This window comes from Talpa europaea (assembly GCF_964194135.1).
Source record: "Talpa europaea genome assembly, chromosome: 5".
In the NCBI taxonomy this organism is placed as follows: Eukaryota; Metazoa; Chordata; class Mammalia; order Eulipotyphla; family Talpidae; genus Talpa; species Talpa europaea.
This window is the reverse complement of record NC_140071.1, coordinates 104222574-104294662: the sequence shown is the minus strand read 5'-3', so window position 1 is coordinate 104294662 and position 72089 is coordinate 104222574. Positions and strand designations below refer to the sequence as shown.

The window sequence follows — 72089 nt, the reverse complement described above, 5'->3', positions numbered from 1 at the left end:
CTGACACCTCCAATTTACATTCTTATTGATCCCAACAAACCATCTGCCATTAAATTTGAGATTTACCCTACATCTCTCTCTAAATCTGAGTTTGCAGGTGTGTTCAAGCAAGTAGTGATAGATTGCTCATATGAGTTGCCTAAAGACTCCTTTTGGACATATTTTTCAAAATCGCAAGATAGGATTTGGAAGTTTTTTGATGCTGTTCAAAAGCTCTGTAAAGATGTAGTCAAGAATGAAAACCTTATAAAAAAAACTCCAAGAATCAAGATTTGACATGGTTCTCGCAGATGCCATAGGACCCTGTGGTGAGCTGCTCGCAGAGCTGCTTAAAGTACCATTTGTGTACAGTCTCCGTTTCATACCTGGAAATCAATTTGAAAAGCATATTGGAAAACTTCCACTGCCACCATCCTATGTACCTGTTGTTTTGTCAGAATTAAGTGATAAAATGACATTCATGGAGAGGGTGAAAAATATGATATATGTGCTCTACTTTGACTTTTGGTTCCAAGCAATAAATGAGAAGCCATGGAATGAGCTTTATAGTGAAGTACTAGGTAAGTCAAGTTTTAAATTTGTAGAGCTATGTCTTACCTATACAAGGACCTTTGTGATAATTTTCATAACTATATGGTCAGAGAAATTTGTCTTTTAGAAGTGCAGTGATGAATAATAATAAGAATGATCATTCAATCTCACAACTATTGCAGGAAAGATTGAAATTGCAGGGTATTTTTGAACCCTGTGATCCATGACTATTGTGAAACACCTTAGAGATTCAGGAAACTCAAATTAAACACTGTATCTCTTGCAATATCATATCCATTTTTGCTTATTGTGCTTGTAACATTTTATTTTATACACAATTTTCTAGTTCTCAGAATATTGATTGCAGATGTCGTAAATAACTCTGCACATATTCTGCAGAGAGTGCTCAACAGCAGTTCAAGAAAAGTGGTTAATTTGTTACAATTGATGACCCTACATACCACACTCTTACCAACTTCACACTCCAGTGTAATGGTGTTGTGCATTGTATGGGTTTTGACAATTTATAATATGTATTCACCTTTATTTAAAATAAAAAATAGTTTCACTGCCAAAATACCCTCTACACTGTACCTTTTTTATCCCACATATGTTCAGCATTTGGAACTCTTGTTCATCATTTGGAAAGGCATTAGGGCTTTTATTAACTACACTTATCAAGACAGTAGGAGAAGTTACATATTTCTCACACAGCAGCTATGGAACATGGAAGAGATTGTTTTCTCTCATTTTTCCTCAGTCTACTTACATGAAAATTGAGCTATGTGCAGTATTGTAAACTCAGACCTATAATTGAATTTGTAATGATTACAAACTCCTTTCAAAAATTTCCTGATATATTGACATTTAGATATTCAGAATATTCTCATTTCATTTACCATCGTTGCTTTTTTCCTTCAGGAAGACCTACTACATTATTTGAGTTAATGGGGAAAGCTGATATATGGCTCATTCGAAACTATTGGGATTTTGGGTATCCTCAACCATTCTTACCAAATTTTGAGTTTGTTGGAGGACTCCATTGCAAAGCTGCCAAACCCCTGCCTATGGTAACCTATTCCTGTTTGTTTCATGTGCATTGAGACTCTTCAACAATATTCTAGCTTAAAAGAAAAGCATTCCCCTCCACTAAGAATTTGCATGCCCACAATAATTTTAGCCAAATCCAAGATTTGCATTGCTCTCACTCTAGCATAAACAACTCCTCATTTCAGATTATTCATAATTTGACAACTCAGAACATGAAGAGGATTACGTAGACCATTTGAACAGGTGTTTGTGACCACACACCCCGTTTTTACAAAACCTTGGTTAAGTACCATTGCAGATCATGGTTCCCCACATCAGAGCAGACTGACAAATGAGCACAGAGAAAATGTACCCTACTAAACATAAAGACCATAAATGCTATGTATCTAATAAATGCCAAACTACTTCTGCTACTTGCACCTGAAAACATACCATAGTATAAATTTGAAAAGAAATCTGTTAGCAGAGAGGATATTTCTTGTAAAGAGAAGCATTTTAACTTGATATGATATGCATAAAAACAATTAAAAACAAGTACCTTGGGCCTCCCCAGTGGCGCAGCGGGTTGAGCGCAGCACTGTGGAGCTGTCCACAGACTCTGCAGTGCTGGTTCAATTCCTGTCCAGCCAGGGAGATAACCATATGGCAAGGTAGACCTCTCCTGTCTCGCCCACTGCTCCCCTCAGCAGTATTTTCAGTCAGTCTGCCTGTTCTGCTCCCCTCTCTGTCTCTGGTGAATGCTGTCACCCTCCCGCGCCTCTGACCTGTACCACAGCTCACAATATTTTAAATATTTTTAAATATTTTTAAAAAAATTACTTAAAAGAAAAAAACAAGTGCCCTTTACTGAATTATTTTACCATCTTAAAGACATCCTGTTTGCCTACCTTCAAATTGTCAGGAAATAAGACTATTATATTCAAGATTTAGCTGTATCATTTTGATTGCAAAATTTAACTACATTGGGTAAACCTCAAAGTCTAGAGTATGAGGCAAAAGTTCTATTCAGTCTTATCCTACTTCTTCGACATTATTGATTTACGATTGACATATAAAGTTGCAAGATATCTAAAATATGTATCATGATGAATTCATATACATATACATTGTGAAGAAATTCCCTTATTTAGTTGGCACAAACACTATAACACATAATGATGGTTGGTTCTCGTTAAAGATACAAATTCTACTCTCATCAAATTTCAAATATGAGGGCCTCCCCTGGTGGCACAGCGGTTGAGCACTGGGTTGCGAAGCTGCCCACAGCCTCTGCAGCACCAGTTTGATCCCCGGCGAGAGTCCCACATGGCGCGACAGACCTCTCCTGCAGTGCCCGCTGCTCCCCTTAGCAGTGTATATCATCAATCTGCATGTTCTGTTCCCCGCTCTGGCTCTGGTGAATTCTCTCACCCTCCCGCGCTTCTGACTGTACCCAGTGCTTGTATAAATAAATATATATATATATAAATCTTTAAAAAAAATTCAAATATGAAATACAATTCTAGCTACTCTAATAGCAATTTACAGATGATATCGTCCTATCTTATTCATGTTTACATAAAAGGTTGTAATCTTAAAGCAATCTTTCCCTATGTCCTCCATCCTTAGCTCCCAGCACCCACATTTCTACTTTCTTTCTTTGAGTTTTATCTATTTTTAAATTCTACATGTGAATGATAATATGCTGTATTTAGCTTTCTAGCTGTCTTATTTCACTTAACATATGTCCACAAATTCCATTCATGTTGCCATCATCAGCACAATTTTCTTGTTTCTCATGGCTCGATAATATTCCACTGTATAAATACATCAGTCTCCATCCATTCATTTTTTGACAGACAGGATGTTTCCATATCTTGGTTATTATACATAATGCTGCAATAAACATTGGGCACAATTTTTATAGCCTTCAGATATATACCCAGAAGTGGGATTGTTGCATTAACTGATAGTTTTATTTACTCTTTAAAGCCATCATATTGTTTGCCATATGACTGTGCAAAATTATATTCCCATCAGCAAGCAGAAAGTAATCCTTTGTTCCACACCTTCTCCAAACCTCTTGATCTTTTCGTTTTATAGTCCAACAAGTATTAGGTGTTATATTATTGTGATTTTGATTTGCATTAAGTGATAATTAGCTAGTGATCTGGACCCTTTTATAGGTTATTTGTTTGCCTTCTTTGCAAAATATCTGTTCAGTTCCTTGTTCAGTTTTTTTTCCTATTGATTGTTATACCAATGAGATGTGAATTCTTTATACAGTGGTTATTAACACTTAAATTTGCAGTTATTTTTTATATTAAGTGGCCATTTAATTTTGTTGTTAATCTCTCACTGTATAAAAGTTTTCTGTATTTTTGATGTCTTATCCAAAAATCATTGCAAGACTAATAGCAATGTTTATATTGTACCTGATATTTTTGTTAATGTATAATATAAAACATATTTTTGTAAATTAATTGTGTACACTTGACCATTAATGATTTTATTATTTTAACAGTAAGTTAGTGGAGTCTGTCTTCCATATGTATTATTTTCTATCTGGAATTAGGGAAAATTAGGAAAAAATATCCTCTCCTTTCCCTGAGCCCTCCCTTCTCCTTTCCTTTCCTGTGTGGGATATATTTTTCTTTCCTAAATTCTCTGACGAGGGGTTCATGGACTATGAAGAAAAGTGGAATAATGGATATCCTTAGCCCAGATCTTAGAGTCATAATTCTCAGCTTTTCACAATTGAGAATTATGTTAATGTGAATTTCTCATAAACAGTCGTCAGTGTGCCAAAGTTTATTCCTTCTATACCCAGGTAGAGAAAGTTTTCATCATAAATATATTAGCTTAAATAAAATGATACAAGTAAATAATAAGTGGGCTCTTTATAAAGAATCAAGCCTCAGGCTTTAATTCCATGAACAGCCTCTAATAGCGCCTGGAAAATTGTCCAAACTTTCAGCTTTTCAATAAGGAATTTATACAATTTACAAAGGAAACATTCAGGGGCCTGGGCAGGTGTCCATTTTAGGTATCTTTTTGATGTTGTCCATGAATTGAGAAGAACAAGCAGTGCTGTTAAAATTTGCTTTGTCTATTTAAAGGTTTATCCTCTGGGATCTGAGAGTTTTACTTGCTAAGAGATTATTTGCTAGAAAGAGAATGGGTAATGATTTTCTTTTTTTTTTTCATTTTTTATTTATCAAATATTAACACTGTGTGCCTAAGGTTTGTTTGTTTTGTTTTTTTTTTACAAAGATGTCAGATAATGAGACTCAAGAGTCAAATTTGGTGACTAATGTGGATATAGAACTGGGATTACTCTACACTTAAAAGACATCTACTACAACTCGGATTATGAAAGCAATGGCTAGTGAGCTAAAGAAACACATCATCATACACAGTTGAGTTTAAATGTTGCTACAGGTACTAGAATGCAACATATTACCTAGATGCACCATGTGACTCCCAGGAAACTTCAGTGACCTTTGTATTAAATTAAATTAATCTTCGAGCAGAATTACATTTTGAAGAATTCAGTGGACAATATATTATCTGCATTGACAAAATCTGGAAAATTTTTATCCTTTGCTCTTTAATCTGTAAAACACAAGTTCAAAAAGATGCTTTATGGCAATGATTGAACTGGAGGGCATATTTTATTTTGGAAAGTTTCCCATTATTTTGAACAAATAAAAGAATAAACAGTGATATTTAAGACAGAAGGTACAACAACTTCAAAAAAGATACAAGTATGCATTTTAAGGAGATCTAGGAAGTTCCTGACCCCTTTACATTTCACTATTTTTTATATTACATTGAACAATAAGAAATTGCTCCAGTAATGAAAGCAATTAAACTTATTTTTAATTGGCAAAGATTAAGACTACAGTCAGAATTAGTCTTAAACAACTTCAGGAAATCAGGACATTATAATGATTTATACGGTGGACATTCACCCTCAAAAAAAGGTGACCAATTCTCTGTTGAATGAAGTCCTGGTGTACTTCTGCCACTGTAATTAATATGCTCCCTGTCACTCAGTAAGGTAATGAGTAGCCCTCAGGGCTAGTTACATATAGCAGATATTAATGGAATGATACTGTCTGTTGGCTAGTCATATATGACTTTTATGATGTTGAGGTATGTTTCTTGTATCCCAAGAATTTCAAGGGCTTTTATCATGAATGGGTGTTGTACTTTGTCGAAAGCTTTCTCAGCATCTATTGATATTATCATATGGTTTTTATGTTTCTTTTTGTTGATGTGTTGGAAATCATTGATTGATTCTCAGATGTTGAACCATCCTTGTTTCCCTGGAATGAATCCTACTTGGTCATGGTGAATTATCTTATGGATACATTGTTGGATTCTGATAGCTAAAATTTTGTTGAGGATTTTTGCATCAGTGTTCATTAGGGAGATTGGCCTGTAGTTTTCTTTTTTTGTGTTGTCCTTGTTCAGTTTTGGTATTAGTGTAATGTTGGCTTCATAGAACGTGTTTGGTATTGTCCCTTCCTTCTCAATTTTTTTGGAAGAGTTTGTGAAGGATAGGCACTAATTTGTCTCTGAATGTTTGGTAGAATTCATTTGTAAATCCATCAGTTCCTGGGCTTTTGTTTTTGGGGAGGTTTTTGATTACCATTTCAATTTTGCTGCTTGTAATTGGTCTGTTTAGGTGTTCTATTTCTTCTTTATCTAGCTTGGGGTGATTGTAGAGTTGTAGGAATTTGTCCATCTCCTCTAGATTGTTGAACTTGTTTCCATATAACTGTTCATGGTAGTTACTGATTATTCTTTTGATTTCTGCTGTGTCCGTTGTGATTTCTCCTCTTTTATTTGTGATCCTGTTTATTTGTGCTTTCTCCCTTTTTTCCTTTGTGAGCCTGGCTAGGGGTTTGTCTATTTCATTGATTTTTTCAAAGAACCAGCTCTTGGTTTCATTGATCTTTTGGATTGTTTTTTTAGTTTCAATTTCATTTATTTCTGCTTTGGTTTTTATTATTTCTTTTCTTCTACTGGTTTTGGGTTTTTTTTTGTTGTTCTTTTTCTAGATCTTTTTGCTTCGAGATTAGGTTGTTTCTTTGAGTTCTTTCTTGTTTCTTGATGTGAGCATTTATTGCTATATATTTTCCTCTTATTACTGCTTTTGCTGCATCCCATATATTTAGGAAATTGGTTTCCTCCTTGTCATTCAATTCAAAGAATTTTTAAATTTCTTCTTTGATCTCCTCGTTAGTCCAGTGATCTTCCAGAAGTGCGGTCTTCAATCTCCATGAGGTAGGAGAGTTCCTTGTCTTCATTTTATGGTTTATTTCTAGTTTGATGCCTTCATGATCAGAAGATGGTTGGTATGATTTCAATCTTGGTGTATCTGTTGATGTTTGTCTTGTGTCCCGCTATGCGATCGATCCTGGAGAATGATCCGTGTGCTCTTGAGAAAAAGGTGTACTCAGCTTTTTTTGGGTTTAGTGTTCTGTGGATGTCTGTTAAGCCCAAGCGCTCTAGATCCTTATTTAGAGCTTTAGTTTCTTTACTTATTTTTTGTCTTGTTGATCTATCCATTGTTGATAGTGGTGTGTTGAAGTCTCCCACTACGTATTTGTTTTCTCTGATGTCTGTTTTCAAAGATGACAATAGTTGTCCGATATATTTTGGTGCTCCTTCGTTTGGTGAATATATGTTAATGAGTGTTATTTCTTCTTGAAGTATTGTCCCCTTGATCATAATGTAGTGACCGTTGGAGTCTCTTTTTACATTTTTGAGTTTGAAATCTTTTTTATCTGATATAAGTATAGCTGTTCCTGCTTTCTTTTTTGGTTCATTTACTTGTAGGATTGTTTTCCATCCTTTAACTTTGAGTCTATTTTTATCTTTTGTAGCTAACTGTGTTTCCTGGAGACAGCAAAATGTTGGAATTTATTTATTAATCCAGCCTGTGACTCTGTGTCTTTTTATTGAAGAGTTTAGTCCATTTACATTTAGAGTTAATATTGATATGTTAGCATCTTTTTGCCATTGTGTTTGTCTTTCTTTTGATTCTATTTATTTATTCTTTTAATAACTTTTTTTTGGCCTTCTTTTGTTGTTATTCGTCCCTCTGAGGTTCTGGCTTTAGGACTCCTTGTAGTATTATTTGGAGTGGGGGTTTAGTCGTAATGAAATTCCAGAGTTTCTGTTTGTCTGGGAAGGTCCTTATTCTTTCTTCATAGAGGAAGGAGAGCTTTGGGGGATACAGTATTCGTGGTTGGCATCTGTTTTCCTGGAGTCTGTTGACTATGTCCCTCCACTCTCTCCTTGCCCGTAGTGTTTCTTTGGTGAAGTCTGATGTCAGTCTGATTGGTTTTCCTTTGAATGTTATCTATTTCTTCCCTCTTGTCAGCTTCATTATTTTTTCCTTGTCCTGGATTCTTGGGAGCTTTACTATTACGTGTCTTGCTGTATTTTTCCTTTTGTCATGGAAGTTTGGTGTTCTTCTTGCTTCTTAATATCGATTTTCAGGTCATTCTTCATGTTTGGGAAGTTCTCTTCAATTATCTCCTTGAATATTTTCTCTCTTCCTACATCTCTCTCCTCTCCTTCTGGGATTCCTGTAACTCTTATATTTCCTTTCCTCACGGAGTCAGATAGTTCCCGAAGTCCTTAGCAGATTTCTTTTAGAGACTTTGGTTTGGTTCTATTTCCAAAACCATTGCCACTCCTAATTTCATATATATATATCTGTTCCAGGGTTTAATGATTTTATAACTCACATCTTTATTCCTTTGTTATCTTAAATTAACCTTTATATGTTTTCTTAATCATTAATAACAATTATTGCATATATGTTAAGAATTGTTAAGTTTGATTTGAAAAAGATACTTTCCTTAGTTTTTCAAATATTTTTCCAATAGTGCCCCCATATTAATTAGTAAATGGTGATGGAAGTACACCTCTCTTGGCAAAGATAATTTTGGGTAGTTGAGAGATATATACTGCCTATGGAAAGTATGTGTTAAAAGATCACACAGTTTAAGATAAACTAATTTTCAGGCTATTTGCTATAGTAGTATATTTGAGCTTAACACAATATGTAATTAGTATGTGGATGTTTGATATTAGGGTTTCCCTTCTTTCAGGTAATGCAATATGCAAAATTGTTTGGCCCAGGAAATAGACTATTGTGTTTCATCCCAACTGCTATAATTTTTTTCCACATGCACTTTCTCTACTTTTATTTTCAGCTTTGTAAAATGAGAATAATAATATCTATAAAAATTATTTCAGAGGAGACTCTGGGAGCCATGTACAGAATCACTGAGATAATGAAATTGCATCAGGGACATACTAGAGTGGTTCTGCATCTTATAACCTTCCAGGAGACCCTACCAGCTGCCTCCACCTGACTAGTATGACCACATATTCAAGTCAGGAAAGTGCTGGAACAGATTTAGATCTCATGACCTCCCAGGAGACCCCACCAGTAGTCTGGAAAGACCAGTGAGACCCAGAAGAATCCCTACTTATAGCAGAAAGGTTCCAAATAATGGGGAGAAGGAGAAACCCAAAAAATGGTCTCTCAAATTCCCAGGGAAATAATACAACACAGAGAAAGGACATTTCTCCAGAAACCAACTTCAAAGACATGGAAGAAGTATTCCTCTGATAAGATACAGAGTTTAAAATCACCATGATAAAGAAATTCACAAATGGAAGAATGCCAATAAAACTGAGAAAAACATATTAATGTCCTCAGAAATAAAATCAATGAACAGAAGACAGAAAAGTAAAAGATAACAATTGAGGTTCAAGAATAAAAAGAGAAAAATTACAGAAGTAGAATAGGCCAAATGGGAAAAACAGTCAATGTATTTGAGCATGTGTAAGTTCAGAGAACCAAGGTAGAAAAGAGGGAAACAAGTTAAAAAAAAAAAAAAAAAAAACCTCTGAGAATTATCTGACTGAGTGATGAAAGACAACAGAAGAATAATGGGAAGAGATGGCCAAGAGAGAGAAAGGAACAGAAAATATATATTGCCCTGACTCGTGGGATTCGGAGGCATGGAAAGAGAAGGGCTGAGGATTGAAATGAGGGTCTTGAGACGACTTGCTGCTAGTGGTTGCTTCTTTATTTTTCCTTTTTCCTTTTCCTACTTTTACATGTTTTTTTCTTTTCCCTGTCCTACTACCTTCTCTGGCCTTCTCTATGCTCCTCTCTCAGTACGTTTCTCAGTATCCTCTCTCAAAATCTCTACGCAGTATCCTTTCCACAGTCTCCTTCTCGAGGTCTCCTCACCTTATCCTCTACGCAGTCTCCGCAGTCTCTCTCCGCCCTCTCCCGTGGTTCCCTTCTTATACCCTCATAGCTCCTCCCATCGTACCTCCCAGTCCCACATGATTTACCGGAAACGCAGTGGTTTCTTAGAAGGCGAAACAGGAATCAAACCTAACTTACGAGCATGCGCAACACGGTGCATGCTCCAGGCGGCTCCGGACAATATATGAAACAAAAATATATATAAATAATGAAGGAAAATTTCCCATATCTAGAGAAGGGAAAAAAAATGTACAAAACCAGGGAACTGAAAAAAAAAAAAACCTGTGTACCGTAACAAAAAAGGACTTACACCATGATGTATATGGTAGTAAAACTTCCAAAAGTTCAAGAAAAAAAGAATATTGAAATAGACAGGGTAATGGAACTGATAACCTATAAAGGTACCATGATCAAACTAATACTGGACTTCTCTGAAGAAACCTTATGGACAAAGAGAGAACAGAACAACATATTTCAAATGCTTAAAAAATAAAACCCAAGTTTTTTCTTTCCTGCAAGACTCTCCTTCATATATGAGAGGAAAATAAAGTTCTTTTCATAACTCAAGGAGTTTTAAAAACACTAGACCACCTCTACAAAAAATATTAAAAGGTGCTCATGCATATAAACCAAAGAGAAAAACATACACAAATTAATACGGTCATAGATTGAACCACAAAAATTAAGAACAAAATAACAGCAATGGATGTTCATAATTAATAATCACTCTAAACATAAATGGAATGAAATCTCCATTATTTCACACCATACATGAAAATCAATTCAAGTTGGATAAAAGACTTGGATATAAGACCTAAAACCATAAAACACATAAACAAAAACATAGGCAAAGCACTCTACAACATAAATTTCAGAGATATCTTTGAGGACTCATCTCCAGCAACAAGGAAAATAAAGGAGAATATAAACAACTGGAATACATCAAACTGAAAAGTTTCTGTATAGAGGAAGAGATAGTAACAAAAATGAATGACACTCTACTGAATGGAGAAAATATTTGTACACCATACATCTGACAAGGGATTGATATAATGATATAGAAAGAGCTCATAGAACTCAACAACAACAACAAAAATCCCAATCAACAAATGGACAGAAGAGCTAAATGGACAGATCTGCAAAGAAGACATAGAGTTTGCCATGAAAAAATGTTCATTATCACTTATCATTAAGAAAATCAGGCCTCCTTGGTGGTGCAGCGGTTGAGAGCTGGGTTGTGAAGCTGCCCGTAGCCTCTGCAGTGCCAGTTCGATCCCTGGCTGCTCCCCGGCCACCAGAGGAGGGTCCCACATGGCGCGCAGACCTCTCCTGCTGCCCGCTGCTCCCCTCAGCAGTGTACTTCGGTCCTTCTGCCTGCTCTGCTCCCCGCTCTGGCTCTGGTGAATTCTCTCACCATCCCGCACTTCTGACTGTACCCAGTGTTTGTATAAATAAATAAATAAATCTTAAAAAAAAAAAAATGAAAATCAAAACCACAGTGAGATACCACCTTACACCTGCAAGGATGTGGATAAAAAGGAAACCTTTTAAAGTGTTGATAGGAATGTAGACTGGACCAGCTCCTGTGGAAAGCAGTGGGGGTTCCTAAAAAGACTGAAAATGGATATGCCCTGTGACCCAGCAACTCCACTTCTGGGTATCTACCCAAAGAGCAAAAAAACCCCTAATTTGAAAGGAAACCTGCATTCCTATTATCATAGCAGCTCTATTTACAATAGCCAAGATATGAAAACAAACTAAAGGTCCAAAAACAGGTTTGTGTATCAAAGAGATGTGGTATATATACACATCAACTAATATAAATGCATGCCATTTATGACAACATGAACCTGGAAGGGATTATGCTATGTGAAATAAGCCAGAAAAGAAAAATAAGTACCACTTATATGTAGAATATTAAAAAAACAAACAAAAGTTTGGACAAAGGCAAACTTCAAAACCAGCCTTTGAAAACTGACTATAGAACTGGTTAGTTTGTGAACTATTTGGAGGGGAGTGGCATCCTGGAGGGGAGGGCAAAAGAGAGGTGAGGAGTGGGAACAGGGTGAGGAGAGCACAATGGACCATGGAGGACTATTGGTGATTTGGTGGTGGGAGAGTGATCACAGCTGAGGGGAGAAATCATGTACTGTCAAAATATTAAAAAGGATGTAAAAAAACAATGGTACTTCATTAAAATAAATAACTAAATAACTAAAAATAAATAACTAAAAATAACATAATAAAAAATTAAAAATCATTAATTTCATTGAAAGGGAATATGCACTCTTGTGTTCACTGCAGCACTATTTACAATAGACGAGTTGTGAAAACAATCTTAATGCCCATTGACAGAGCAGTAGATTAAGAAGATGTGTTATTCACGCAGAGTGGAATATGACACAGCTACAAAATAGATGAAGTCTTGCCATTTGGGATAACGTGAATGTAGCTGGAGGAGATTATCCTAAGTGAAATAAGTCATAAAGAGGAATACAAATACCAAAGATTTCTCTTATATGTGGAACATATAGAAAAAAGCAAACAGTAATAACAAAAACACACCAAGGAACTGACAAAGCTAAACCAAAATAAATTCTAGAAGTATGACTTTGGGATCAAGGCTAATAGAGTGGTGCAAGGTGGTGATGAGAGCCAAGAAGGGAGGGAGCACAAGATTTATCATAAAGGATTATGAGTGCTTAAATGGTGGGTTATGGTAATAGACATATGAAGAGGTGTGAAACACTTACCCTAAATCATATACAGTGTTGCAAACCAGTGAAACCTCAAAAAAGGAAAAAGAAAAACAATAAATGTAACCTATCATCATTTGATGATTAAAAATCATACAAATGGAAAGATAAGAAAAGGAAAGAAAAGAAACAGACCTAGTGATCTAGAAGAAGGATTATGAAGTGGTTCACAAAACGTGAACACACTCATGGTAAAATAAGTGGGAGGCCATTTTCCAGAGCTGGCAAGGGACACAGCATTCACAAGGAGTTATGAAAGTTTTTGAAGTGCTGCAAGATGTAATTTGATGGTAGATAAAATGAATATAGTGTTTCTCAGAATGTAGAAGAACATAGGTGTGCATAGCTTGGTTTACAACACTTGAGTGCACATTAGAACATGAAGGAAATGTGAAAAAATACATATCTTATCTTTGTAAGGACTCAAACTGTTTACTTCCTACTCTGAATACTACAAACTTGCCTATAAGTATATTGTTCTTTCTTCCTCCTCCTTTTGTACTGAATGGATTTTTAGCATGAAAGTCATTATAGTGAAGGTCAATATTTCTGAGGCCCTCTCCTTGTCTACACTGTATTTATTGATCAATACATATTTAAGAAAAATATACATGATAAACAGGATAGTTTTGGAAAGGAAGTGTGTGGGAAGGAAAGGACTACTGTAATAAAATTAAATTTAAGTTGAAATATAAAAGATTAACAAGTGCTGGCAAATGTATTCCAGAGGAAGGGGGCAAAACATGAAAAGCACCAGAGTGTGCACTTTTCTCTGGTTTGCGATGTAGGATGGATCCTTATATCAGGAATGCAGTGGACCAGAGGCCCAGGGCCAAGTCATCATGGCATACCAGAAGTGGAATTTGTGACTGATGTGTTTGGAATTGAACAGAGACACATTTGCTTTGGGGTATAAAGATAAGTTTGTTGAAAGAAGAATGGATTGTGGAATAAATAGGGTAAAATGTGGAAGTAAAAAGCATGGTTAGGGGATTCTGCAGAGGTCCACTTGAGAGTTGATAAGCTAGCTGGCATTCAGGTGGCGTTCAGGTTCAAGTTTGAAGGAATTAATTGCAATAATCACCATCATGAAGTTTTGGTGTTATTCACTGAGTAGAAAATACTGCAACTTGGTATGAGAACTAGGAATTATGTTCAGGTTTTTGTTTTTTAATATGTTAACATCTCCAAAAGTCACATATCAACCCATTTCTTTATATCTACATGTACTGTGTGGGTAAATCTTAGTCATTCTTAAAGGTTTTGATTAAGCATCATGACACTGGAATGTCTTCCTTGAATTTTCGCTTGCTCCTCTCTCTCCTTCCAACCTACCCTCTATCCCACCAGGGGAAAAAAGTTTTAGGAGCTTCCACAATGTCACTTATTTCACTGTAAAGAGTTGTAACTGTCACTAGTCCTTGGTGAAGGGAAGTAAACCTTACAAAACTTGTATTCACACTTGTGGATTCTAAGAGCATTTCATGTATGCTCTTTGATTAAATGTCTTTGAAATAGAAAAGTAACTTCCAGACAGCCTTACAATTTTAATAAATTTTGCAAGGAAATACCCAAATACATTTTGCCTGCTTTTTTTTTTCAATTATTCTAAAGGGAATTGTAGAAAAAAATATTTTATATAATTATTTTCAGGTTATAGACTAAGATTCAAAGTTCATTTTAGCTACTTCTCAGATATAGCCACTATATGGTATCTGTTCATTACTTATTTTTCAAGTTTAAGTTACAATTAATGAAAGTGGTAAGTCTATAAATTTGGGGAGTGATGGTTATTATGTCTAAATGTGCCATTTCATTCAGTATATGCATAGAAATTGTGAACTTAAAGAGATGGACGAGACATGTCTCCCGATATCTCAATTTTGAGACTCACATCTACATCCCAACTGTATTCCTCTGCCATATGGCTTCTGTTTGTATTCCATGGGGGAAGAGAGTAATTGTATTTCACCACTATTCCTATTCTGGCTTGGAAAATTGCCTTATCTATTTATCCTTTTCATTACGACTTCTGTTGTCATTTTTTCTTCCTACATAGCCCCAATTCAAATTCTCGATAATCTCTAGACATATTGCAACATTTTTTATGTCTTATTCTAATGCATTAGTATTGCCTCTTACTTTTGCTAGTCTATGTGTACTTCACCATTCCTTTCCATTTCCTTCACACTCTTCAGATTTTTGTTTTCATTTTTTTCACTAAAACATTTCTGCTTGAAACATCTGAGGGTAAACTTGGTATCTGTGTGGAAACAGTGATTCTTCTTTGGTAGCAGGCATGACCTTAGGGGAAAAAAATGAGTCTGAGGGGACGCCGCAGTGGTGCAAGGGATTAAGTCTCAGCACTGTCACACTATCAGCAGCCACTGTGGCATGAGTTAGATCCCCTGCCAGAGAGCCGACCCACATGGCGCAGCAGATATCACCTGTCTCCCCACTTCTCCCCTCAACAGTGTATTTCAGTAGATCCGCCTGATCTGCTCCCCACTCTGTCTCTGTGAATCCTCTCAGCCCCCGCATCTCTCACCTACACCCCAGTTCTTCCAGGCAAAAATAAAAAAAACAATATGAATCACCCTTTAAAAATACTAAAATGCAATAGATACATCTTTAGACTTCACACAAAAAATATAGAATTTATTTCTATTTCATTAATGTACATATTTTTAAATTGGAAGTAATTGTTAATATAGCATACTGAAATTAATAAGAATTTCAAAATTGTCACTAAGCCAATGTCTATCATTTATGTCTTCAATTATATATCAAATACTGAATTAAGACTCCAGTTAAGCATGACAGTAAGATTATAAGGGGTAAAGAAATCGCAATCTTTAATTCATTCATTAAATTATGAAAAATTGATTCAAAGATGAGCATTTATCTTTAATTAGTGTTTTGCATTTATAAATTTTTACTATATCATCTCCATGGTGAAGCAGTTCTAATATCATATCTCCATGTCATAACAATTGACAATGAATTTAAGCTATGTAAGATAGAGTGATAAGATAGAAATAAGATAGAGACAAAAACAATGCAATGATCTTAATGCCAAGTACATACTTGTTTTTACAGAAAACTAAGTCTTTGATTATAAACAGTGTTATTTGATTATAAGCATTAGTTATTTTTAAGTGTCTATTAACTGATGTTTAATTTTGTGGTTATTATGCTATTAATTCAAACTTAAATTATTAAAAATCTTTATCAATATTTCTTGTTATATCCTCTAAAATGATCGTTCACTTTAATACATTGCTGACATTCATTGTTGCTGGAAAAAAAAGGACTCAATCTATTTCTTTTATTTTCAGACAGTGCCCAGACACTTGCAAGAAAGGGAACATAAGAATACTTTCTTGACTAGAGGTGGAATGCAGGTTATGATTATCTATGTGTTTAATGGGACTATGTGGACCTTTCCTAGTGTGATGTGCCATCATAGTTGTTATGTATTCAACTTTTGACCCCAGTAACATTAGGGCTTTTTATAATGAAAAGAATAAGTCATCATTCTTATACAAATTTCCATGATGGTTCTCTGATTTTTATGTTCTAGGGGAACATCTGAATTTTATCCTACTATGTTCTCTATATCCATCAAACTCAGCTCATGTTTTGTGTATTCCAAGAATTCAACATACTGTCAATCAGCACATCACGTAATGTTAAAAATAAAGAGAAACTTATATAATGAATACAATAAGCATAAAATTATTAGTGTCCCTGTGTCATAAAAGTGAGAGGAATAGGGTAAAGCCATCTTGGAAAAGACAAAAGAGAAGAATGGGATAACCTTATTAGTTAATGATATTGTTGAATTTTAGGCTTTATATCAATGTTATGGTAGAGGAGTTGGAAATTTGGGACAGAGTGAAATGTGTTTCCTAAAGTCATGGTAATAAAAAATGAACAAGATTTCCTGTTCAGGTATTTACCAAATTGATAATGATCTATTCCCTCTTTTTCTTCTTTCCTGTTTTGCCAAATTTCTGATAAGTAAATAAGCAACATTTTGTGACCAAGAATATAGCAGTTGCCACACAGGCCAGCAGGAAACCAATCACATCCAAAGAGTGGTACTGGACCCAGTTGAGGTCATGGGAGGCTGGCCGCAGGTGCTTGGCTCCCTTATTACGCATGACAAACTCAATCCAGAAGACAGCTCGATCCAGAGGCTTCATTGGCTGATCATGCTGTATTCTTGATAACCTCATTGCATTCTCTTTATAACTGGTAGGAAAAACCCATAGAAATTAGAGTTTTTGTTTTTAGTAAAGGTAAACATGTGATGCATATTTTCTATTTTACAAGTCAAAGCCCCTAGATGTGCTAAGTAAAATTTTAATTCTTGCTGTGACAAGAGCTGTGCTGGTTCCATAGCATTATAAGAATTGCAAAAGGGGGCCTTTCCAGTGGCGCAGAGGTTGAGAGCTAGGTTGCAAAGCTGCCCACAGCCTCTGCAGCACCAGTTCTATCCCTGACCTCTGCAGCGCCAGTTTGATCCCCGGCCGCCTGGCAAGGGTCCCACATGGCACGCAGACCTCTCCTGCCCCCTGCTGTTCCCCTCAGCAGTGTACTTTGGTCCTGCCTGCTCTGCTCCCTGCTCTGGCTCTGGTGAATTTTCCTACCCTTCTGCGCTTCTGACTGTACCCAGTGCTTGTATATATATTTTAACAGTATGTGTTTCAGTGCAAATATATAAATAAGTGGAATAAATAATTTGCAAGTGTACAGTCTAATTTTTCCACGAAGGTATTTTGATATATTATGAAGAGTAGTTTCCAAGACTGTTCTAAGACAAAGACTGTGGATAACCCAATGTTGTATGAAAATACCCTTTAAAAATTTCCATAAGCATGGCCCTTAATGCCTGGCTAATTTTGATGACAGACGAAGGAAATGTGTACTCAAAATTAATGAGTCATTTTTGCAATGTCTAAAATCTTGACACTAGGAAAATTCCTGCATTGTACACTGTAATTTTGTGTTTGTAATGCAAAGGACATTGTCTATATTGGCAATGTCAGGACTGTATAAACATACTAGGGTAATTTTAGAAATGGCAAGGGCATGGAATTTGACAAACACAGATTGTTCTTAAAGTAAACAGAAAGGAATTAGAGGCCGTAATCAATGTGGCATCAACATTAACAATAGTTTTAGAATAAATGGCTTTAATGATTTCTCAAATAACAATGAGTATAGGTGTATATTTGATGGTAAATTTTCTTTTGACATTTTTCAGCAGGTGAGCCAAAATCAGTACATTTACTTTTCGTATTGTATTAGAAATAAAAGCTCCAACTTGAAACATAAATATGACAGAAAATGGCTTGTGAAAAGATATTCTATTGCAAGTAAGACATTGTTGGGAATGGGGAAGAAGAACTGCAGTCATCATTATATAGTAAAGATGGTACTACATTCAATAGCAGAGATAATTTAGTGTGTGTGTTTGTGTGTGTGTGGTGTGTGGTGTGTACAGTGAAAAAGAATACTTATATCCTCTTCAATTGAGTTAAAATACAGGTAGAATCAAAGAGCAATTTTACATGGTTCATCCAAACACATTTTAGGCCAACTACAGTGTAAATAAAAGTCTATCACTCTAAATTATATTTTGATTCAAGTTTTTCTCCATTTATAAGATTTAAAATTGGAAATACATGTATACTTGATAGATAAACTTATACAGGTTAATCTAAATAAAAATGAAGTATGTTTTTCTATACATGAGTTAGAATAAGAAAGGGCTATGATCATTTTAAATCACTATTTTAGTATTTGCTGTATGTTAATGTTTTGTGGAATATATTATGAATAATTAAAGCCATTATGGTTTATGTAATTAAATATAATATTTTGTGTGCCTTAATTACTTTAAGAAATAAGAAAAGGAAACACAAATACACATATATATGCAATGTACATGGTTCTCTTTTGGTCCCAGATAATTTCAGAGTTATTATTAAATTTAGGGTTAGCGATAAGCTTTTTTGAAATAAATACTTTCAGATATTTTCTTGCAAAGGTCTAAAAGTATTTATGATTCTATTTGCATCAATAATTTTTGAAACAGTTCTACAATCTAATGAGCATTCTGCAAAATGGAATAGTGCTTTTAAAAAAATCACAGAACTTATCTATTCTAATATTTAGTAAAATAAACCAAATTATCAGCAAGTAGCAGCCTGATAACAGTTGAGACTGAGGCATCAAGGTTATCATATATGATAAGCAAAAGATTATAGTAAAGTTGGCTGTATCAGTTATCCAGCTCTTGAACTGAAAATATCTATAATAATTTGAAAGATCTGACTTAAACATGCATATTATTAAAGTCTTTTGATTGAAATGTGGATGGGAAGATAAAATGAGTAATCAGGGTTTTCTTTCTTTTTTTGTTTAAAGATTTATTTATTTATTTATACAAGCACTGGATACAGTCAAAAGCGCGGGAGGGTGAGAGGATTCACCAGAGCCAGAGCAGGGGACAGAACAGGCAGACGGATGAAATACATTGCTGAGGGGAGCAGTGGGCTTCGCAGGAGGTCTGTCGCACCATGTGGGACCCTCACCGCTGGACAAGGACCGAACTGGCACTGCAGAGGCTGCGGGCAGCTTTGCAGGCCAGCGCTCAACCCACTGTGCCACCAGGGGAGGCCCTATCAGGGTTTTCTTTTAAGATGAATTTAAGGGAACTATTCAGCGCCTTCCCATTGGATCTGAATACAGTGCCCACCTTTGCCTAGAAAATCCTGGCACAATCGTTTGGTGTATATGATTTTACAGACTAGTTTCAATTTAAAAAGCTGCACAAAATTCCATCTGAGTTTACTTTCTCCCATACAGTCTAAATTTTAGACTTTAGTAATATGGATGGAATGTTTTTATTATCCTTCAAGTTTACCTATGAATATTAATAACTGAATATGATATAACTGGGAAACAGTTTTAAATATAAGGAAGCTATACAAATTCAGGGAAAATATTGAGAGGCAAGATGAAAATCATGCTTAATAACAATTTTGGAATTGCTATTATTGGAATATTGACATAAACATGAAAATTACAGAATTAGAACGTAATCAAGTAAAATATAATTAAAAAGGAGAATATTTGAACTGTAATAAAAAAGTAAGGGTTATGAATAAGAGATTAAAAATCAGATTATAGAACAGTAAGAGGTAATAAAGGATACAGGTAAGCTGTTAAAGTAAATAATTAAAAATAACACTGTAAAGAATTAATAGATTAATTGAACACGCAGGAAATGCAGTAGATTAAGCCTTGTCAGGAAAATATCTCCTTAAAGTACAACCAGAAACCCATTGTTCACACGTAAGGTGATTATTGATATCTTGGGTTTAATTACTGCCACTCCATTCTCTTTTTTTCTGCTTGGTTTATCTTTCTTTTGATTTTTTTTCCAAGTTTCTTTTGCCTTTTATTGTGCATGATTTTTCCCTGGTGTTTTTTCAGTTTAATCACTTCTAAGTGTTTCTACTCCAGATTTTTGTTTTGTGATTACCATGATGGTTGTATAAAACTTTCTATATCTACAGTAGTATTTTTATGCTAGTTTTCTAGTATGATGGGCAACATAACCAACGGTAAGCTTTTAAAAGCAGCAGTACTTACGAAGGTACATTGATAACTGTTCTCAAGGCATTGAGCAAATCTGCACTTGTCATTGTGTTTATGTTCACCTCCACTGCAGCTCCTTTGGCTTTCATATGAGCAATATTATCGGGCTGATCAGCAAACATGGGAACTCCCACCATAGGAACTCCATGATAAATAGCTTCATAGATGCCATTAGTGCCACCATGAGTGATGAAAGCTTTTGCTTTGGGATGACCTAGTTTGGGAAATGGGTGAGAGATGGGTGAGAATTTCATTATAGTGCATTAACAGAATTTCAGGGAAAAAAATAGGTTAATTCAATGAAGTGGCATTTTCTACAAAAACTGAGCACATGGGGTACTGTTATTTCAGAAGAAAACTGTGATCTCAAGAAAAAGAGTAATTAACTTCCTCTGTATTGTCTGGAAGACTTTAATGAGGTGATATGTGAATTGAGATTGAAACCTGAGGGTCCTATGCAAAAGTGCTCTCTTGTGAATGCCAGTTCATTAACTCTGATTTAAAACTTTAAAGCTGGAAGTAAAAAGTGAAAATTTCAAGTTATTAAATAGTTACCAAATATGTTTCCTGTTAAAATAGTTACTTAACTTTCCCATCATTCAATTGTACAGCTTTTTTGCCCTATCTTACCAAGAAGATCATTCTGGGGTATCCAATCATAGAGCCGAGTATTGGCTCCTAATGTGGCGGGTTTCTTTCCTTTGTATCTCCATAAAACCTGTGGAAGACAATACTTTAATTTTGCAAGTAAAACACACAATTAAGGCATTTTAAGACTGTAGAGTTATTTGTGAATCACGTACCCCACACTACTATATATGATAGTTGAGAAAAATATTTGCAAACACTGAAAGATATAATAGGAATATTCACATCTACATTTTTCAAAAGAGCTTGTAGTAATAGTCAATGAAGATAGTATTACGATTTTTGCATTTATCATTTAAATGCATTTGGGAGTTGATTGGAAGTGAAGAAATGGAAAATAAAGAGTACTCATTTGTCAATCAGTGTATGGGAGTACAAAAGCTTTAAAATAAACATGAATATTATTTAAATGTATTTATGTAACTGGACTATTATAGCTTTCATGTTCTAAATATTTATTTCAAAAATATAATTAAATTTGCTTTAAGGGAGGATGAGATAGGGAGTTTGCTTATATCTCACTATTTAACGACGGAAGTCATTAGGATGTTAAGCTTATGTTACATTTTTTTTTCTTTTGGGGAATGCTGTATGAAAAATTCCACAATAAATACTATCAGATTGTGAACTTTTTAACAAAAAGTTTATATATGAAAATCCAAAGTTTTACCAGGTCTAACTAGCACGCTTTACCTTTGTAGAGTTTTGTGTACCTTAACTAATATGCAAATATAAAGAATCCTAGGCTATCTCATAACTAGAAGTATATAAAATATAGAAATCATGAATTGTAATGATAATAAAATTAAAGTTAATGCGGGCCTCCCCGGTGGCGCAGCGGTTGAGCGCTGGGTTGCGAAGCTGCTCGCGGCCTCTGCGGCGCCGGTTCGATCCCCGGCTGCTCCCCGGCCACCAGAGGAGGGTCCCGCATGGCGCGCAGACCTCTCCTGCCGCCCGCTGCTCCCCTCAGCAGTGTACTTTGGTCCTTCTGCCTGCTCTGCTCCCCGCTCTGGCTCTGGTGAATTCTCTCACCCTCCTGCGCTTCTGACTGTACCCAGTGCATGTATAAACAAAACAAACAAACAAATAAATAAATAAATAAAACATGCCTCTATTAAAAAAAAAAAAAAATAATAAAATAAAGTTAATGATTACCATAAATTAGAAAATACATAGTTTGGCAAAAAATTAATAGGGTTTTTACTTTTAAATGTAGAAAATGCACTTCAGAAAGATTTTGCTTCTACTTTTAAACCAAATGCACTTTAATAGAGGCTTAATAAAAATAGAAACATAATGCATCTTCTTGAGCATGGTTCCTCTCTAATCTTTCATTTTCTGGACTTTGGAGCTAATGTACTTGAGAACTTTTGGGAGTGAGTGAACAGTATGGGTCACAATACAGCAACTAGTAAAATGTTATTAGGATCTTGATATTTTTATCTCTATTTCATTGAAAATAAATGATTTAATAAAAATAGGGATTTCCACAGTCATGCAAAGGTCCAATTGGCTAACAATCAAATGTGCCCCAATATACTATTTTAATGTTTTGAGAAATTTTTACTTAGAGGTGGTGCCTATTATGCTCAGTATATAATGAATTTCAAGTGTGATATGGAAAGAGTACTAATGCCTATACTTTCTCTTTAAGTAACAAAGTAACTTCTCATCAGAGGTTGTACTGACCTTCTGTGGAATCTGGGCAAGGGCAGAAGCAATAAGATTGGCTTTTTCTTCTGTGAGGTTTTTGACCATTGATCCCAGAGAAAACACCACAATGCCATCTTCACCTGAACTTTGTGCAAATTCTTCCATTTCCTATAGAGATAAAAATTTTTATTATAAAAATGCAGGATCACAGAGAAAAAAAGTGTCCATTGAAAGAAAGTGTCAGAAACATTGCTACACTGGGTCTGTCCTTTTCCAACACAGAACAATCTAGTTTATATAGAGAAAATATATTTCTGAAAATGATAGCTTAACTCTATAATGAGAGTACAAATAAAAGCATGGAAACAAATGATGAATAGGAGATAAAAGACAGTTCTCATGATAGATGGAGCTATTACTCTGAAGGTTTAATTTTACGAACAAATAAAGATGTTTGTAAAGTCATAAAAACTTTCTTTTGAAGCAGTCCTAAAAGGGATTCTGAGTTTGGGCTTTTAAAATTTTTAACGAGCCAATTTACACCAATAAATTATCAGTAAATTGAATGAACTTCCTGTTAGGCATTCAAGATATTTTCTCATGTTTATTTTTTTTCCTTGATTAGCTGGACCAAAAATTAATTTTTAGGAAAGGGATATGCAGTAATATGTATTAAAAGGTGGTAGCATTTAAATTCCTGCTAGAGTTGATAACATTTATGAGAGAATTCTTCTCTGTCTTGCTACAAGAGTGTGACAATAGCTGCATGCCCATAATATGTAAAATAAATATTTCCCTGAAAATATACTTTTCTGGTCATCACTTACAGTTGTGCAAGTTGGGCACAGCAAAGTCTGGGATAAATGTCTTTTATATCACAATCTATGTGAGTATCACCTTCTAGAGATGTGTCACGCATTCCCCATGGAAATATTTATAACTACAAAAAGTGATTGCTCTTGCAATCACGATGTTTCTTAATCTAAGGGTAACAAAATTACTATGGGAAGGATGATGCTGTTAATGAAAATAGACTTGTTTTTATTTTTTATAATTTTGAAGGGCTAGAAACATGTTTTTCCCCTCAAATTTTATTAATTTGTCGGTCATTTACATAATGGTATAATTTTAGAAGTACAACTTCACAATTCCCCATCCTAAATATATGGTGATTGAATAACCCCCCACACACACCTACATAAATTTACACATATGCATATATGTATATATATAATATTACAAAGGTACATGTTTGATATGGATTCTAAGTTGTCCCATTGCCTTTTCATTTTGTTAATTCTTTCATCAGAGATATAAGCCATAATTGGTTTTTATATCACTCAACTGCCTCTATTAATAGTTGAATTTGGAAGTGGAATACTATCTGAGACATTTCTGTGAATTTGTGTGTGTGTGTAAAAAAATGGGGTGGGAAAATCAACATAATGATGTGACAAATATTATCCAGTAAGTCATTGAACATATTGTGATCATTTCTTCACCTTAATTTAGTTATTGGCTCATTATCTCCTGTAATAATACAAAATAGCTTTTGACTATAGCTATAACTTAATTAATTAAAGAGTGTATTCAGGGGCCTCCCTTGGTGGTGCAGCAGTTGAGCGCTGGACTGCGAAGCTGCACGCAGCCTCTGCAGCACCAGTTCAACTCCCTGGCCACTGGTGAGGGTCCCACATGGCGCACAGACTTCTCCTGCCGTGCCTGTGGCTCCCCTCAGCAATGTATTTCGTCAGTCTGTCTGTTCTGTTCCCCACTCTGGCTCTGATGAATTCTCTCACCCTCCAGCTCTTCTGACTGTACCCAGTGCTTGCATAAATAAATAAATCTTTATAAAAAAAACAGGAGAGAGTGTCCAAAAAAAAAAAAAGTGTATTCAGAATACTGAGATGAAATTTTAAACTTAAAAAATCATCTTACCCAATACAAAAATCAAGAACTCTCCTAAGAGCACCATTTAATAGGCAATCTTCTACAGAGATTATGCTCATAACCCTAAAACCCAAGCAGATGAATCTGTCTCCTTACTCCCTGTCCACAAAGATAGTTGACGCCATATTTATTATTCTCTATTGACCCTCAATATATTTTTCTCCAAACATTTTTGAATGTCAATATTTATTATTGATGAATTTAAAATGTGATATGCAATTTTCTTTTTCACTCCACAAATCCTGACATCATAGCAATAAAGAACCAATAATGTCTCTAGGTTCAATGACGTCTACCTTATGTTGATGACTCTCAATGTATTTCAAGTGCTCTCTGCTGAGACTTAGACTTTGTATCATCCAAGTGATTTTTAGAAATATCCACCTGAAAATTCCTTTGGTTAAGTGAAGTGAATAGGTCCAAAAGTAACTCATCATTGTCATTTCAAAAAAGTTTTTTTTTTTATCAGTTGCTACCTGGATAGTAAAATTCATCACTATTCAACATGCCCTACCTGATTCCATATTTTTCATTAACACTTACTTCCTTTTACTGACCAAGTGTCAGTAAAAGCCTCTGTAATCTACCCAAAAGTTTTCATAAAAGCAACTTTAACACTCAAGCAATCATGTAATGTAAATGAAATTCACTTAATGTTCCTTCTCATGGTTCAGCATGTTCATTAGGAAGACTACAGTAATCTTCCTAGAGCTTTCCAAATGATTGACATGCTGATATTTTTTTTATCATGCCTCGTGAGTCACTTCATTCTTTACCTTAAATATCAAAGTAAGGTCCAAAGAGAAGTGATATAATTTATAAGAGACACTTATGTCTTGGAAAATCTATTTGAATAAGAAAACTTATGATATTCAGTAGCATATCTCTCTTATTGAGGCAGTAACCATTACAGGAAAATTAGAATTCCTTTTCATGGGTACATTACCTTAGGTAATGGTTTTGCAGGTTTACAATGCAATCCTCCTACAAACTCAAAATTAGGTAAATATGGACGAGGAAATTCAAAATCCCAGTATGTTCGCATTAGCCAAATTTCTGCTTTCCCCATTGTCTCACACAACGTAGTAGGTCTTCCTGGAGAAAATGAAGAAAGTGTGGTGGAGATTATTAATATATATGTTTACTGAGGGAAAAATGTACCAGTAATTTTCCAATAAGCTATCAAGGAAAAAAAAAAGTAGACCCTATGAATTACTTATCACATCTAGATGTTTAAAAGAAGGGGAGGAGGCTCCTGGTTGGCACAAGGGGTTGAGCACAGCGCCATGAAGCTGTCTGCAGCCTTGAAGCTGTCTGCAATCTCTGCAGTGCGGGTTCCATTGCCCAGCCCACCAGGGAGCTACCCACATGGTGCAGCAGACCTCTCCTGACTTGCCTGCTGCTCCCCTCAGCAGTGTATTTTAGTCAGTCTGCTTGTTCTGTTCCCCGTTCTGTCTCTGGTGAATCCTCTCACCTCCTGCACCTATGGCCTGTACCCCAGTTCTTCTATACATAAATAAATAAATACATCTTTTAAAAAAATAAAATAAAAGAAGGGGGAATTAGAGAAGGAAGGAAGGAGAGAAGGAAGCTATGAAGGTAAGAGGGAGGGAGTGAAGGAGAATAGGAGGGAAGATGAGAAGATAGGAAGCTGGGCAGATAGTAGGAAAAAAAGAGGATGTTTGGGTAGCGAAAGAACAGTTACATGTAACCGTACTTTCACAAGAGTAATTCGATCAAAAATTTTATAACTTCATTGGCCTCCCTGGTGGCTCAGGGGGGTTAAGACACAACCTATGAATCTACTCGCAGCCACTGCAGCACAGGTTCGCTCCCCAGCCAGGGAGCTACGCACATGGTAGAGCAGACTTCTCCTGACTCACACACTGCTCCCCTCAGCAGTGTGTCAGTCAGTCTGCCTGTTCTGTTCCCCACTCTGTCTCTGGTGAATCCTCTCACCACCCCTCCCCACCCCCCACACCTCTGGCCTGTACCCCAGTTCTTGTATGCACAAATAAATAAATCTTTAAAAAAATGTATAACTCCAAGAAATGATGAATTTAATACTCATTGTTTCTTTCCAATAAAATGGTAAATTAAAGATTAGCCCCATTATATCAGCACAACATAACCTTTCATTGGTTTTCTAATTTCTAGTCTATTGTCCATTCCATTTTTTTATTGTCTTTGCTTCATTTATAATGTGTAAGAATGCCACCAATATCAGTTAACTTATCTTCCTGAGTCAAATCCCATCATGTCAATTGATTTGCCATTATTTTATCAGAGAAATTTACTGAGTAATTTAAATATAACTTCCTTTGGAAGGTGACATACAATAAGTATCACCAGTATCACACACAAATTTTAGTGCTATCTTTAAATGATATTTTTGTAAGGGACATTGTAATTATTAGTTTTAGGAAATTTATGGAGAAGAAAAGTATTATGCATGCGTAAGTCAACCATTTTTCGCATAGAGAAAAAGTTTTATATTTTAGTAAAAAAATTTCAAGTAATAATTCTTCTTCCCCAAGAACGTGGCACACTTTTTTACAAATGATGAACCTACATTGACACACCACAATCACCACTCAAAGTTCAGCTTACGTTAGCACTATCTCCTGGTGTTGTAAATTTTATGGGTTTAAACAAACATATATGGACATGTATTCATCATGTACCATAACAGAATATTTTCACTGCACTGTATAACCTCTGTGTTCTGCCAATTCATTCCTTCCCCTCATCTCACCTTTTCACAACCATTAGTTTTTTGTTGTTTCCATAGTTTGATATATTTATTTCATAATGAGATTTCTTATGTAACATGTTGCAATTCTAAAATTAAGGATCTAAGTGATAAAAGACATAATTCTATGAGTGTAGGAAGGCTTTGAAAATGTAACAAAGATCAAGATTCTGAGTAAGAATTGATCTTTGGTCTCAGGATCTTGATCTTTATTGTATTTTCAATCTTTGTTACGTGGCTAGATGACTGTAAGGAAAGGGAAACCATGGGCATATACATCTTTTTCTCTTGGAGCAAAAAAGCTGTAAACTGCATCCCAACATCATATTCACTGATCTCCTTTTTTAGAAGTAAAAATGTTCACATCCAATCATTGACATACTGTTTCTGGCTCTTTCTAACTACCACAGCAAAGTTGAGTAGTGGCAGCAGAGAATATATGACTCAGAAAAGCTTAAAATATTAACTATCTGACACTTTACAGAAAAAATTTCTTGACTTCTGGCTTAAACTTAAAAATTTAACTTACAAAAAGGCATAAAGTCTCTTACCTACACTGACATAAAAAAGTGTGATGTTACTTTACAATTATAATTTTCATATTTTAGTAATGACATTTCTGACATGATATCTATTAAGATGATATAGAGTCCTAGTAGTAAAATAAACTTAATCCTCTAAGTTCAGATGCTAATTGGGTTCCTCTTCTTATGTTCCTTTTTAATTCAATTTATTTACTTTATTGTTTTGATCTACTTATAGACTGTTATTTCCTTTCTTTCTAATTCCATTAGTTAAATCTTTCAATATAATGGTAATCTGAAGTTTCATTAAAAATATATGAGAGAGGTAAGAATGGCAGGTACTCTGGTTCCAAAGAAGAATCATGACTCTCAAAAATTATAGAGCAAAAAATCCAAATAAAGTATATGTTAAATTCAATCCCATTGTTAATATAGCTTAGGTTTCTATTTATTATTTCAGTTTATTACTTAAGTCAGGGAAAGAGATTATTTTACTCTTACAACAAATATTTTTCTTAATTTTAAACAAGAAGAGGTGAGGGCCTCCCTGGTGGCTCAAGGGGTTAAGCACCACACTATGAAGCAATCCACAGCCTCTGCAGCACGAGTTTAATCCCTGACCAGCCAGGGAGCAACCCACATGGCACAGCAGACCTCTCATGTCTCCCCAATGCTGCCCTCAGCAGTGTACTTCAGTCAATCTGCCTGTTCTGTTCCCCACTCTGTCTCTGGTGAAACCTCTCACCCCTGCATCTCTGGCCTGTACCCCAGCTCTTGTATGCATAAATAAATAAATCTTAAAAAAAAAAAAGAGGTGAAACCTCCACTGTGAAAATCCAGTATTATTTGTCATATCTTACGTCCAACCAAAAATACAACTTTCACAGACTTAACATAAGTGTGTTTTATATTTTGTTTTGTTTTACTATCAATCTATTAAATATCAACTTGCCTTCTAAATGGTTAGGTGACTGTAAGGAAAGAGAAACCATGAGAGTATACATCTAGCCTTCCCTTTCTAATTAATTATTGATTACAGTACATTGTTATCACTTGGAGAGTGTTACTTGGGAATCAAAATTTTAGAAATATTTCTCTTTCATGTTTTATTAAATCTCCTAAATTTCTTTTAATAATTAATTCATAATGAAAAGCAAGGTCTCTTACCTAATGCTTCACTGAAAAGCTGGTCCCAAGGTCGATTATTTTGGAACATGAAGATGTCAAACATAGTTGAAAGCACTATATTTTTTACCCTTTCCAGAAAGGTCATTCTGTCCAGTAGTCCCCCCATAGCAACAGGTACATAGGAAGGTGGAACTGGAAGTTTTCCACAGTGTTTCTCCATAACATCACCCATAGATTGTCTTAGTGTATACACAAAAGGGACAGCCAGCAACTCAGCTATCAACTCTCCGCAGGGGATTACAGGATCTATAAGCATCACATCATAGTTGGTTTCCTGGAGTTTCCTCATCATTGTCTGGTTGTAGACTATACTCTCGCACAGAACTGTAGTAGCTTCAGTTACTTTAAGGATGAATTGATGCAGCTTTAGTGCTGATTGCCAGCGTGATAATTGTGGCATGATTTGAGTAGATAGATCCAAAAATTCTTTCATCGTATTTAAACTTAGCTCTCTGTCAAGTGAAGAATAGATTACCTGGAAGTTCAGTGAGGATGGCTTGCTGTAGTCAATGTTGAAACTGTGTGTAGGAACCAGCACAGTTACCTCATGACCTCTCTCTGTGAGTTCCTCCAGAATAGTCTTTATATTAAGCCAATGGCTCATGTCACAAGGCCACACCAGGACCTTCCCACAGAATCCATAGCCAATGCAGCAAAACTGCAGCAGCAGAATTGTCAAAATCCATTTCTCCTTCACCATGACAGCAGCTTCCTCACACACTGCTGTGCAGAGGTTAATTGCCTGACGCTGAAGTGAAGTGGCAATATAAAGTTAAAAATTAATTTCTAACATGATGAACTCACATGAAATTTCAAAGAACTTCATCAATGGTGATGACTTTGCAAAGTACTATCTGACAATTCTATGGGCGGAGATTTGAAATATTTAAATAGTTTCAAGTAAATGGTTGCAGTATTGCAAGAGCTTTATTTTAAATATGTTAAAATAGAAAAAAAAAGCACATATTCTAAATGACTTCGTAAATAATGTGAGATTTCTAATGAGATACTAATTAACCCCATAAATACTTTCACCTCAAGGGAGGGGTAAAATATAGAATTATAAATTAGTGTCCTATCATCCATCCATATTTCAGTACAATTCCAATTTCTCTCCAATAATTTCATATTTCATACAATCAGCAAGCAGTTTTTAGCACCTAATATATGCCAGATTCTATATTATGCACAGGACATAATAATTCACATAGAGACAAGATACAGTTGTAATTCAAATGAGTTCACCAATTATTGGGGGAAATAGTCATTTAAGTAATTTAAGGCAATGTAAAGGCAATGTAGAGGAGATGGATCTTCATTGGTAAGGATGAATTGAGGAGTGGCAAACTCCAGGAAAGAATTGCTTAAAAGCATATGATAAAATACTGTTTTAAGTAAGTCCTTAAGAGTGGTATTTAGCATATTTTTAAGGAGCAGTATTTTTTTTTCCTTAAGAACTGGGGTAAAGGCCAGATGTGTGGGAGGTGAGAAGATTCACAAGGGATAGAGTGGGGAACAGAACAGGCAGACTGACCGAAATACACTGCTAAAGGGAGCAGCGGGCTAGCCAAGAGAGGTGTGCCGTGCCATGTGGGTTGCTCCCTGGCCAGCCGGGCTCAAACCCACACTGCAGAGGCTGCAGGCAGCTGCACAGCGCTGGGCTCAACCGCCTGCACCACCAGGGAGGCCCTAAGAAGTGATATTTAAGTTACAGTGAGAATATTAGTGTATCTGTATTTTAAAAAGTATGACAGTTATATCAAGGGTTATATTCAGTTAAAAATTATATTCACAGCCACTCTCTGTTTGGGGGCAAAAAAATCAAATGTCATTTGTGGCAACATGGATGGAGCTGGAAAGGATTATGCTAAGTGAAATAAGTCAGAAAGAAAAAGATAAATATTGAATGGTTTCACTTATATGTGGAATATAGAGAAACCGAACAAAGGGTCAGGTAGAAGTCAAAACTAGCAAGCTAATTATAGATAAGAGGCATACAGCAGGAGGTCGACAAAAGGGGTCAAAACAGGGGACTGTGGTGATTGGTCTCAGTGCTATAGTGGTGGGAAAACTATGGGAACTATACCTGAGGGGGGAATCAAATACTGTACAAAAAAATGAACAACGATCGATAAAAGAATATAAATAAATAATTAAAAACTATATTCAATTCAATAATTTAAGAAGACATTTTATTGAAAATTAAATCATTTTTAAGTTTTCCTGTTTTGCTGAAAAGAAGACCCAGAATAGATTTGTTTACATGCTAGAAAGATAAATTTATGATAAGGAATTAGAGTTGCACTTATGTAATTATGTAATTAATTATATAATTAAACTTTAATTTCTGGCTCTAACTTGTTTAAAATTGAAGCCAAAAGAGTCAGAAAAATAAACCCAGAACAGGCCCATCTATCTATCAGAAGAAAACTGGGGTAACATTAAAATCTCAAGGATAATGTCCTATTATAGAGGCTAAATAACCCAGAAGTAATAAGAAAACAAGACTGATACATTTATTTATTCACTCCGACAAAGTTCATGATATGCTATTAACAGCTTAAAGCCAAGAGAGAGCAATGATATATATAAATGCAACTCAGAAATTGACCTAAAAATATGTTATTAGAGAAAATATATCTAAGTTATTTTATTGTATGAGAAAACCAAGGAAGAGTTTAGGTATGTAGTATTAATTTGCATAAATTGTTAAACATAAGCATATTTTTATTTATGTCAAATGGAAACATTTAAAATTCTGGTTAAGGGAAGGGCAGAGCAACATGGTGTTGAGGAGATGCTGCGAGTAAGGTCTTCCATTAAAAAGAAGTTAATAGGGAGGAAAAGCGGCAGGTCCCAGTGAGAACTGGGACACGGAAGATAAATGGATGACTCCAGCAAACTACCCAAAGAAGAAAGTTGCCATAAAAGAGGACTAGAAGGGAGGAAAGCGCAGAACCCTGCTACCTTTCCCCACCCAAAAAGTCGGCACTCTCAGACCAACAGAAAGGAGAAAAAAACAAACTAAAACGACCAACAAGAACAAACTACGCATCAAGCGGGACTGTGAGTGGAAAGGAACTATTTCAGCCACCACACCCCGTGAACTGGAGCTGTGGAGAACCCTGCAGGATTCGCCGTGGAGGTGAACGAACGGCTCCGGGCGCCATTAAAGAACAACAGAGACTCTGGAGACCAGCACACAGCCCCGGGCCAGCCGGTAAGCTTGCGCAGAAAAGCAGCGCACTCGAAAAGCAAACGCAGATTGCAGCTGCCCAGGTACCCGTGCCTGTGACCTAGGATTGCGGGTAGATGCGCGGGGGCCCTCACTGAGGTGAAAGTCCCTCACTGAGTAATCAGAAACCAGGCGCGGACATGGGAGCGGGGTGCAAAAGGTGCCATTCCTGCGGCCACTGAACTGGGCTACAGCCCACATCCAGGACCTGAGGGCTTTGGAACTGAGACCCGGGGCACGAAATTCAGGGCATGGGTCCTCCACGTCGGTGGGGCACAAGGTAGACACAGCACCCCAAAGCCGTTGAGGTTTTCCCTACCATTCCCACTCTGTTCCCTGTCCCACAGGGTGAAAAAAAAGCAGCTCCACAAGAACAATAGGCGAGATCTCTGGCGCCACCTAGTGACCAGAAAAAAAGTCACTAACACCCCATAGAACAGAGACCTTTCTTCAGGTAAAGGACTGCTTGAAACTGGCAGAAGGCTCCTGGAGGAGCCCATGGCTAGCTGGGAAGAGAGCCCACCCCAGGCCCCTTCAGACCAGCAGTCTGAGCCCACAGGGAGAGCGGGCACCCACGGCCAGGGCAGAGAGGGCGCGAGAAGAGTGTGCCTGAGACCGGACAGCAGAGAGTGCGTCCCGCATCGCCATTTTAGAACAGGGACATTTCTTCAGTAAAGACTGCCTGCCGAAGGCTCCCTCAGCATCCAGAGGTGAGCAGGGAAGCTTGCCCACGCCAGGCCCCTTCTGGCCTGCATTCCAAACCCAGAGGGGGAGCGGGCACCCACCACCGGGGTAGACCAAGCACACAGAGGAGAGTGTCCCCACATCAGCATTTTAGAACAGGGACCCTTCTTCAGTAAAGACTGCTTGAAACCCACAGATGGCTCCTGGAGGATCCAGAGGGGAGTGGAGAAGCTCACCCAAGTTGCCGGCCAGTCCCAGCAACACAGTGTCCCAATGCATACTACAAATTAGAAAACAGACAGTAGGGAGTAGAAGAACCACAAGCAACCTAACAACGCCTCAGGAAAGAAGCACACCACAAAAAGAAAACCACCCTCCAGATTACAACTACAGTAACTTGGAAGAACTTCTGAGACTTCCAGAAAGAGAATTTAAAATTGCTGTGATTAAAAAACTGACAGAAGTCATAAAGGAAAACAATGATATGATAAAAATAATCAACGATCAGAAGAATGAAATTGAGTCCATAAAGAGGGAAGCAAAAGAAACGCAGGAGATCAAAGAATTAATGGAGGAACTAAAGAACTCTGGGAAAAGCAATGAAAGCAGAATAGATGAAATGGAAGAACGAATAAGTACTATTGAAGACACAGAAATAAAAAGAACCAAAACAGAAAAGGAAAGAGAAGTACGAAGGAAAAAGAACGAAGAAAGACTTCGGGAACTATCTGACTCCATGAGGAAAGGAAATATAAGAGTTACAGGAATTCCAGAAGGAGAGGAGAGAGATGTAGGAACAGAGAAAATATTCCAGGAGATAATTGAAGAGAACTTCCCAAATGTGAAAAAGGAGATGAAAATTGATATACAAGAAGCAAGAAAAACACCAAACTTCCACGACGAAAGGAAAAATACAGCAAGACACATAATAGTAAAGCTCCCAAGAATCCAGGACAAGGAAAAAATAATGAAGCTGACAAGAGGGAAGAAATAGATAACATTCAAAGGAAAACCAATCAGGCTGACATCAGACTTCTCTGAAGAAACACTACAGGCAAGGAGAGAGTGGAGGGACATAGTCAACAGACTCCAAGAAAACAGATGCCAACCAAGAATGCTCTACCCCGCAAAGCTCTCCTTCCTCTATGAAGAAATAATAAGGGGGGGGGGCGGAGCAACATGGTGGCGAGGAGACGCTGCGAGTAAGATCTCCCATTAAAAAAAGTTAATAGGGAGGAAAAGCGGCAGGTCCCAGTGAGAAGTGGGACACGGAAGATAAACGGGTGACGCCAGCAAACTGCCCGAAGAAGAAAGTTGCCATAAAAGAGGACTAGAAGGGAGGAAAGCGCAGAACCCTGCTCCCCTCCCCCACCCACAGAGTCGGCACTCTCCAACCGGCAGAGAGGAGGAAAACAACAAACTAAAATGACCAACAAGAACAAACTACGCAGCAAGCGGGACTGAGTGGAAAGGAACTATTGCAGCCACCACACCACGTGAACAGGAGCTGTGGAGAACCCTGCAGGATTCGCCACGGCGGTGAGCGAACGGCTCCAGGTGCCATTAGAGACAAAGACCCTGGGAGACCCGCACACAACCAGGGCTGCCAGTAAGCTTGCGCATAAAGCGGTGCGCGTGGTGCTTGAAAAGCAAACGCGGACCGGGTTCGTGGCTGCCCAGGTCCCCGCGCCTGAGACCTAGGCTTGCGGGGAGACTCGGGGAGGCCCTCACGGGGGGTGAAAGTTCCTCACTGAGTAAGCAGGAACCAGGCGCCCAGGCACGGGAGCGGGTGCAAAAGGCACCATTCCCGCGCAACTGAACTGGGCTACAGCCCGCGTCCTGGACCTGAGGGCTTTGAACTGAGACCCGGGGCACGAAATTCTGGGCGTGGGTTCTCCACGACGGTGGGGCACAAGGCAGACACAGCACCCCAAAGCCGTTGAGGTTTACCCTACCATTCTCGCTCTCTGTTCCCTGTCCCACGGGGGTGGGGGGGTTGAAAAACAGCCCCCCAAGGACAATAGGAGGGATCTCTGGTGCCACCTAGCGACCAGAAAAAAAGTCACTAACACCCATAGAACAGGGAAATTTCTTAAGACTTCTTGAAAAGGGCAGAAGGCTTCTGGAGGACCCAATGGCCAGCTGGGAAGTTAGCCCACGCCAGGCCCCTTCCAACCAGCAGTCTGAGCCCACAGAGGGAGCAGGCACCCACGTCTGGGGCAGACCGGGCACTCAGAAGAGTGTGCCTGAGACCGGATGCGCAGGGACTGTGTCCCGCTTCGCCAGTTTAGAACAGGGACATTTCTTCAGTAAAGACTGCCTAAAACCAGCAGAAAGCTCCCCCAGAAGCCAGAGATGGTTCCTGGAGGAGCCAGAGGGGAGTGGAGAAGTTCACCCAAGATGCCAGGCAGTCCGAGCAACACAGTGTCCCAATGCATACGACAAATTAGAAAACAGACAGTAGGGAGTAGAAGAACCACACGCAACCTAACAATGACTCAGGAAAGAAGCACACCACAAAAAGAAAACCACCCTCCAGATTGCAATGACAGTAACTTGGAAGAACTTCTGAGCCTTCCAGAAAGAGAATTTAAAATTGCCCTGATTAAAAAAGTGGCAGAAGTCATAAAGGAAAACAATGATCAGAAGAAGGAAATTGAGTCCCTAAAGAGGGAAAACAATGGTCAGAAGAATGAAATTGGGTCCCTAAAGAGGGAAAACAACGGTCAGAAGAATGAAATTGAGTCCGTAAAGAGGGAAGCAAAAGAAACGCAGGAGATCAAAGAATTAATGGAGGAACTAAAGAACTCTGGGAAAAGCAATGAAAGCAGAATAGATGAAATGGAAGAACGAATAAGTACTCTTGAAGACACAGAAATAAAAAGAACCAAAACAGAAAAGGAAAGAGAAGTACGAAGGAAAAAGAACGAAGAAAGACTTCGGGAACTATCTGACTCCATGAGGAAAGGAAATATAAGAGTTATAGGAATTCCAGAAGGAGAGGAGAGAGATGTAGGAACAGAGAAAATATTCCAGGAGATAATTGAAGAGAACTTCCCAAATGCGAAGAAGGAGCTGAAAATTGATATAAAAGACGCAAGAAGAACACCAAACTTCCACAATGAAAGGAAAAACACAGCAAGACACATAATAGTAAAGCTCCCAAGAATCCAGGATAAGGAAAAAAAATAATGAAGCTGACAAGAGGGAAGAAATAGATAACATTGAAAGGAAAACCAATCAGGCTGACATCAGACTTCTCTGAAGAAACACTACGGGCAAGGAGAGAGTGGAGGGACATAGTCAACAGACTCCAAGAAAACAGATGCCAACCAAGAATACTCTACCCCGCAAAGCTCTCCTTCCTCTATGAAGAAAGAATATGGACCTTCCCAGACAAAGAGAAACTCCAGAATTTCATTACGACTAAACCCCCACTCCAAAAAATACTACAAGGAATCCTAAGGCCAGAACCTCAGAGGGACGAGTAACAACGAAAGAAGACCAAAAAAAAAAAAAAATTTATTAAAAGAATAAATAAATAAAATCAAAGGAAAGACAAACACAATGGCAAATACAGATGCTAACATATCAATATTAACTCTAAATGTAAATGGACTAAACTCTTCAATAAAAAGACACAGAGTTGCAGCCTGGATTAAGAAACAAAGCCCAACCTTTTGCTGTCTCCAGAAAACACATTTAGCTGCAAAAGATAAAAATAGGCTCAAAGTCAAAGGATGGAAAACAATCCTACAAGCAAATGGGCGAAAAAAGAAAGCAGGAACAGCTATACTTATATCAGATAAAACAGACTTCAAACTCAAAAAAATAAAAAGAGACCCCAATGGTCACTACATTATGATAAAGGGGACCATACTTCAAGAAGAAGTAACACTCATTAACATATACTCACTAAACGAAGGAGCACCAAAATATGTCAGACAACTGTTGTCCTCTCTGAAAACAGACATCAGAGAAAACACATAGGTAGTGGGAGACTTCAACACACCACTCTCAACAATGGATAGATCAACAAGACAAAAAATAAGTAAAGAAACTAAAGCTCTAAATAAGGACCTAGAGCATTTGGGCTTAACAGACATCTATAGAACACTAAACCCAAAAAAACGGAGTACACATTTTTCTCAGGCACGCATGGATCATTCTCCAGGATCGATCACATACTGGGGCACAAGACAAACATCAACGGATACACCAAGATTGAAATCATACCAACCACTTTTTCTGACCATGAAGGCATCAAACTAGAAATAAACCATAAAAAGAAGGCAAGGAACTATTCTACCTCATGGAGATTAAAAACCAAACTACTAGAAGACCACTGGACTAATGAGGAGATCAAAGAAGAAATTAAAAAATTCTTTGAATTGAATGACAAGGAGGACACTAATATCCTATATGTATGGGATGCAGCAAAAGCAGTAATAAGAGGAAAATATATAGCAATAGAAGCTCACATCAAAAAACAAGAAAGAACTCAAAGAAACAACCTAATCTTGAAGCTCCGAGATCTAGAAAAAGAACACCAAAAAAACCCAAAACCAGTAGAAGAAAAGAAATAATAAAAACCAAAGCAGAAATAAATAAAATTGAAACTAAAAAAACAATCCAAAAGATCAATGAAACCAAGAGCTGGTTATTTGAAAAAATCAATAAAATAGACAAACCCCTAGCCAGGCTCACAAAGGAAAAAAGGGAGAAAGCACAAATAAACAGGATCACAAATAAAAGAGGAGAAATCACAACGGACACAGCAGAAATCAAAAGAATAATCAGTAACTACTATGAACAGTTATATGGAAACAAGTTCAACAATCTAGAGGAGATGGACAAATTCCTACAACTCTACAATCACCCAAAGCTAGATAAAGAAGAAATAGAACACCTAAACAGACCAAGTACGAGCAGCGAAATTGAAATGGTAATCAAAAACCTCCCCAAAAACAAAAGCCCAGGACCTGATGGATTTACAAATGAATTCTACCAAACATTCAGAGACGAATTAGTGCCTATCTTTCACAAACTCTTCCAAAAAATTGAGAAGGAAGGGACAATACCAAACACGTTCTATGAAGCCAACATTACACTAATACCAAAACCGAACAAGGACAACACAAAAAAGGAAAACTACAGGCCAATCTCCCTAATGAACACTGATGCAAAAATCCTCAATAAAATTTTAGCTATCAGAATCCAACAATGTATCCATAAGATAATTCACCATGACCAAGTAGGATTCATTCCAGGGACACAAGGATGGTTTAACATCTGATAATCAATCAAAGTTATCCAACACATCAACAAAAAGAAATATAAAAACCATATGATAATATCAATAGATGCTGAGAAGGCTTTCGACAAAGTGCAACACGCATTCATGATAAAAGCCCTTGAAATTCTTGGGATACAAGGAACATACCTCAACATCATAAAGGCCATCTATGGCAAGCCAACAGCCAGTATCATCCTCAGTGGTGAAAAGCTGAATGCAATTCCATTAAGATCTGGAACAAGACAAGGATGTCCACTCTCACCACTGCTTTTCAATATAATACTGGAAGTCCTAGCCAGAGCAATAAGACAAGAGAAAGACATCCAAGGAATCCAAATAGGAAAAGAAGAAGTCAAACTATTACTATTTGCAGATGATATGATAATATACATAATGAATCCCAAAAACTCCACAGAAAAACTAATTCAACTAATCAATCAGTTCAGTAAAGTGGCAGGATAAAAATCAACACGCAAAAGTCAGTAGCCTTCCTATACACAAACAATAAATCTGAAGAAGAAGAAATCAATAAAACCATCCATTTTATTATTGAAACAAAAAAAATCAAATATTTGGGAATAAATCTAACAAAAGAGGTAAAGGACCTATACACAGAAAACTATAAAACACTGTTAAAAGAAATAGAAGAAGACACAAAGAAATGGAAAGACATCCCCTGCTCATGGATTGGAAGAATAAACATTATTAAAATGGCCATCCTACCAAAAGCAATATACAGATTCAATGCTATTCCAATCAAAATCTCAATGGCATTCTTCAAAGAAATAGAACAATTATTGATGAAATTCATATGGAATCACAAAAAAACCCGAATAGCCAAAGTTCTCCTGAAAAAAAAAGAAGGGAATGGAGGCATCAGACTCCCAGACTTCAAACTATACTACAAAGCCATAATCATCAAAACTGCATGGTATTGGAACAAGAACAGACACACAGACTAATGGAATCGAATAGAAAATCCAGAAATAAACCCACAGATTCATGGTCAACTAATCTTTGACAAAGGAGCAAAGACTATGCATTGGAGCAAAGAAAGTTTGCTCAATAAATGGTGCTGGGAAAACTGGGTCGCTACATGCAAAAGAATGAAGTTTGACCAGTACCTCACACCATACACAAAAATCAACTCAAAATGGATTAAAGAACTAGACATAAGACCTGAAACCATAAAATATATAGAAGGAAATATAGGTGAAACACTATGTGATTTGCACATCAAAGACATCTTTACAGACACGTCACCCAAAGCAGTGATATTGAAGGCAAAGATAAACAGCTGGGACTACATCAAATTAAAGAGCTTCTGCACAGCAAAAGAGACAATAACAAAAACAAAGAGAAACCCCACCAACTGGGAGAACATTTTTGCACCCAACACTAATGATAAAGGACTGATCACAAAAATCTGCAAAGAGCTGATGAGACTCAACAACAACAAAGAAAATAATCCAGTCAAAAAATGGGCAGAAGAGCTAAAAAGAAACTTCACCCAAGAGGAAATGCAAATGGCCAACAGGCATATGAAAAAATGTTCAACATCACTTGTAATCAGGGAAATGCAAATCAAAACTACCATGAGATACCATCTTACACCAGTGAGAATGGCACATATTAAAAAAACTAGCAACAACAAATGTTGGCGAGGGTGTGGAGAAAAAGGAACTCTCCTGCACTGTTGGTGGGAGTGCAAACTGATCCAACCACTACGGAGAGCTGTGTGGAGATTTCTTGACGTACTAAACATAGAGCTTCCATATGATCCAGCAATCCCACTCCTAGGTATTTACCCAAAGGACACAGAAACATCCATTCCAAAGAACACCTGCACCCCTATGTTTATAGCAGCACTGTTTACAATAGCTAAGCTTTGGAAACAACCCAAATGCCCAAAAATAGATGACTGGATCAAGAAGATGTGGTACATATATACCATGGAATATTACTCAGCATTCAAAAAAGATAAACACATGCAATTTGCAGCAACATGGATGGCACTGGAAGGGATCATGCTCAGCGAAATAAGCCAAAAAGAAAAAGAAAAATACCGGATGGTCTTACTCATAGCAGGAATCTAGAAAACTTAAATAAGGGACCAGGAAAATGAATAACTATAAGTATAAGAAAGTGAAAATCAGAATCAACAAAAAACTATGAAGCAGAGACACTTTTGGGGGGATGGGGGGCGGGAGGGGAGGGATTGGGGTCAGAATGGGGGGGTTGCAATTGTATGGGGAATATAAAAATAAAATTTATTATTTAAAAAAATAAAATAAAATAAAATTCTGGTTAAAATATAAAATTTTCGCTTTAAAACTCATTTTTGATTTGGTAAGAAAATGAAAAATGTGAAAATTGCTTAAACAAAGCTGAGTCCTTTCCTTGAAGGATACTCTTGTGCCAGGAGTAGGAATGTTTGAAAGTTTGCCCAAGACCTACCCTTATCCCCATTCCAAATACATAGTGTTTTTTTTTTAAGTTTTTTTTATTTATTTATACAAGCACTGGGTACAGTCAGAAGCACAGGAGGGTGAGAGGATCCCCCAGAGCCAGAGGGGAGAGCAGAGCAGGCAGAAGGACTGAGGTACACTGCTGACAGGAGCAGCGGGTGGCAGGAGAGGTCTGCGCGCCATATGGGACCCTCCTCCGGTGGCCGGGTAGCAGCTGGGGATCGAAACGGCACTGCAGAGGCTGCGGGCTGCTCTGCAACTCAGCGCTCAACTGCTGCTCCACCGGGGAGGCCCCCCAAATGCGTATTTTTGTAGTGTTAGTTTCCCAAGATTGATCCTAGCTATTCCATATGAGTTCTATTACATAGAATTTTATAGCAAGGAAAATTGCTGTAAAATTTTACTTGACACTATGTATATTAAAAAAATCTACCCTTAGAATACTTAACAGTCACTCTTCACATGGATTCCCAGTTCAAATTCAAACTAGAAATGCTTCTTTGAAGAAACTTGGACCCTGACCTCAAAGAGAAAATGTCGAGGGGCCTCCCCCGTGGCTCAGCGGTTGAGCGCTTGGTTGTGAAGCTGCCCGCAGCCTCTGCAGCGCCGGTTCAATCCCCGGCTGCTCCCCGGCCACCGGAGGAGGGTCCTACATGGCGCGCAGACCTCTCCTGCCGCCCGCTGCTCCCCTCAGCAGTGTACTTCGGTCCTTCTGCCTGCTCTGCTCTCTGCTCTGGCTCTGGTGAATTCTCTCACCCTCCGGCGCTTCTGACTGTACCCAGTGCTTGTATGTATCAATCAATCAATCAATCAATAAATAAATCTTAAAAAAAAAAGATAAAATGTCGAGTTAAAAAAAACAGATACCTTTTACAAGGAAATAGGTTTCATGACTAAAAATCAGCAAAGGCAATAGGTGAAAGAAATATTAATGCAGTGATTTGAAATATGAGGATTATTTATAATGAAATATAAAATTATTTTTAATGATGTGCTTAACCATATGAAAGTGAAACCTGAAAATATGAGTAAGAAATAAGAGACTAAAAAGAGTAATTGTGAAAAATTTTTAAGGAATCAAAGAGAATTTCTTAAAATTAATAAGTCAACAAATTAAATAAAAAACTCAATGGATAAATGGTTAATTAGATACAGCTATACAAATAACTAGTGAGCTAGAAGATAAATCTAGGGATATTATTTAGAATTAAGATTTGAATAAAGTCTTGGAATAGGAAATACTATAGAATGGTTAATAGAAACAGAGAATAGACTAAGATGTCTGAATCTAGATGTTGATTTTACGTACTTGGTGTGTCCTCTCCTTTTCCATGAAATCAGACTGAAAAACTAAGTCTGATATTTGTGTTCTTTTAGTAAAATCTTCCAATTACTTTTATTTTTTTAATAATCATTTTATAGGTAATGTTACAAATGTTACAAATGAAGTATAGAGAATTCTGCATAACCTGAAGCATTTATTATTGGGTGTTTGAATAATTGGGATTTTCAATTTTTATGTTTCCTTCTGTGGTTAGTAATTGGAATTTTACTGCATCTGTGCAATCAGATGATTAGTATGACTCATACAGTTTTAAGAAACTCCCTACAATATACTTGATAATTACCAAGGGCAAAATTGTGATTAAAATTGTCACTAGTAAAAATTTATCTATAACATGTACTTCTTTAAATGCCTCACTGTGAAGAACACAAGATTACTTCTGTAGAATTAGTACCAAAAATTCATACCCTCACTCTAATCATTAGAAAATAATAGGAAAACCCAACTGAGGGATAGTCTAGAAAATAATTAGTCACTAGTCCCCATAAATGGAACTATCACAGTTGGAGGAATATAAATGAAAAGGGGGGAGATAAGAGGACTTGGGTAGAATACTGGGAGAAAAAAAATGACATTGGCAGGCTAATTGACAAATCTTTCATAAAAATTCCTACTTTTAATAATTTTATTTTGATTATGTAAAATTTTAACTTTAAAAACCTGGTCGAGGGTCTCCCTGGTGACGCAGGGTTTAAAGACATGGGGCCGTCAGGCTGTCGCCAGCCACCGCAGCACGAGTTCGACGCCCACCCACCACAGGCATGGAGCAGCCCACATGGCACAGCAGACCTCTCCTGTCTCACTAGCTGCTCCCCTCAGCAGTGTATTTCAGTACTTCTGCCTGTTCTGCTCCCCGTTGTCTCTGGTGAATCCTCTCACACACACTCCTACCTTTGGTCTGCACCCCAGTTCTTGCATGCATAAATAATATAAATCTTTTTTAAAAAACCCAGTCAATTTAAAATTTTCACATTCATTCTGGAGATATTAATTGGAAATTAAGGAATTACTTATTTATTCAGTTATTTATAGCAGTATGACTCAAAATTTTATTTTAGATTATGAATTCCACTATTACCATTATTTCATATTGCTCAAATTATTGCAGATTTTAGAAATTTTGTGCATATTGTCTCCTGTGTCCTTTCAACATGACTCCATTTTTTTAAAATAGTCATTATGAAAAATCTGCTAAAATACCAAAAAGGATTCCTAGAAATTAAATTCAACAACTTTTACTTTCTAATACCATGAGATAGTTTAAGCTTACCTCTTATTTTCACTGCTTCAACTTTAATATAAACCATTTCTCTAAGGAATGTTGTTCATTTTTTTTTATTGTAAACATTGGTTTACAGCAGTGTATATGATTCAGGGGAGTAAGTTCACATCCCCTCAGATTGGTTCATTTTATTAGAAAAGCGCATTTAAAAATCAAGAAGAGCATGCTAGATGTGTCTGGGAAAGATGTAATAATAGATTAATTCTTGGATAAGTGTAGCAACAATGTCATATTCCCAGATATGAGAATGTCATCTGTTTGATTAGGTATTTGAAGCATATTTAAATTTTAATTGGTAACAATTTTTATTTACTACATCCATAAACTTTAAGATCTCCTCACTGGTAGTTTTAGATATGCTGGAATTTTTAAATATGCTGTTAGATATTTCCTTATTTCTTCTATTTTCTTTAATATAGATATTTGGAACTTTTCTTTACTGCATTTAAACATGCTCTACTTCTAGTCAACTTTTCCTTTTGAAATAAATAGCCATTGTAATGGAAACTACACAGAAATCTGATATGTGTTCAAATATAATAATAGGATATATAAGGCACCTGCCTATATATTAGTTTTCAGATACCTGGTGTCACTAATACTTTTAGAATGTAATTGCAAGCTAAAGACAAACTGGATTTTACCAGTTTTTCTTAGCAGTATAATTCTATCTGAAATAAAATATGCAAAATTTGCTGCCAAAATATGCTTAGTAACATGAAGAATAGAAAGGATTTAAGTAAGTAAGATTTAATTTCCAAAAATGTGATATTTCTGAAATGAAATGAACATCCTGTGAAAATAAGAAGTCTGGAAAATTTTGCTTTACAAAGGTTTCTTCACACATTATATAATTTCAGGTGGCTTCCTTTGTGAAGGAAGGATTAATATATTTCAGAGGCCATGTATTTTTCTATTGGTATTTATTGACTATGCTCTGTGTATGCAGTCCCGACTGTAATAATTAGAGCCTCGCCACTGCAGAGTTTATGGGCATTTTGTAGTAAATAATGTTCAACATAAACCTATTATTTATAATTGTCAGAGCAAATTGACACATGATGTCACATGATCATCCTAAAGAATACAGTGAAATAATTACCCCATTTTTAAAAAGGAGAAAACACTGAGATCACAAAGTTTGAAAATAACACTTAAACCTAAAACCTTATGTGCTTTTTCCAAGACCCTTCACAATGGTACTTTTTATAATTCCCTTACTTAATCTTACCTCATTTAATATCTATAATATTCATTATGTGATATGTAAATGGGCATTGATAGTTATTATAGGACACATTTCAAATGCATTGGGAAAATCATGTGAATAACATCTAAATTTAAAGCAAATCATTTTGGAGGCATATGAAATACAGAGTACAGCCAAAAAGAAAATATACTCAAATTGCATTGTTAAGTACATAAACACAGAATTTTACTTTCAAATTTCTAATTACCATCTCTTCAAAAGAATATACAATTTTTTTTTATTTTATAGAGGCATGTTTTATTTATTTATTTTATTTGTTTGTTTGTTTTTGTTTATGCATGCACTGGGTACAGTCAGAAGCGCGGGAGGGTGAGAGAATTCACCAGAGCCAGAGCGGGAAGCAGAGCAGGCAGAAGGACCGAAGTACACTGCTGAGGGGAGCAGCGGGCGGCAGGAGAGGTCTGCACGCCATGTGGGACCCTCCTCTGGTGGCTGGGGAGCAGCTGGGGATCCAACCGGTGCTGCAGAGGCCGCGGGCAGCTTCGCAACCCAGCGCTCAACCACTGTGCCACCGGGGAGACCCAAGAATATACAAATTTTAATGATCTTTCATGTTGTTTCTTTATATGTTTGATATGTTCAATACCTTCCCTTATTTGAAATTAAATGGTGGGGGCTCCTCGCTGGTGGCCTAGGTGTTAAGTCTCAGTGCTATCACCAATACATCCTGAGTTTGATCCCCGGCCAGGGAGCTAACCCACATAATGCACAGCAGACCTCTCCTGTCTAGCCCGCTGCTGCCCTTAGCAGTGTATTTCAGTAAGATCCACCTGTTCTGCTCCCCACTTTGTCTCTGGTGAATCCTCTGACACCCCCACTCCCTACTTTTCTGGCTTGCATCCCAGTTCTTCTATGCAAAAATAAAACAAATAAAAACAAATCTAAAAAAAAGTTTACATGATGGAAATTGGATGAAAAATATTTCAAAATCAAGGAAAGAAAAAATATGCTAATTCTACATGTGAAAGATAAAATAAAAGTCAAGTTACATTAAGGGTATTCCAGCATTTACAATCTGCCACATTTCTTTGTATTTTCACATATCTGTGCCTGAATGCTTTTCCTCCAGGGATGCTATTGGCTCTCACCCTCACTTACTTCAGATCTTTCATCTGAAATCTTCATAGACCACCTTATTTAAAATTGTAATCCTACTTCCACAACTATTTCCACTTCTTATTTTACTGTACAGCATGTATCAGTCTAACATTTTATATATTTTATTATTTGTATCTTCTTACTAGAAGTTCATAGAGTAGAATTTGTGACCTGTGAGCTAATAGAAAAGTGATAGATACTGGATTGTTGGTAAATAAGTACAATTTTTACGCAAAAAGGAACATATAAGGAAGAAGAAAAAAGCTCAAAGTAGGAAGGAAGACTGAAGGTGTGTGAAAGGACATTATTTTTTCATTTTGCCTTAGTAAGAAAGTATCACCGGTAGTATCAACTTTTAATTCCTACTGTTAGCTAATAAGTTAGTACTATTGATTGATTTAGACATGAAAGCATTCAAAATAGAAGAAAATAGAAAAATTAAGGAAAACACATGATGGCTCAGAAAAAGTACTATAAACAACCAACTGGAAATTATCTTAATATTTTATATTATTTTGTTTGATCCTTATAAGGACTCTGTGAAGCAAGGAAATTTGAGGCTTACCAAAAAGATACTGAGGGGCCTCCCTGGTGGTGCAAAGGGTGAAGAAGTTATCCGCAGCCACTGCAGAGAGAGTTCCATCCCCCGCCAAGGAGCGACCCGCATGGAGTAACAGACCTCTCTTGTCTGGCCTGCTGCTCCCCTCAACTTGTATCTCAGTAGATCTGCCTGTTCTGCTCTCCACTCTGTCTCTGGTGAATCCTTTCACCCCCACACCTCTGGCCTATACACCAGTTCTTGTATGCATAAATAAATAAATCTTTAAAAAAAAGTACTGAGAAATTAAGTTGAAAACAGTGCTAGTCTAAATGTCTAGGAGTGAGCCTCCCCAATGGCGCAGCGGTTGATGGCGCAGCGGTTGAGCGCTGGGCTGCGAAGCTGTCCACAGCCTCTGCAGTGAAGGTCCTATCCCCAGCAGCAGGGCAAGGGTCCCACATGGCATGCTGACCTCTCCTGCCGCCCGCTGCACCCCTCAGCAGTGTACTTCATCAGTCTGCCTGCTCTGCTCTCCCCTCTGGCTCTGGTGAATTCTCTCACCCTCCCGCGCTTCTGACTGTACCCAGTGCTTGATAAATAAATAAATAAATCTTTTTAAAAAAATTGTTTAAATGTCTAGGAGCACCGAAGAGTGGAGAGATGAGAGACAGAGAAGGGTATAAAGTCAGGTTTCCAAAACCTGATCGTAGGCTTTTTAAAGTTTTTTACGCACAAAGAATATGGAAAGAGACTATAAATCCTGTTACCACTTTTAGATGTTTGCCAGGCTATTTTTTGGCAGTCACAATTTATCCTTTTAAATGTACTTTAGTATATATTTAAAAATCGATTTACATATTAAAAATGTATTCTTAAATAAAACCAAGAGTATTTTCATTTAGGCAGTAAGATACATATTAACAATGCCACTCTGTTTTTTAGGAACTTATCCAAAGATAATGATCAAAGACTTGAAAGAAGATATAGTACATCTATTTATTTCTGCTTGATATATACAGTGGGATGGAAGACTTTTTTGTTGTATTAACAATATAAATAAGGTATTTGGAATCACTAATAAGGAAATGTTTCAGAGACTTACCTAGAACTTTGCTGTAGTACGAATTCCATTCTCCCCAGTAGGACTGAAAAATATAGTCTTGCAGATGATAAGATAGGGTATTTTTAACCCTTTCACCAAAGGTCATCTGGTCAGTGAGTTCTGATAAGGCTGCAGGTACATAGGAGACAGGTGCTGGGATTTTCCCACAGTGTCTTTCCACTGTTGAGGCTGGAGAGAACCTCAATGTATATATAAATGGAATTCCTAATTTCAGAGCCACCAGGTCCCCACAGATTGTTACTGGGTCTGCTACTAACACATCAAAATCACCTCTCTGAAGTTTTGCCATTAACTTGGGGTTGTTTAATACTCCATCACATATTTGTATATTAATTCGGAAAAAAGTATCTAGGAGTTTTCCTAGTTCTTTGTAGAATGTCCAGAGTGTAAGAGGAGTTGGTCTATGGTTTATCCACAGTGCTATCATATGTTCAATCAAGTCATCTATATTTTTTTTATTGAAGGAAACGGGTATCACCTCAAAATTCACAGGAAAATTCAGATTTGATTTGATGAATAGAGTTGTTGATGAAGCCAGTACAGTCACGTTGTGATTTCTTTGAAATAACTCTTCCAGAATGATTTTAATATTTAACCAATGGCTACCATCTGTAGGCCAAATTAGCACATTCCCACTTAAAACAATTTCAGTCAGAGTCAAATAAAAAACCAGTAGCTGGACAAACTTCTTAGGCATGGTGATATCCGTTATGAAAACCATCCTTGTAAATCTTTTAAGATAAAAAGAAACTTTCAAATTATTTTAGGTATTTTTTTCAAAGAAAATAATTCTTAATGTGATAGCTACATTCATTCATAGGTCAATTGATCTATAGATTAAAGGGAAATAATAGAATTCAAATTATTATATGCATTAATATTATTCCAAAACAAATGAAACATGGTCTTATTTTAAAGAAAAAGAAACAGATAGGCAAGACATCTAGTATCTGTGTAGTCTGTAATGGTAATGGTATGATTTTAAAAATGTTTCTTCAATTTATTATATCATTCCCAAAATTAGGTTGAAAAAAAATGACAGTTCTTACTACTAAAACAAATTTGCCAAAACCTATAATGCCATCAGGTTGGATATTTTACTATAAGGTATGTTTTACATGCATTGTTTAATTCCATCCTTTTTATAAATTGCATGGCAGAAGTTATTTGTTCCACTTCATGCATAATGAAACTAATATTGAGTTGCATGCCCAAAACATAAAACAAAATAATATAATTGGGGCCATAATTATTACATAATTTTACTTATTGCTGGACTTCTATGACATTATGTCTTGTCTTTGTTTTGGGAGCTTTGGTAATATCCAAAACCAGCATTATTATCATATCCCATGTTTATATTTAGGGGGGAAAATGAAAAGCAAACTTCATTTATTAGGAGTTTGCTCAAATATTTCAAGATGGTTTACACTAATTGTGTTATTTAGTAGTGCTATACATTTAATAGAAAATAGTTTTCTTTGTTGATAAAGCAAATTATCTCCTGGTTACAGGAAATTTTTCACTCTTTTCCCTCTGGCATCTTCATATAGAAATCCAGGAGATAGAACCCAAGGAAACACCGTTTTTTCTTCAGTAAGAGGGATAGAGTAGCTTAATGTAGGTAAGCCCCAGATTTAAAAAATGCCCTTTTATCAGCTTTCTGACCCTATGGGAACTACCTAGACCCTATCAGTCCTGGTTTCTCATGTGTAAAAATGAGAGGTGATGATGCCAATGTGTTTAGTACTGTGTGGATTCACAAAGAGATCTGCAAAGCTGCCTTGCAAACTGCTTGCTTCAGAACAAGAATTTAGTTCATTCTGCTAATTTCAGAATGACTAGCTAACATTGAGTCATAGCACAAGTGGATAGGCTCTAGGGTCAGAATAGAATAGGAAAAGCCTTGGAGGAATAGGGAGGGTTCCAGAGATAAGGGTAACAAATTGCAAAGGGAACTAATAAACACCCCAGAACTAGGGGCAACAGAACATTCCCGAACAAGGACAATAAAGAAAAAAGACTCTGGGACTCAAGACTTAATTCTGGGTACAAAGACATTAAGGCAGAATAAGTGAGACCACCAAGAACTAACCAATCACAAAGAGACTGACAGGGCTTTAGAATAATTAGGGAAAGAAGGTGTATGTTCCCTGAGGCAGGACTCTACTTCAGCTCCCTTGCCCCTCCTTAGCCTGTTTCCACCAGCCTGGGAGTCCCTCTTTATTTCTGTTCCTTTTCTCCTTAATAATTTTTTTCTTATATCTATTTCTCTTTTTGCTTTTGCTTATACATCAGTGAGAGTCTTGCTGCGTCTTCGTGAGACACCAACCAGTGGCGGTCTAGTGGTTGGGAGTCAGAGCTGCTGCTGGAGTCTGGGATCAGTTCCTGACTGGGAGACTAGACTTGAAAACCTGAAATTAGGGTGTCAACATGAATATAATGATATCTGTCAATTGAGATTCTCAGAGAGTATCAAATGGTTAAGAATAGCCATATTATGATATTATTTTAAAAGTTAAAATTATTAGAGGCTCTCATTTAAAAGAAAAAAAAAACAACAAATAAATGATCAAAAGATAGAAATCAGAAACTGAGAATGGAAATTAACTGGTAGACTTTCTGTCCACATTTAATAGCCCTTGCACTGTGTAATTTCAAGCCCTTGGGTACAAAAGAAATAGGAAGTTAAAGAAAGAGAAAGATAGGAGAGAGAAACTTTCAAAATTATTTATTTGCATCATTTGAAGAGTCAGCCTCAATTTGTATATATGGAAGTATCATTAAAATTAGATTTAAACAAAACAACAATAGAAAATAATGCTCTAATCTTTATGGTCATTAAAATAGGCTATATAAAATATTTTCATAAAGAAAAATGTTGTTTTCATAACTTTCCAATAAAAAGGAGACAAAACACCACCAACAAAGCACAACAAAGTTTACCTGTAAAATATTTGTCCAATTACTGAGGTTAATATTAGTAGAATATAACAGAGATTACTCACTAACAATAGGATAGAACTTAAGTTTATCAAAATATATCTCAGAATCAAATTGACATGTAGACTTGCTAAATGATCCTGAACAAACAAAAATTAAAGAGTTTTAGAAGTTAATATTTTAATGTTAACTAGTTTTCAGAATGATAAAATAATTATCCAATGTAATAAAGAATAATAGGAAACAACAGAAATTAATTCTACATATTATGTGTTGTTGTTTTCAAAGTATACTTGCTAGTAAAGTACTTAATCTCATTGGTGTCAATCTGTATTCTCTGTTTTCCTGTATACATCAAATGTTTCATAATTGAAAATTCAAAATTTGTGAAAAGATGACAAAATATTTAGGGGCATAAGTAGGTATAACTTTAAATTTAAAATTTAATTTCATCAATGGAAAAAACAACTTCTGCTAATACATCTGATTTCATGAAAAAAATGAAGCTCTGTGATTTACAATTGTCACATATTTGTTTGCTTTCTGAGTTTATCTTACTTTGAGTAAGGTTTAAACCATGGCATAGCAGAAATGTCGTTCTGGAGAGAGCATACCCCGCTTGTCCAACTTGATTTTATATATAAGAAAATAGATTGAGAGGTTAAAATAGTCTCAAAGTTACAATGCCAGCAAGTGGTAGATCAATTGGATACATAAGTGTTCTGGTTCTTAGCTCAGTGTCCTTTCCTCTGTGTTCTACTACATAAATCCAATATTTCAGAAGCAATTTATAGCAGTAAAATTTAGAAAAACATTGCATTTCAATACATGAAAGTTTGATAACATATCATAAACTAAAGGTCCTAGAAAATAACTTAAGGACAAGACTCTGAAACATCAGTACATGAATATCATGAATGAAAACTGTCAGTCTTTGAAAAATTTTTCCAGTTTGAATGTTATGCTTGTACTTGAATCCTCACTTTTATTCCAATCTGTTTACTTTGAAAGGGAGGATTCTATATAGTAATAAAATTGTTCTCAAAATAATATATAACAGGTTTTATGTTTGACATTTGCTGGAGAAAGGTAGCTAATCTGTGCAAAATTAGTGTTAAATTTCTTAAAATATCTACGATGCTATCCATTTGAATTGAGAACACTTATAAAAACATTTATTTGGAAATTCTTTCTTACAATTTCCCCCCAAAATTCATGCCTAGTTTGAACATCTTTCTTGCTCCCTGAGCATTGCCCTTAGGGCTAGGATTTAATTAGGCTAATTCAGTTTTCATTGTCACTTAAATTTGGAGATGGCCTTAGAGTCTGAAATCTGTCTTTCTACTGCAGGAATTAATTTCCTCATAGCTATCAGTTTTTTCCTCACATCAGTGCTTCCATTTTATTTCAATTCCTTAATTGGCATTTCGTTAGCCCTCTGGAAACTTAAATTTAGATGTATTTTCTTTTTGTTCCTTTTTTTGTTAATATGAACTGAATATTTTTCTAGAGCTTTTTGACATTGAATGTTTCACCACTTCCTTGATTTTAATGTCTGACAGTTTACTAAGCCTCCTCTATACGAAAGAGAGAAAATGATGGGCCTATTTCCTAGAGTTGTAAGGACTGAATGAAACAAGGTATGTAAATTATCTAGACCAGCATTGTGCTCTATAAATGTTAGTTATATATGGTATTTTAGAGAATCTTATTTTAAAAATGATTCATTTAACATCCAAATTTTTTTCACTTTTAGCACTTATTTTACTTTTTTTTTTTTTAAATAGAAGCATGTTTTTATTTATTTATTTGTTTGTTTGTTTTGTTTATACATGCACTGGGTACAGTCAGAAACACGGGAGGGTGAGAGAATTCACCAGAGCCAGAGCAGGGAGCATAGCAGGCAGAAGTACTGAAGTACACTGCTGAGGGGAGCAGTGGGCGGCAGGAGAGGTCTATGCGCCATGTGGGACCCTCCTCCCGTGGCCTGGGAGCAGCCGGGGATCGAACCGGCGCCGCAGAGGCTGCGGGCAGCTTCGCAACCCAGTGCTCAACCGCTGCGCCACCGGGGAGGCCCCAGCACTTATTTTACTTTAATTACTCGTACTCAGTAGTACCTATTTCATGAAAAGATCTGAATATTATGGCCATAAGTTTTCTTGAAGATATGTTACTTTTTCTATTTAGTTGAATATGTTTGCAAAATATTCTATTGTTAATATGCATAGTATTAGTTATTAGAGATTATTCACCTAATTATTTACATATAATATATATAAATCTAATATAAAAATATTAATGACCAAAAAATAAAACTTTTTTGCTGTTATAGTGGCAAAATTATTCATGACAGTAGGTAATGTTTGTGGATTATAAATATTTTCATGGCATTAAAATATTACACTATTCTTTCCCAAAATATTTTCCCAATTTTTGATGTCTTTTGTTGTTAATATGAACATAAAAATGAAATTACCTGCTTCAAATTTTAAGAAATTAATTTGGTATCTGCAGAAAACTTTTTATTTTCAGTTAAAGATTGTTTAGGACAAGAAAGCTATTCCTAGGCAACCCAACCTAGCAACAGAGATACATGGAGACCTATGCCTAAAGGAATAGCAAATTACCTAGTGATAACATGGCCCAATTAAACTCCATTCAGCAAGTATGAAATAGGTCAAAGATAGAATATTACATTTTAAAAGCTAAATTCATTGAATGAAAGAAGTATCCAAGAAAGTTTAAATCTAAAATGTCCTGTGTAGTTGATGTGTACTTGAAAAATTAAAAGAGAGAAAATTTTTCTAGAAGCTTTGGTGTCTAAAAGACTTAAATTTAGAAACTATTTCTCAAACTAGGATCTATATAATTTTAGCATGCTTGATATTTCCAAGTCTTGATATTCTCATATATAATACTAGTGCTTTTCTTTATAAATTGTTTGCAAAAATTAAGAGATATAATACATAGGAAGTATTTATCACAGTCTAGTGCATAGGAAGCAATCAAAAAATGGTAACTGCTATTTCTAAAATGATATCCATGAGCTTGAACTAACATACCTGTGACCTGAAATAAGTAGTGATTTTGACATTATAATATCCAATTCCTAGCAATTAGGAGAGATTAAGGACTCACTCTGGTTCTTTTGCATTCCACTGCCAAAAGTAATCTTACAGAAAGGTGTCCTATTTATTCAGTCAGGTGTGATAATTTGAGGCATAAGTGAATATGAATTTGTTTCAATGAGTTTGATTAGTATATTCAAGCTAAAGTAAAAATTAAATTCAAATTACAAATTGGAAATAAATTGCTTTTGCAATTTAGTTCCATTTATCATTCTCATTTATTACTCTACATGTACAAAGTATAGCATAAAAAATTAATTTCTCTGTCTCATCAATACTTTTCCTTCTTACCTGGTTTTTTGGGTATGAGTGCTCATGTCCCTGGGCATCAATAAGTATATTATGTTTTAGTAAAACAAACTTAAATAGTCATTCTCAGTGGGAAGACTATAATTTGATTAGAAACATGATACAATCAAAATTAGAGGGTAAGAACATTTTTAGAAATCCCTGTTACATTCCCATGAACAACCTTAGGAAAGATTAGTCTCATGTCTTAAAACTAGTAGAAGAGTGTGGTTTTATTACCAGCATTAACTTACAAGCAAAATACAATGAAATGATATTCTGAGACTGAGAGTTTGAGAAGATTTATCCAAGTATAACCTTACCAACATGAATACGAAACACTGCAATCATGACAATTATTCAAAGGTTGAGAAAAAAATAGTGGATAAAGGCATAAGTGATGAAATAAAAAATGTAAATATACATTGTGATTGAGGACCTTTCCATGTACATTCCTTTATCATATTAACTGAGATGTCACACATATTCAAATGGCATTGTTAGCTTACTATATGTATAAGGACAGTGAAGAGTTTTTGCAGAGCTTGACAATTTTATTATCTCATGACATTGCTATTTGTTCATCTTCATTCTTCATTTTTAAGATCCTGTTTTAGCTCTATGATGTTGACAATTCACTTCTGTGATCATAGGATACCTAAATATTTGTCTATAATTACTATTGCTTATTCTCTGTGAAAGACAGATAACTAGGTCTTTATTTATATCCCAGGAGATAAGCATATATTAAGTTTTGGATCAACTGTTTATTGAAGACATCCAGAGGAAATGATAAGTTCTGTTGATTATCAGTTTAAGTAACCATTTTCACATTATTTTTTATCTTACATTTTTATTTTTAGTAATTCATACTCATTCTATACTAAACTATGCATAACTATTTTGATTGCTAGAGATCCATTATCTAACTCTTTTAGAACAGAGATTTGTGGAAAAGAAGACTGTCAATAGCTACCATTACAGAGGAACCTCAAATATTCTCTTTTCAACACATATACGCAACCTACTGTTTTGCACATAGTACTTTTTCATTTTAATTTTTAATGCCTTTTAGGGTTTTGATTCATCAGCTGATAAACATCTCTAGATCTCACAATCTAGATAGACAACATTGCAACATTGAAAGCTTTGCAGACAACATTGCAAGCTCTGCAGTATATATAGAATATTTAATTCCTTCAATTTTTTGAAATCATTATTGTGTTAAAATGAGTGAAAGTGCAAACTTACTTTGTTGTATTAATAATAATAAGTTAAAGCATCAAATCTTTTTTTAAATTTCTTTTATATTGTTTACATCATTCTTCCTTTTTGTATGCTTTCTCCTCTCAGGTGTAGGCCCTCTAGAATTCCCACCACCAATTCATCCATGCACCATCATCATAGTCCCTTGTGCTCTTCCCTCTACTGTTTTGATCTCACTCCCTACCCCTCCCCTACAAAATATTTCTGATTTATAGTTGCCTATTAATTTTGTTTTTTAATTTGTTATAGTTATTTTTTTTCCTGATCCCTTATTTGTTTCCCCTACATTCCTCCTATAAGTGAAACCATGTGATATTTTTCTTTTTCTTTCTGGCTTATTTCACTGATCATAATCCCTTCTAAATCCATCCATGTTGCTGAAAATGGCATGAATTTATCTTTTTTGATTTAAACCTCAAATCTTAATAACAAACATAGAAACACAATTTGTCAAAAATGGGAAAGATTTTATCTCTATGAATATCATTGGTTTTAAGTGCATGCTTGTGAGGCTTATCATGAAATCATGTTAAAATATTGGATATTCAAAATCTAAAACTATTCAAAATATGAGTGTAATATGCACTGTGAAATGATTTTAGCTTTCTGGGAATATAGATAACATAAGCCTAATGCTTAACTTTAAATCATTTGATTTTTGACAGTTTCAGAAATATGCTATATAAGAAAGCATTTATAATGCCCAAAAATAAATGACTGGATCACAATGGGTTCACAATGAAATATTACTCAGCAATCAAAAAAGATAAACTCATGCAATGTACAGCAACATGGATAGATCTGGAAGGGATCATGCTCAGCGAAATAAGCCAGAAAGAAAAAGAAAAATACCAGATGGTCTCACTCATAGCAGGAATTTAGAAAACCTAAATAAGGGACCAGGAAAAGGGCTAATTATAATAAAGAAAAAAATCAAAATCAACAAGCAACTATAAACCAGAGACACAATACAGAGGGAGGGGAGGAGAAGAGAAGGGATTAGGGTCAAAATAAGGGGAGCAGAATTGTATGAGGAATATAACCAAAATGAAAATGCATACATTGTGCAAAAATGAAAAAATGATGTAAGAATTATATAAAATAAAATATATTAAAAATTTTAAAAAGAAATAAAAAAGCATTTATTATTCTACATGTACAAAGTATAGCATAGAAATTAATTATTCTGTCAAGCAAGCTGCATATAAAAGGAAAGCAGGAAGCTTGGAAATTAGGTGATCATCAGAGTAAAATCATACCATTCTTATTTAGATGACACTTAACTTTCTCACAAATGGCACTCCCTATCATTCTCATTTTCATCCCATATATCCAAGTGCTTACTGGACTTAACCAGATATTCCCCAAAGCACTTCATATACACTTTGCCCAAAATGGAATGCATCATTCTCATTCCCAAATCATCTCTCTCACATATTCACCATTTCGGTTAATTGTGCCCTTTTTCAGTTACTGAAATCAGAAATATTGAAATCATTTTAACCTCGTCATCACCCTTCTTAATAATCTTCTACTACCGGCAACTTTTATTAATTTCACTTGATCAGTTACCAATACTTGCTGGTTAGTTTCTCCTAGACACTATTTGAAAGTCCCTGTTATATGTTAACAAATTTAGTCCTTTCAGGAGCTCTATTAGAGATAACATAAACAACTGCAAAGTACAAAGAGACTTAATTACTTTTCCACGGTCCCATATGAGTAAGTGAAAATTGTTTATCAAGAGCCTGTTCTAATACGTTCTTCCTTGCAGTACGCCACAGTTTAACAACCATCTACTCAAGGTACATGTCTGTTCAACTGATTTAGATAAAATACAGTCTAGTCATACTATATCCTTTGAAATGCTTCACAGTTTGGTTCCCATAAAATAAAAATGCTTAGCATGACATATAAGGACATTTGAAAATATTTATTAAGCTTTTGGTCAAAGATGGCATTTAAGGATGTTTCTTGTTTTGTTCCCAGGAAAATAATCCGAAATTAGACCACACTAGTTCTATACCAGAAGGTCCTTTGGCATGGGGCAGAACTGGAAAATCTCTTGTATGTGGGGGATTAGCACAGACTGTACCAGAAAGCACAATGAGGAGATTCTTGCTTCATTTAGCAAGAGGTAGGTGGAGAGAAATGCCTGGAGATTGTGGCCTTAAAAACTTTCCCACAAGGATTGCAAGCCCAGAGAGGGGGCCTAACTGGTAAGGAGACACATAATATTGACTGAGGGTATGTATGTGCTAAGGAGCTGATGTACTCCCAGAATCTAGGTCCACAGTGAATGGAACAAGAGCATTGTTCCATATACCCTATCCTTCCAGGCTGGCATTAACCTTGTAAGGCACACTGACAGTGTGTAATCTACAGAGATTGGACTCTGGGACCACAGAGAGGAAGGACATCAACAGTGTCACAGGCATGAACCAGTCCCCTACCCCCACCTCCACAGCATTCAGGCACTTTCTCACCATTGACCCAGCAGCTACAGGATCACATCTTCAGATCTACAATAGCTTGGAAAGAGGCCAAACCTCTAAAATAATATAACTCTGGGGAAAATTTAAAAAACAAACAAGGAAACAGTGCCATCTACTGGAAAAGTAGTACTGCAAATCTCTAAGTTATTATTATAGACTCTTAAAAAATATAGGGACATGCTTTCATAGAAAATATAATACAAGGCATCTTGATCCTCAAGGACATGTGTCATCACAATGAGATAAAAACCTTCCAGAATGCAACCTCAAAAACATGTAAAATTTTATCCTTCTATAAGTTATAGATTTCAAGATCACTATGATAAGGAAATTCAAAGAAATTAAAACACAGAAAACTGATTAAAGAGATATAAGAAAACTCAGAAAGATAAATGAATGACCTTACAAATATAATTAATGAACATCAAAGAGAAATTGAAGCTTTAATTAAGAAAATAACAGAGATTCAGAATATAAAGAGGACTACACAGGAGGGAGAAAAATCTGAAAGCTATAGAAGTAGAGTAGACCAATTAAAGACTGAATCAGTGGTCATATGAAATGATATGTGAAAGTGATATGTGAGTATGATAGGGACAAAGTACCAAGGTGGAAGAAGAAAAGGAAATATGAAGGAAAAAAATGAAGAAATACTTCAAGAATTATCTGACTCTATTACAAAAGGAAATATAAGAATAATGAGTTATCCAGAAGGAAATGAGGTAGCAGAGAGGGGAGCAGAAATCTTATATAAAGAAACAATTAGAGGAAAACTTCCCAAACTAAATATACACGTCCATAAAACTAAAATAACATCTGGTTATTTATATGTTATGAGACGTATGCCAAGACACAGAGTGTGAAACTATCAAGAATTTAAGACAAAGAATAAATGTTGAAACTGGCTAGAAAAAAAGGCAAATAACCTATATAAGTACTCCCTTCAGGCTTACATCAGACTTTTCTGAGAAAACCTATGGAAAAAGAGTGATGGAATTGAAGTATTCAAATACACAAATATAGACTCTCTTAAAGATATGGATGAGAAATAATAAAGACTTTCCTAGCCAAAAAGATATAGGAGTTTTTTGTTTCTTTGTTTTTAAAGATTTTATTTATTTATTTTGGCATAGAATTGGAAACAACCTAAGTGCCCAAGGACAGAGGTGTGGATTAAGAAAATGTGGTTTATGTACACATGAAATATTACTCAGCTCTAAAAATAAATGAACTCTTCCATCATCTCAATATGGAGGGGATTATGCTAAATGAAATATCAGATGTTTTCACTCACAGGTGGAATATAAACAAAGAGTCAAAATCAAACCAAAAACAAACCTCCCCAAAACTGACACAAAACTGGGGCTTCAAGAGGCTGAGAGTAGGATGGGGAGCAAATGGAAGAGGGTGTACAATAGACTATGTTGGAGGACCACAGGTGCCTTGCTGGTGCATGTGGTATAGCAACATACATCCGAAGAAGTGTGAACATACATTTCTGAATCATATAATTTTGTAAATTACTGTTACCATGAGAAAAATACATTAAAAGTAAATATTAATTGAATTAATTCTTTCTTGTAATCCTAACATCTCCAGCTTTCTCCCCCCTGTCTGTTCAGCTCGCACTTTAACATTGAAAAATAAAGATCATCAAAGTATATGTGTGAGTTTTTGAGATTCCACAACATTGGATTCACTGTTTCATTCCCCACATTTAATTTTTAGGAAAGTTCATATGTATTGTTCAGAAAACTTGAGCATCACCTCAACTTTGAATTTTTTCAGACTCATTCTCTCCTTCCACATAATGCCTATCTCCTTTGTACTAGCTCGGAACTTTACACATATTTGTCACATCCACATTGTTAATATTGTATATAATTCCCCTTATATCTGACTGCTCTGGTTTACTGTGTAGCCCTTGAAGCCAGGGGCTTCATTTTCATGTTTGTTATAATCTCTGGACACTGAAGGAGTGCCTAGTAAATAGTAGGAAATCTATGAGCAATGATCAGAAATTTTCTATTTAATAGATACTTTTAAGCATACACACACACCCCCCTATGTGTCCATAATGGACTTCTGGAAAGCTTAATCTCTTTCAGTTTTCCCCATACACCACTAAAATTTCTTGGCAATTTCCATATTCAGTGCAATATTTAAATGAATGAGAATCCAGTTTTATTTTCATTTTGTCAATTTATCTTACCCATGAAATAACTTACAGTTATGTTGGTATCCTCAAGTACACAAAATTAGGAAACAAAAAGAACTCCTATTGCAGCTCTGAAGCATATTGTCTTTTATCTTTCTTTCTTTTGTTATTTATGCATACAAGAGCCAGGGTGTCAGCTAGAGTTGCAGGGGGTGAGAGGATTCACCAGAGACAGAAGGCAGAATGACCGAAATACACTGCTGAGGGGAGCAGCGGGCGAGACAGGACAGGTCTGCTGCATTATCCGGGTAGCTCCCTGGCTGGCCAGGGATTGAACTCATGCTGCAGAGGCCACAGATAGCTTCACAGAGCTGTGCTCAACCCCTTGCACCACCAGGGAGGCCCTATATTGTAAATGATATAAAGAAGCCAAATGATGGAAATAGGTAGTGATCAATAAATAAGACAGAAAAAGAATAGTCCTGGGGAATAAAAACGAGGTTATAAAAAGCTTTGTTTAAATTCAAATAATAATAATTTTAAAAAGCTACATACCTAAAGCTTTGCTATAATAGGAATCCCAAGATTTCCAAAGAGTATTAAACATGTGGTCCTGTAGATGGTAAGAGATGAAATTTCTTATTCTGTCAGTGAAAGACATCTGGTCGGTGAGTTCTGATAAAATAGCAGGAACATAGGAAGGAGGGAATGGTACCTTCCCACAGTGCTTTTCCACTGTTGAGGCGGGAGAAAACCTCAAGGAATATATAAATGGAATTCCTAATTTTAACGCTACTATATCTCCACAAGGAAACACTGGATCTGACACTAGAACCTCAAATTTGCTTTTCTTCAGCTTTTCCATCAGTTGTGAATTTTGGAGAACGCCATCACAGATTTCTCTGGATACCATGTGGAAGTCATTGATAACTTTGGCTATTTCGTGATAGAATCTCCAAATAGTTGAAGGAGATGGTCTATACTCCATCCATGTCAAAACAAAGTCTTTAATTACTCCTTCAATTTTTTCTTTGCCAAAAGGCACCTTGTATATTTCAAATGTCAGAGATGAGTTAGCGGTCGGTGTGATGAAAAGTGCACCAGAGGCAACTAGGACAGTCACGTTGTGCTCTTTTTTAATCAGCTCATCTATAATTATCTTAACATTTAGCCAATGACTACCTTCCATTGGCCAAATCAGAACATTCCCACCAAGAGAGATTCCTAGGAGACTTATCTGAAGCATCAACAGTAGAATTATCTTGTTTAACATGATGTAGTTTGATGTAGAAGCTTTGATGAGATGTGACACAAACGAATTTCTCTGTTTTCCAAACAAAAAGAAAGATATTATTTCTCAGTTTTGATTCAAATTGATACTCTTAAGAGCCTTCTCTCTACCAAGTGATATTAGTCATGATAAGTTCATATTTTATTGTAATTACAGGTTTAGGGTTAACACATGTCATGCCATTCAACATGTTGCTTTAGCTTTGGTTGTGATCCTTGCTTTCTGATCCATTTCTTAAACTTGCTCCTTTAACACTTTCTTTGTGTCTCATGATTGTTAAATTTTTACTCTTAAATTGCTTGAAGTCACTGTCTATCTCAATCATACATTCAGGCCTAGGTACTGAAATCTTAGATTGGGCCAGAACTTACTCAGAAAAGTAGAAATGCTAATGCTATAGGCTTTCCATTATCTAATGCAATTTTTATATTATCATTATGACAAATATTACATTTACTAGTTACCAATAATAAAATTACTTTAGAGAATGCTTATAAAAATATTAATGCAAACAGATATATAGTAAGTGTACTACTTACTACTAATTTAATAATGTGTTAGAGAAATAATTTATCACTGAGAAAAATGTATAAGTAAATGAACACACTATATACAAATAATACATGTAAGAGATGATGGTTAATATTACTATTGAAAAAGAGCTACTTGGGGAAAATTGTTAATTCTAGCATGATTTCATAAAAAGAGCTGTTCAAAAACTAGCTAGCCTATGTGAATAAGAGCAACTTTACATCTAGGCTCAGTTTTTATTTTATTATTTTAAAGATTTATTTATTTATGCATACAAGAGCTGGGGTGCAGGCCAGAGATGCGTAGGGCGAGAGGATTCACCAGAGACAGAGTGGGGAGCAGAACAGGTAGATCTACTGAAATAAACTGCTGAGGGGAGCAGTGGGCAAGGCAGGCAAAAGTCTGCTGTGCCATGTGGGTCACCTCCTTGGCCAGGGATCAAACTCGAGCTGCAGTGGCTGCAGATAACTTCATAGTGCTGTGTCTTATCCCCTTGCACCACCAAGGAGACCCCTAGACTCAGTTTTTAAAAAGTGCTAGCATTTATGAAGAACTCACTATACTCACACTTTGTGTGAAGTATTTTATATGTATTCATCACATTTATTTCTCATATAAAAAATTCTGTGAGATATGAGCTGTAATTATTCCCATATCAAAGGAACCATTGCACAGAGAAGTTACATATCTTATCAATTTCATAGAGGAAAAAAAAAGCCGTAATGAGGAAAAAAGTAACTGGTGGTAAGAGCCTTATGGCAATTTGGCTCCCAGATCCTATTGTGCTAAACACTAAGAGAGATTGTCCATCAGAGTGTGTCACGTGTCCCTAATTATAAGGCATCTATCTGGGTAGACCACAGACTACACAAACATGCTGACATAATCTTTGTTGTATATAAACTGTACAATATTAATGTGTACCACCCACACTGGATAATGTAAGATAAATCATCCAAGTAAAATAATCTCTATGAAAATTGAGTATGTGTGTGAATGTGTCTGTGAATAAGAAAGATGACTCATTTTGTTTTAATAAATTTGCTGAAATTAGAAATCTTGTATTTTTAGTGTTGAGTTCCCCTATCACCAAAGATAATTTGAAACAAAATATTGACTACTTAACCAAAATAGTTACTTTTACAAAGTACTATTTAAAGTTAGCAGAGTAATCAGTCATACAGTTCACGGGATAGATTTCAATTCAAGCCTCTGTGCAGTACTGTATGCATAAAAATTGCCTGCTTGGGTTAACCTGGTCCATAGTTACTTGCCAGGAGACTTTAAAATGGTGGTCACGATCTGCTAGAATAAAGAACTGGTCACAATGTTATTCATTTTATTTACCAAAGAAAATTATATCCAATTTAGACTATTAAAATATAATCTTTCATTCAGTTTCTGTGTGTTTATTGAGCACAGAACTCCCTCCTAGGCAAAAAATGAATCACAGGGGCCTCCCTGGTGGCGCAAGGGGTTAATCACTGCACTATGAGGCACTCCGCAGCCTCTGCAGCATGAGTTCGATCCCAAGCCAGCCTGGGAGCAACCCACCTGGCGAAGCAGACCTCTTCTGTCTCACCCACAGCTCCCCTCAGCAGTGTATTTCAGTTGATTTGCCTTTTCTGTTGCCTACTCTGTCTCTGGTGAATCCTCTTATCCCCCTGCATCTCTGGCCTGTACCCCAGCTCTTATATGCATAAATAAATCTTTAAAAAAAAATGAATCACGTAGATGCTCCCCATGTTCATTATATAATCTATCAGTGGAAGATTAGAAAATTAAATAAAAATCACTATAAAACATTAAAGTCTGCATAGTTTGTGAAAACAACTTAGATTTTCAGACTTGTAGGTCAAATAATCCTAAATTAAGTTTGTGCTGCTTAACACTTATGGAGCTAGATTTTCTCAACTGGAAAATCCCAGGAGGATTTTGTAAGCCTACGTTAGTAGGACAAAATTTATTTATAAATAAATAAATGACTAAAAATATTACAACTTATATAATTGTGTGTACAATATATAAGATAATATATATTTAAATATATATTATAATGTTGTTTAAGAAGCATAAATCCTTTGTTGTTGTTGAGTCTCATCAGCTCTTTGCAGATTTTTGTGATCAGTCCTTTATCATTAGTGTTGGGTGCAAAAATGTTCTCCCAGTTGGTGGGGTTTCTCTTTGTTTTTGTTATTGTCTCTTTTGCTGTGCAAACAAAAAATGGGCAGAAGAGCTTAAAAGAAACTTCTCTGAAGAGGAAATGCAAATGGCCAACAGCCATATGAAAAAATGTTCAACATCACTTGTCATCAGGGAAATGCAAATCAAAACTACCATGAGATACCATCTTACACCAGTGAGAATGGCACATATTAAAAAAACTAGCAACAACAAATGTTGGCGAGGGTGTGGAGAAAAAGGAACTCTTCTGCACTGTTGGTGGGAGTGCAAAGTGGTCCAACCACTGTGGAAAGCTGTGTGGAGATTTCTGGACCTACTAAACATAGAGCTTCCATATGATCCAGCAATTCCACTCCTAGGTATTTACCCAAAGGACACAGAAACATCAATTCCAAAGAACACCTGCACCCCTATGTTTATAGCAGCACTGTTTACAATAGCTAAGCTTTGGAAACAACCCAAATGCCCAAAAATAGATGACTGGATCAAGAAGATGTGGTACATATATACCATGGAATATTACTCAGCATTCAAAAAAGATAAACACATGCAATTTGCTGCAACATGGATGGCGCTGGAAGGGATCATGCTCAGCGAAATAAGCCAAAAAGAAAAAGAAAAATACCGGATGGTCTCACTCATAGCAGGAATCTAGAAAACTTATATAAGGGACCAGGAAAATGAATAACTATAAGAAAGTGAAAATCAAAATCAACAAAAAACTATGAACCAGAGACACTTTTAGGGGGGCGGGGGCGGGAGGGGAGGGATTGGGGTCAGAATGGGGGGCTGCAATTGTATGGGGAATATAACAATAAAATTTATAAAAAAAAATAAAATAAAAAATAAAACGAATCCTCAAAAACTGAAAAAAAAAAATAAATAAAAAACCAAATAATGTCAAAAAAAAAAAGAAGCATAAATCCTAGAATAAAGACATGTATAAAAACTATTATATTTCTCATTTAATTCCTTCTCCCTCTTCTAAGTAGAGAAAGTGGCCAGTGCCTGCAGATGAAATCACACAGGTTAAAAGCTGTTACAGAGTAGATATTGCTTCTACTTTGTTTATTTGTGTGTTTTGGCAATGGAAAGATCTAAGGGTAAAAATATGATAGTTTTCATTAAGGATGTGGTAGTTGACACATCTTGGAGTTTGAAGTTCCTTGCCAAGAGCGATAAACAATATGCATGAAGGAAACCAGTGCTTTGCCATAAACTGACTTTTAGGAAGGGTTTCAGTAATCAGTAAATCAGAAATCAGACAGTAAATCAGAAATTTATCAAACAATAAGGGTCATTTCTTTTGTTAAATTGAACAGAAAGCCAAATGAAGAAAACATACTGATTGTAAAGTTTTAAGAAGTGTAAAAATGTTTTTCCAAAAATGAGGGTCTAAATTCATCATTTTAACTTTAATGATCTTAATATTATGGAAAAGCTAGTCTACTCTTTTCAGAACATTTTTGAGATTACACTTAAAATTATGATTATTTTATCTATGAAATAAGGTGTATTCAAATGATAAGCCAACATATTAAGGATATAAATACATCTTATCATAGATGATGTCAACAAAGGATGTGATTTATTTAACTATACAAAAAAACATAAACATGATATTTATATTACCAAACTGGTTATTGCTTTTACAACAGGATTTTCTTTAGAGAAAGTTTAAATTTCTTTTTTAAAATAAATAAATTTGATATTGACTATGTATACTATCCATTACACGATATTAAAAAAATGTAATGACATTTTCATTACATTTTCAAATGAAAAGGATGACATTTTGATATTTATACACATTCTATTTTAAAGATCATCATGGTTGCTTGTGATAATAATCTTTGCCTTTACCATACATGAGTATAAATCTTATTTGTTAATTTATGTTATTCATATTTATTTATAGCTATATATAATATTTATATTATTGTGTTAATTTTGCCTAATGCAGGAAAAAAAAACACCTCTACATCAGTAGGGAATGTGGTAAGAGATGGGACTTTAAAGAGACTAATGAGCTAATATTAGATAAAACTCTATTTTGTTACTCTATAATACCTTTCCTTCAATATCTATAAAATAATTCTGAAGTGCAATGCTTGGGGAGAAAACCCTCAAATTATTTTAAAATAGAATTGAAATCTTTTTCAAAGGGAAGCAATGAAATAAATCAAAAGTTAACCCACAGCCTTGTAATGATTGATATTTCTTTCAGGAGAAAATACAAAATAAATTCAAATATACATTATACATTGCTAATATATTGCTTGTCATGAAGTTTTAAAATGTCTTACCTAAAGTTTCCAGTTGGAACTTTAATAGCACTCATTTACCATTAGGTAGAAGTTCAACTGAAATAAATGTTAGTTGGGTTGGTGTAATATGATGAGAAAATTGTCTTACGTAGAAAGAAGATTATACAGATTTGTTTACTCTTTGAATTTCTACCCATGTCATTATGAGGTTGGTTTAACTTGTTAAAGGTGTATCCTTCTATTGGTTCCCTGGAAATTATTCACACTGAACATTGCCTTTGCTAACATGGTCTGCACATTCCCCTCAACTTCCACCATGGTACACTACCAACCAGGTAGATCTTATCTGGATGTTTCTGAAGTAATGACTGGTAATGATTAATAATCCTGGGTTATTAATAAAAAGTATGTAACATGAAAGTATTTTAAACCCATTCAACATAAAATTATTCCTATTTATAAAAATAAATTTAAAGTAATGTGTTTTCTTTGTTAAGTATTATGATAAATGAGAATTAATTTTATTAATTTAAATGTAAGAGCTATGTCAGAATCAAACTGCTCTGAAAATCCTAGTGGTTTTATTGATCTTTGCATTTATTCTTTTAAAAGGCACTGATTTAGATAAATAAAATTGCAGTCATTTATTCTCAAGAAGGAAAAATATAGTTATGTTTCTTTCTCCTACCATTTTGAAGGACAAAAAAAATTGATTTAGCAGATTTTTCCCAGTGTTCAAATATGTTATATTTAGTAATAAATAAGTACTAGAATAGGATTTCTTGTTTTAATTGACAAAAAAGTGGTAATAAATATGATACAGATTGTCAGTAGACATTAGTCCCACTGGATGACTTTTATGATGGCAATAGAAAGGAACAGAACATTGGAGGTCTGCCCAAGCTCTCCAAATTCAGGTCTACTTTGAATGCATATATGTGACTACCAGTACTTTTTCTTTTAACCATTCATGGAGCTCAAGTTTAATCTAGATAAAAGAAAATCAGAACATGTTTTGTATAATAATTTATCCATCATTGGATTGATCATGTAATTTATATATTGGCTAAATAGAGTAATTCTTCAAGAAAATATTTCAAGACAGGCCCACAGATAAAAATATTTCTGAGTTCTTTTACACTGTCACACCTGAAAGATATCATGTATGATAATTGATTTCTTTCATATCCACATTTTTTCACTAAATATCTAATAAATCATACCCTATTGTCTTTTTTCCAATTCTTGTCACATAAGATAGCAAAGAAGTCAACATTTTTTTCCTGCCCAAAAGTGTATGTGGTTGTTAGTATGTGTGTATCTGTTTGATTTACATTATTTTTTTAATTTTGTTGTCATAACATGTCTAAGTAATGCACTCATTTAATATATGTGTATCCTTTCAAATCAAAATCATTTTTGATAACTTTTATTAGAAAAATTGTCTTGTCCTGGGTGGGTCTTAGTATTATAAAATTAATATCAAACATTTTCTTATCTGAAATATTTCCCCTGTGTATATCATTTCTGTATTCTATGAAAAAAATGTATCAGAATTTGGTACTTTAACCAACTATCACTTTATTTGCTACCAATTCTGGGGATCAGCAGCATGTGTGGGGGCAGTTCTGCTCATCTCATTGCATGCATATCTCTAACTTTGTAAGGTCATTTAGTGACTTTATGTGATCAATAATTGCATGTGTCAACCTGACTGGGCTACAGTAACCACATATTTGTCAAATGTTCTGGCTGTTTCTGTAAAGGTATATATATATATATATATATATTTTTTTTTTTTTTAAAGATTTATTTATTTATTTATTTATACAAGCACTGGGTACAGTCAGAAGCGCGGGAGGGTGAGAGAATTCACCAGAGCCGGAGCGGGGAGCAGAACAGGCAGAAGGACAGAAGTACACTGCTGAGGGGAGCAGCGGGCTCAGGAGAGGTCTGTGCACCATGTGGGACCCTCGCCTGGCAGCCGGGAATCGAACCGGCGCTGCAGAGGCTGCGGGCAGCTTCGCAACCCAGCGCTCAATGGCTGCGTCACTGGGGAGGCCCTGTAAAGGTATATTTTGGATGATGTTAACATTTAAATTGGTGAGCTTTGGGACCTCCCTGGTGGTGCAAGGGGTTAAGACACAACCTATGAAGCTATCCACAGCCACTGCAGCACGAGTTTGAGCCCCAGCCAGGAAACTACCCACATGGCACAGCAGACCTCTCCTGACTCGCCCGCTGCTCCCCTCAGCAGTGTATTTCAGTAGATCTGCCTGTTCTGCTCCCCACTTTGTCTCTAGTGAATCCTCTCACCCCCACACCTCTGGCTATACCCCAGTTCTTGTGTGTAGCCCCATTCTTTAAATAAATAAATCTTTTTAAAAAATAAACTGGTGGACTTTGGGTAAGTAGATTACCTCCATAATGTTGGTCCTCATTCAAGCAGTTGAATGTCTTAACAAAGACTGATTTTGCCTAAGTAAAAAAAGAATTCCGCCAGAAGAGGAGCCTTGGGCATGAACAGCAACACTTCCCTGGACATTTAACCTGCTGGCTTACCCTGAAAATTTTAGATTTATCAAGCTATTACAATTACACAAACCAAGTCCTTCAAAAAAAAGCCTCTCTCCTCCTCTTCCTTTCTCTCTTTCCCTCTCTCTCTCTCTCTTTCTTCTTTCACACACACACATCTATTCTTTTTGTATCTCTGGAGAACCTTGACTAATGTACTCTCCTTGGCTACATTATCTGTGATATCTTTACTTACCTAATTGCTCTAACGAAGATTTCCAATGCTATGTTCAGTAGTAGTGGGAAAGTGGACAGTGTTACCTTATTCCTGATTTTAGAGAAAAAGCTTTCAGTTTTTACCATTATGTTTGCATTTGGCTATATCATATATGCTTTTTATTATGTTGAAATATGTTCCTTCTATTTCCATTTTCCTTTGTGTTTTTATCACAAGTGGTTATTGAATCTTATCAAGTGCTTTCTCTGTTGCTATAGTCATTTGATTTTTATCTTTGCAGATGTTGAACCATTCTTGCAACGCTGGAATAAATCCCACTTGTTCATGATAGATAATGCACTCTAGTCCTTTTAATGTATAGTTGAATTTGGTTTACAGGAGATTATTCAGGGGTTTTGCATCTATGTTTACCAGGGACATTGATCTGTAATTTCTTCTTCATTGTGATATTCTTGTCTACTTTTGGTATCAGATTAATGTAGGCCTCATAAAATGTGTTGGAAGCATTCTCTCTTTCTCAACATTTTGGGAGATTTTGGGTAGGATATTACTAGTTTGTGTATTAAGATATTGTAGAACTCATTAGTAAAGCCATGTGGTCTGTAACTTCTGTTTTTTCAGAATTTTGATTACTGTTTCAATTTCCTTGCTTGTAGTTCAGGTGTTCAGGTTTTCTATTTCATTCTAATTCAGTCTCACAGGTTGAATGCTCCAAAAATTGTTCCATTTCTTCTAGGTTATCCAATGTATTGACATAAGGTGCTCATAGCTGTCTCTTAAATCCATATTCTTCCTGAGGTGTCTGTTATTAAATTCTTCTTATTTATTTCTGATTCAATTTACTAAAGTTTTCTTGCTTATTTTCTCCTTAGTTTATTATTTTTTTAAGATTGATTTATTTATTTATACAAGCACTGGGTACAGTCAGAAGTGCAAGAGGGTAAGAGAATTCACCAGATCCAGAACGGGGAACAAAACAAGCAGACTGATGAAACACACTGCTAAGGGGAGCAGCAAGCGCGGCAGGAGAGGTGTGCTCGCCATGTGGGACTCTCGCCGGTGGCCTGGAATGGAAGCGGCGCTGCAGAAGCTGCAGACAGCTTCACAGCCCAGCGCTCAACCACTGCGCCACCAGGGGAGGCCCTCTCCTTAGTTTATATAGAGATTTGTTTCTGTTTTCCCCAAAAACCAGCATTTGGTTTCACTGATCTTTCAGATTGTTTTGATATATATTTTGCTTATTCTGCTCTGATTTTTATTTCATTCTTTCTATTAGGTTTTGAGGATTTTTTGATCTTTCTTTTTCTAGTTCCTTAAACAGTTAAGTTCATATCTATAATACATGATTACACATATAATTTGTTTTATAGTAAGTATTTCTTTTGTTACATACATATCTATATACTACTGTTATATATTTGTATAAATCCAGCAAATATCTACTGTGTACAAGTACTTCTAGCCAAAACATTATTTTTCTCCATCAACAACATAAAATTCCTAATAATTTGGATCTATCAAACCTAGAGTGCATTATCAGCTATCACCCACATGGTGGCAGCACATCCTAAAGTCAGATAAATAACTCAAAGGAAATGAGTCATCGTAAATCTGGCTTTATCCTATTTATTAACAGTCTAAGCTATCAAATGGTAGACATTTGTATGTTACAGTTTTGAAGATACATTTTTAAATGGTTTCTTGTGAATTCTCGAATTAGTTCTTAACCTTAATTTTATTTTTATAATAGAAGAAATGAAGATCAGAGAGGTTGAGAATTTCCTGAGAATTGGAAGTTGATATTACATTTTTCATTATATTTTCATTCATATGTGGAAGACAATATAGGCAAAACACCCCATAGTATTGGCTACAGTGATTTCATGGGGACTTAATGCCAATGGCAAGGAGACAAAAGCAAAAATAAACAAATAGGACCACATCTAGCTAGAAAGCGTCTGCACAACAAAAGAAACAATCCCTAAAACAAAAAATATCCTGCTAAATGGAAGAATATATTTGCATAGCATACATCTGACAAGGGGCTAATAATATCCGATATATATGATAAATGTAGATAACTGGACAAAAAGAAAAATAGACCTATCAAAAAACGGGTAGAATAGGTAATATACCCTCTTACAAAGAAGACTTACCGACGACCAACGACCAACAGGCATTAGGGAAATGCAAATCAAAAGCACAACATGAACCGCTCACACTAGTTCTGGAGGCGTTGGCATTGTATGACAACATGGACAGTTAAAGGACCAAAAAGGTATGAGATTGAGCATAAGGGATCAGATGAATGTTGGCTGGTTGACAGGAGTTTGTGGAAATTTGCTTTGCTGTGAAATGGCACATAGTTCTGGAGCTTTGAGAGCATCAGAGAAAATATGAAATAATCTTCTAGAAAAGTAGAAAAGTGAATGAAACCAGAATGGTGTAGAATCGATATGATTATGAATATACCACTCACCATAGTTGTGTGGATTTCTCCATATTCCTTTTATTGCCAATATTAGGGTTTTGCTAGACTAATATAAGGATAGGACAGAGGGGCTCATGAGTATGTAATAGATACAATGCAGTTATCGTTATAATGTACCATAACAACTTTGATGGGTAAAGAGATAAATGAGGATGTGAGAAGAAATGAGAGAAAATGACAAGTGGCAAAATCAATGGATTATTTATCCCAGTTTATAGAGTGTTGGTAAAATTGTAATACTAGAAGCAATTAATTTAAAGACCATTTGGAGAGCTCTTGAAAATTTTTCTGATCATAATCATCACATATATAAAAGAAGACTGTTTTGTCAATTTTTGTATTTTTAATATTAATATCTTATCTCTCATATGTGTTTTAAATTGTTCTTTGTCACATTTCTACAAATTTTTTATGACATTTTAAAGATTTCTGCCTCTTTCATTAAGTCTTTTTTAGATAGGATTTTCCTGTGTGGGTTCTTTCAGGGTTACTGAAATGATATAAGTTCTTTTGGTGTATTTTATATGACTTTCCTGCTTGAAAAGATGAAATCTCCAAAATGGTTCTTTCATAAGAATTTACTCATATTAGTCAGGCTGCCCATTTTCTTCTAGCCCTCTCAAGAGTCATTGGTTAAAATTTTGTTTCTCAATTTTCGTTTTGTACTCAAAGGGCTGCTGTAGTCCCTATTTTCTACATTATTAGCAAGACCTGCCATCAAATCCCAAACTATTCTACCTAAGTATTTATATATTCAAAAAATTTACAATCTTACTCTCATCCTACTTTTTAGTGCCTATATGTTTTTATGACCACATAGTCTTTCTTTTTTTTTTAAAGATTTATTTATTTATGCATACAAGAACAGGCACAGGCCAGAGGTGGGGAGGGAGGCGGGGATAAGAGGATTCACCAGAGACAGAGTGGGGAACAGAACAGG

General features: G+C 35.8%; 1 protein-coding gene and 1 pseudogene across 6 annotated transcripts in view; one reads left to right on the top strand and one right to left on the bottom strand.

Annotated features, from left to right (window-relative positions):
* The window catches only part of LOC311170605 (UDP-glucuronosyltransferase 2B31-like), a 5088-nt pseudogene extending 180 nt beyond the window's left edge, over positions 1-4908 (top strand). Inside the window, exons 1-3 of the transcript in view lie at positions 1-560; positions 1453-1601; positions 4834-4908. The exon at positions 1-560 is cut by the window's left edge and continues 180 nt beyond it. The product of the transcript in view is annotated as a UDP-glucuronosyltransferase 2B31-like (transcript). The remainder of the gene's footprint in view (positions 561-1452; positions 1602-4833) is intronic.
* An 11696-nt stretch (positions 4909-16604) lies between these two features.
* LOC311171435 (UDP-glucuronosyltransferase 2A1) lies at positions 16605-60906 on the bottom strand (the record flags this gene model as incomplete). Of its 5 annotated transcripts, XM_084234271.1 has the most annotated exons (7): positions 16605-16884; positions 20296-20515; positions 20932-21019; positions 22639-22770; positions 25499-25647; positions 47335-47964; positions 60189-60906. In XM_084234271.1, the coding sequence occupies 7 exons, from the start codon at positions 60904-60906 to the stop codon at positions 16605-16607; spliced, it is 2217 nt and encodes a 738-aa protein (XP_084090397.1). The 5 variants fall into 5 exon arrangements, with proteins under 5 accessions (XP_084090397.1, XP_084090398.1, XP_084090399.1 ...); XM_084234272.1 differs by lacking the exon at positions 22639-22770; XM_084234273.1 differs by lacking the exon at positions 47335-47964.
* Positions 60907-72089: the final 11183 nt, after the last annotated feature.